General features: G+C 39.3%; 1 protein-coding gene across 1 annotated transcript; it reads right to left on the bottom strand.

Annotated features, from left to right (window-relative positions):
* Nucleotides 1–9,536: 9,536 nt before the first annotated feature.
* TMEM192 (transmembrane protein 192) lies at nt 9,537–37,306 on the bottom strand. Its single transcript, XM_036765645.1, has 6 exons — nt 37,192–37,306; nt 33,902–34,048; nt 31,333–31,597; nt 24,546–24,680; nt 14,978–15,080; nt 9,537–11,244 (listed from the first exon to the last, which is right to left on the bottom strand). The coding sequence occupies exons 1-6, from the start codon at nt 37,216–37,218 to the stop codon at nt 11,106–11,108; spliced, it is 816 nt and encodes a 271-aa protein (XP_036621540.1). The 5' UTR covers nt 37,219–37,306; the 3' UTR covers nt 9,537–11,105.
* Between the last annotated feature and the right edge of the window lie 26,368 nt (nt 37,307–63,674).

The raw sequence follows: 63,674 nt of genomic DNA, 5'->3' as shown, positions 1-63,674 counted from the left end.
TTTGAGTCTAGATTGACTTAGCTTTTACATCTCAACTATTAAGAGAATGAACTTAAATATTTTTACGATCCATGAATTTTCTAATGCCTTTCCTCTAAAGTTTGGACACAACTTCATTGCAGATCTCACTTGATTCTTGGAAACCTAGATTGTCAATCACGAAGATGCTCTACATTTCCAATCCAGTAAACTAACTACTATATGTATGTGAGGCATTGTGCTAAATGCTGGGAATAAATTTAAAGATAATCCCAGCCCTTAAGGAGCTTACAGTCTAAAGGTAGAAACCATACACAAAAAGAAGAGGAAATTTGTTTGAGGAGGAGACACCAGAAAGCAGCAGCTTGGGAGCATCTTTGAATTAAAAGCGGGGGGGAGGGGGGGTGCAACAAAACTGGTTTCTACCCTCTATAAAAAGAAGGCACTGGGAAGAATTTGTACTCTGCCCACCTGCTCCACCCCACCCCCAGTCGGAGGAGAAAGGAGGCTGTGGGAGGTGGTATCAATCTGCAGCATGGAGATGACCTTATCCTGTTAGCAGGTTATAACTAACTTCTCATCCTCAAATGAGAATGCTGTAGTTAGAGTAATATGACTGGGAATCCGAACCTGACTTTGATTGTAAAGACTATGTAATAGTAATCATAAGCAGTAGTGAATTTTAGGTTGCCTTTATTTTAAGTGCTGGATGTATACACAGAACTGTGCTTAAACTGCACATGTATTTAATATTTTAAATACAAGATCAGTTCAGGTGCTAGTAAAATAAGAATTTTTGTTTTGTTTTCATGTTCTAGACTTAATAAATTTTCTTCAGGGAGTCAGACTTCTCTACAAAACTTAGAACATATTTAAAGGGTATTTTCCTCCTCCTGTTAGGACTAGTAAAATAATGAGGATGTGAGAAGGAAAAAGTCATTTTTCATTTGATCTTCCACTGATTTCTATAGGCAATGAAAAGGTAAGCAAAACACATTCCAAATGTGTGGTTCTGTACCTCAGCTAAGGACTGGCTAGCTACACATTCCTTATATAGCATATTGATTTAACAGAAATTTCAGTCAATACAACATTAAGCACCTACTCTGTACCAGGCACTCTGCCGAGCACTGGGAATAAAAAAGGAAGCAAAACAGTCCCTGCTCTCAAGGAGCTCACAATTTCAGTAGCATTGATTTAGGGAAGCAGAGAGCAGGAATGTGCAGCTTTCTAATTTGTGTTAAGTTATGGTAGATGTGTTTATGTTTACTAGTGATAGTGGGTAGGAGTAGGAATCGGGTCATAAACTTGAAAAGGCATTAGAAGTAAATACAAGTTAAATACTGAGTAGATGGAAAGGAGTCTTAAAAGAGAAGGCAGTAGTAGCAGGAGTGGGGACCAGAAAAGGTCTCCTTTGGGAGGAAGTACTGGAGCTGAGTTTTAGAAGACAGAAATGATTTTGAACTTAAATATAAAATGGGTATTTCCATATAATGGAAATTCCATAAAAAATGGGATTGTCATTCAAAAAACATTAAGTGCCTACTATTTGCCAATCACTATGCTAAGTGCAGGCGATATAAAATAAAAGAAGCTGAAAAGTTGGGAAGGGAGGAGAGAGAAGATACAGGGACAGAGGTGTCAGGGAATGATGGAGAGTTCCAAAGAAGTCCAAAGGCAGTATATATAGCTGGTGGAAAATGTGGAAAAAAAACTGCTGAGGCCCTAGAACCCCTGGCTCTGCCCTCCAATTAGAGGTCCAGTCAGAGGGGCAAAAGATACCAAGGAGATGTGAGGACCAGACATTTCATCTTATAGGCTTCCATTTCGAAGAATAACAGGGATTTCCTAATAATGAGTTTCTAGAGGAAAGAAGGCATGATGGAGAGATCTAGAGAAATACAAAACCAGTGTAGCTGGTGGGACATGGGAGAGATTGTGTGTGAAACTGAAAACATTTCTTGCTTAAAAAAAAAAATTCTATTAAATTCAACTTGTAGTTTTCAAAGCTGTTCTGCTTATCTGCTACTTTCTGGCCATCCTTCTGTTGTCTTCATTTAAAGAAAAAAAAAAGCCAACCTCAATGACCCTCTTTTTCTGAAGCCAGAAATTCTAAGAGGCAGTTGAGTTAATGAGGGAATGTTTTGCAGGCGTAAGGTACGACAAAGAACGGTACAGAGGCAGGAGCCTGCTGTGAGGAACAGCAAATAGACTGGTTGGACTGCCAATAGGTTAGAAGGGAGATAGAAAGATGTCAGGTTTTTACAAGCTTTAAATGCCAAATGCATCTTTATTTTTGATCCTAGAGGCAACAGGGAGTCATTGGCTTTTTTAATAAGTATTGGAAAAGATGTAGTCTGACTTAGCAAATAAGTAATTTAATAAGTATTGGAAAAGATGTAGTCTGATCTTAGCAAAATTTGGCTGCTCAGTTAGGATTAATTAGAGGGAGCAATGACTTGAGGCAGAGTTCAATGAAAAGGCTATTTCAGAGATATGCAGAAGTGATGGGACCCTCAACTAGGATGGTGGTTTTATGAGTGGAAAGAAGGGGCATATTTCAGAGCTATTGGAGGTTAATTTCAAAGAAAATGAATAAGATTGGAATTTCAAGAATAAAAAAATGGTATTTGCAATGTTTGGAAGCAGAGAAAGGTCCAGTTGTTTTCAGTGCATAGAATACTGGACAGGAAAGGCCTGGGTTCCAGTTCCATCTCTAACTTCCTTAGCTATTAGACCATGGACAAGTCAAAGTCTCTCTAGGCCTCAAATTCCTTAACTATAAAATATGGATAATACTCCCCCCCGTATCTATCCCGTAAGGTTGTGATGAGGGTCAAATGAGACATATGTAAAGTACCATGTAACCTTAATGTGCCATATTAATGCTGTTCTGGTCTAAGATTTAGTTGATTCCATTTTTATCATAGTACTTGCTGTTCACCATGTCCAGTGCCTCCTGGCTCTCTTTCTACACAAAATATTCATAATACATAGGTGATTCTTCTGAGTAGTCTATAGGACAATGAAAGCCTCTTTCATTTATTGATCTCGAGTCTTATTTTCCAACATTTTTCACTGTCCTTCCCTTGGTTTTTTTTCCCCAAGTTTTGTGGTTCATGACCCTGTGCACCATAGCACACTAGGCTATTCTATCCTTCCCTATCTCTCAGAGTCTGTCCAAGTTCATGTTTATTGCTTCATGACAGTATCCATCTCATCCTCTGCCATCCTCTTTTCCTTTTGCCTTCAATCTTTCCCAACATGAGGGTCTTTTCCAATAAGTTCCATCTTCTCATTAGGTGGCCAAAGTATTTAAGCTTCAGTATTTGACCATCCAGTGGATAGCCTGACTGAATTTCTTTAAATATTGACCAATTTGATCTCCTTGTTTGTTGTCCAAGGGACTTTTAAAAGTCTTCTCCAGCACCACAGTTCGAAAGTATTGATTCTGCAATACTGTTTTTCTTATGGTCTGACTCTCAGTTATACACTAGTATTAAAGTATATGTTGATTTAATTTGGAGTGTCTTATGAAATCCTTTATTGATCTTTAATCATCCTCTGCAATAGAAATTGGCTCATGGGCATCAGTTTTGTTCCTGGTGATCTTTTTTGCTTATGCTTATCAAAAGCAAGAAGGGTATAATAAAATATTCCGCAAAATAGGTTCTTCCATATTTCCCTCTTAATAATAACAAAAGCTAATAGCATTTATACAGTCATTTAAGGTTTGCAAAGCACTAGGAGGTAGGTTCCATTATTATCCCCATTTTTATTGTTGTTCAGTTGTTTCGGTCATGTCTGACTCTTTGTGATCCCATCCGAGTGGGGTTTTCTCAGCAAAGATACAGGAGTGATTTGCCATTTCCTTTCCCAGCTCATTTTACAGATGAGGAATCTGAGGTAGACACAGCTAAGTGGCTAACCCAGGGTGACATAGTTAGTAAATGTCTGAAGATGAATTTGAAGTTTGGCTCTTCAGGACTCCAGACCCGGCTCTCTCACCACTAAAGTCCCTCAATAGAGAGGCATTACATTACATTATGGATATGAAAGGGTCTGAAAGCTGTCAGACAAGGGTGAAGTATTTGTTCAATAAAGGAAAGTCCTGTCGTAGGGGTAGGAAGACAGCATGTTATTGGGAAATGATAATGATATAACAAAATATGTCTTTAAGATTATAGAAGAAAAAATTTTTTTGGTTCCTGTTGGGCACAACATGATGCCAACTGCCAAATCCTTTATTTTCCTCTCTAAGGAGAGCCTCTGAACCAAGGGTTCTTACATTTCAGTGGGTCTGTGAATTTGGATGTGAAAAAATTTATATCTTTATTATCACTATATTCTAACTGAAATTTCACATTTCCTTCTATTGTGGTTAAAAAGAAATGATTCTAAAAAGCAGTCCACAGGCTTCACTAGACTTCCAAATTACCCATAACACAAAAAGATTAATAATCCCTGCTCTGAGCTATCTCTTTGTTTACCTGAAATTTCTGTCTTTCACTTCATTTATAATGAAAATGTATAATTTTATAATAATAATATTTATAATGAAATTTTCTTCAATAGGATTTTTTTTCAGTCACTGGACAGGTATCTCAGAGGGAGGACCTAGAGTACCAATGAAAAGTGATTCTCATTGCCCCATGACCTCCTTTGCACCAGTCTGCCAGGGCCGCTAGAGGAGGAAACCAAGAAGGCAACCATTTTGCATTTTTTCATCCTTAGTTGCCATGGTCAAAGACTTCATCATCAAGTGATCTGCCTGTGGTGGTGAGCTTGTCTTTACTTAGCTCAGTCTAGTCCTCAGACAGGGCTGTACTCAGAGACTTTCTAGCCTGGTAGAACCTGACATGGCATCTGATTCAATAGTACAGCCTTTAAGAACCCAAAGTGACCACTGTGCCATGATGAAGCATCAAAATAGGACTTTTGTGGAGGACATGCGGTGTATGGGGGGAGGTGAGAGGGGGTTATAATTGTATGATAGCTGTGCCTAATTTAAAGTGCTGAAAACTGAGGATGTTTTGACAAAGCATACCACGCTTTGTTGTTGTTCAGTCACATCTGATATTTTTTAACCCCATTTGGTATTTTCTTGGCAGAGATACTGGAGTGGTTTGCCATTTTCTTCTCCAGCTCATTTACAGATGAGGAAACCAAGGCAAACAGGGTTAAGTGACTTGCCCAAGGTCACACAGCTCAGTATCTGAGGCCATATTTGAACTCATCCATTGTGCTGCCTAGATGCCAAGATGTCATGCTTATTCATTAATATAATTTCACGGCAAAAGTATTTTGACCCATATGTGACAGGCAGAAGTCATTGTCACCCACTTGTAAAAAACGTTATCTGCATACCGTGGATCAAGAATGGGATGAAAGGAGGCATTTCTATTCTGTGCAGGGTTGTCAGAATTCTGTTGTTTCTTGACAAACCACAGTAAAACCTTTATGTGACTAAACATTCCAACCTAAAGGAATGCCATGATTTTTATTGTAGACTAATTTTCTATTTGTCAAAGCATATGGGAGGTTTGTTGGCTCAGACATGCCATAAGACTTGGGGCGATTAAGATAATGACTGGCATTTATATAATGCTTAAGGAAAAGTTCTTAATCCTATGGTCTATGGATTAAAAAAAAAACCAACCACATTTTGATTTGCCGTTTCATATATAGCTCTATTCCACTGTATAGCGCACAAGTGATAATGTTAAGTTCAGAATTTTTAAAGAAGGGAAACATATAAACCTCAAACTTGTTTGCTTTACTGTGTCATTTTGATTATCCATTAATCTTTTACTTTCATTAGGATCTCGTTGACCTTATTAAGCTTCAGCAGTCTGCTTTGCATGTATCAATTATGTGCATAGCCCTAAAGACGCATTAATCTACCCAAGTTCTATCATCTCATTCTGCCTTAAATATGTCTATAAAACATATGCTTATATATCAGCATTATACACACGTGTGTGTGTGGGGGGGACACTGTATATAAGCATTATACACACACACACACGTGTGTGTGTGTGTGTGTGTGTGTGTGTGTGTGTATGCTTTCCCTACAGGGAGAGGGCAGTTTATTTTCTTCCACCTGTCAGTTTTGGAATTCTCCTGGGTCTCTTCTCTGTACTTGTATGTGATCAGTAAAAGAATACTAATTATCATGATAATAATAGCTAACATTTATGTGATACTTACTATATGTCAGGCACTGTGCCAAGCACTTTACAATTATCTCACTCAATCCTCATGACAACCCTAGGAGGTAGGTGCTATTATTATCCCCCTTTTACAGATCAGGAAACTGAAGCAAATGGGTTAAGTGACTTGCCCAGGGTCACAGCTAGTTGTGTTTGAGGCCAGATCTGAACATGCGTTGGCTATGCTAATAACTAAGGTCTGGTGGTTATTTCATTTGACATTTGCTGTATTCTCATTTGCGTGTCTGTCCTACACGTAAAATTGCAAGCACTGAAAAGGCAGAAGCCATGAACTGTTGTTTTGTTTTGTTTTGTTTTTGAGGAAGGCAGGGCACTTGGGGTTAAGTGACTTTCCCAAGGTCACACAGCTAGTAAGCATGTCAAGTGTCTGAGGCTGCATTTGGAATCAGGTCCTCCTGACTCCAGTCCGGTGCTCTACTCACTGGGCCACCTAGCTGCCCTGAAGCCATAAACTTATTGATTGCATTTCTCTCAGATTAAAATTTTTTTATTATTGATTTGAATTTGTCAAACAAAAGAGGAACCATAGCTGGAAAAAAAAAATTAGAAGTTGAGGGCAGAGGCCCTTCCACGCCTTGATAGACTCTTGCTATCTTGTAGAGGCAAAACAAAGTAAAAGCAATTCAACCAACTTATCACCCGGTGGCCAGTCTTCTTCTAGTGATGAGCATCTCCAGATTCAGCTAGGACAACAGCTATTCAACAGCAGCAAGCCTGTACTAAAAAACTTTGCAGCTTATAAGAATGTCCCAGAGGTTGCACTCCTAGCAAAGCTCAGGGTACCATCACAAGAAAATGGGGGATCAGACTCAGTGGAGTCCCAGGACATTATTGGTAGTGTGTAATACAACTAACTGAAATCTGGAGAAAGTAGATATAGAAAGGTGTGGGAGAAAGTCTTCACTGGTGGAGCCTTTGAAAAGAACAAACTATTTCTAGACAGAAAATGAATTCAACAGAGAAGCACCTGAGTGGAGCAGCAGATAGATCACCGACCCTGGAGTCAGGAGGACCTGAGTTCAAATGTGACCTATTACTAGCTATGTGACCCTGGGCAAATCTCTTAACCCTGATCACCTTTAAAAAAAAAAAGAGCCCTACAAAAAGGCAGGTAAACATAGCATCAGGATGGCTGAAATTGGTCCTATCCAAGGGACAGCGTTATAGAAGTGTCTCTAAAAGTGGGAGCTATGCCCAAAGGGCTATAACACTGTGCATACCTTTTGATCCAGCAGTATTACTACTAGGTCTATATCTCAAAGACACTATAAAAAAGGGAAAAGGATTGACGTGTACAAAAATATTTATAGCAGCTCTTTTTTGTGGTGACAAAGAATTGGAAATTAAGGGAATGCCCATCAGTTGGCGAATGGCTGAACAAGATGTGGTATATGAATATAATGGGATATTATTATAAGAATGTTCTATAAAAAATGATGAGTAGGCAGATTTCAGAAAAAAACCTGGAAAGACATACATAAACTGATGCTGAGTGAAGAGAGCAGAACCAGGAGAACATTGTACACGGTTACAGCAACATTGTGCCACGATCAACTATCATAGACTTAGCTCTCCCCAGCAATGCAATGATCCAAGACAATTGCAAGAGACTCGTGATGGAAAATGCTATCCACATCCAGAGAAAGAACTATTTTCTTACTATTTTCACCTTTCTCTCACTTATTTTTCTTACTATTTTCACTTTTTTTTTTTTCCTTCTTGTGGCTTCTCTCTTCTGTTCTGATTCTTCTTTCACATGACTAATGTGGAAATACGTGTAACCTGATTGTACATGTATAACATATATCAGACTGCTTGCTGTCTTGGGGAGGGAGGAGGGAGAAAAATTTGGAACTCAGAATCTTACAAAAAATTAATGTTGAAAATCATCTTTACATGTAATTGGAAAAAAATAAAATACTATTAAGTGAAAAAGAGAAATTGATGGAAAAATGTGAATAATGCAGACCAAATACAAAAGCATCATGAACACAAATAAAAGGTGGAGCTAAAGAGATCTTAGAGGTTGTCTTTTTATTTTTATTTTTTAAATCAAACATTTATTTTCTTTCCCTCTCAAATGAAAGGGGAAAAAAATACTCCTTGTAACAAATGTGCATAGTCAAGCAAAACTACTTTCTCCACTGACCACGTCCCAAAATGTTATCTCACTCTACAGCTTGTACACATCACCTTTCTATCAAATGATGACATCGTCAAGCATAGGTTGGTCACTGTATTAGAGTTCTTATCTATCAAAGCTATCTTTATAATGTTATTATTATCTAAATCATTCTACTTCTCAGTTCATACAGGTCTTTCCAAGTTACTCTGAAACCATCCCTTTCATGTCTTTGAACGCCACAATATTCCTTCCATGTACCAAAATTTGTTCTGTCATTCGCTTTACATGCAGCTATCACTACAAAACATATAAACAAAGAGTCCTTTCCTCTTTCTTTGACCTTTTAGAGGCATATGCCTAGTAGTGGTATTGTTGGGTCCAAGAGTATGAATAGTTGAATGACTTTTTGGAGCATAGTCTTAGAAATCATCTAATACCATTTTTCAGATGAGGAAACGAAGGCCTAGAAAGGTTAAGTGACTTAACCACTTTCAGGCAGTAGGTAACATAGCCAGAGTCCTAGGAATCCAAATCAGTTTTTTTCCAGTGAACCACTCTGTCCCTCATCAGGACTTCTTAATTAAGGAACAGCCTTTGCTCAGCTTCATGGACTGGAATTATATGGTCCAACAACTAGCTCACAGTGTTTAATGATGGGCATGCCACTAATGAGCTGTGTATAGAAATGCCCTTTGTGCCTCAATTTCATGACCTGTAAAATTAGATATCCCCAGATACACTTTTGAGATAAAGTGAAACAGATATGAAAGCCCTCTCAAAGATTATTAATTTTATAGTATGGTATTGGTAAGAAGCTGTCAGAACCAGGTGGTGGAGGTCAGGAAAGTGGTTAATTTTAAGGATCATTAAAAAAAAATGAGGGACATCCTTGGCATAGAAGAGGTAGAAAATGATAGAGGATGTCATAGGCAGGAAGAATGGCACATTTGAGGGCTCAGGTGGGTTGCAGATGGCTAGAGTTAGCACAGAGGTCAGAAAGTTAAATTCAACAGTATTAGACATTTCGTGCTTTCTTTACCCAGATTCCAACTGAACAGTTACCATTCAATGCTTCTTTCTGAGTCCTTATGGGACATCTTGTTCCACTTGCCTATTATTCAGGCACCATCCTTTACAAAATCCTTAATTAGAATTACAAACATTAAACACAACTAGTTTGTAATAAAAACAAAGGCTGTCAACTTTCTCAGTAATATTTATTGTTTGAATATTTCAAAGTATTTATTATTCAGTTAGAAACGAAGTACAGACGAGCATACACACACATGTCAAAACCTGAGTATCCTAAAAAAAAAAAGTCTCCAGAACATACCTGTTATTTAAACCAAAGCATATTCCATAATTCTTACGAAATAATTAAAATGGAATTGCAGACACCAAACTGAGTTGAAAATAATCTGTCTCCTCCTACTAAAAGAATGGTGGGAAAGTTGAAGGTAGAGTATAATAGCTTTTCTTAGAATAAAGGAGAGACTTCCTGAAATGGCATGGCATTAAGGTATACATTGATCAGTACAAAGCAGGAAACCCAGATAAAACCTGGAGTTTAAAAAAGGGCTCAGACACACTTCAACCTGTCAGAAACTACATCTAGTATATATTTCCATCCTAAAAGACACAGAAAGACAGAAAGAAAGAAAGACAGACAGACACCGTCTCTCTCAATGTTTGGAGGTGAGACAATCACCTTTAAGAGGATATATCACTTCATTCACTAATTAAAAAGTAGTAATGAAAGTGATAAGCTTAATACTGCACACATCTTGCAAGTGATGTATAATTAAACTATTCTGAGTCTTCAAATACAAGATAAATATACATGTATACATAATATGTCATATTATATACACAAGTTTCTATAAATATATTCTGATACACTAGAGAAACCCATTCTTCCTACCCACAAGATTAACCACTGTCCAAAAAATAGAACACTAAAGCTAAAAAAAATATATCAGGTTTTCCTAAAGAAGCATTTAATGTACCCATGGCAAATGTGTCAACTAAAATTTTATCTGGCAGGGGGGAAATAATGTAATTGACTAATCACCATCTTTCATGGACTATATCAGTAACTGAACATGTCAGGTTCGAAATTTGGCCTTATCTCTAAATTCCAAGTAAGACAAGACTAGAGAAACAAATTCAGTTTACTTTTTGTCAACTGTACAAGGTCCCTTTCATACAAGGCAATTCAGCAATGTTGTAAATTTTCTAATGACTGCCTTAGTGGGAGTGAACTGAGTTTCTGCCCAACACCACAAGGTAGTCATGTAAAAAGGTTCTGAGGGTCCTTTTTTGCCTTACACAATCACCGTGGCTTCAGCAAACTTAACACATTTATACTGAACTCATTTAGAAATTTCTCTGGAATGATTAACTACCTCTATAAAGAGCAAGCTGTCAATCTGGATGCATTAACAAGAGAAAAGTTGGAATTACATCTGTAAGGAAACTGAGTAGTTAATTCAAACCTATTATGTTAAGGGCTAGGGGAAAATGGGTATCTGTAAGCCTATACATTTTTAAATACTAATCATAGAAATGGATTTTTCAAATATGGAAGAAACCTTAGTCGTAGCAACAGAAGTCCAGCATACCTGAAAACAAAATTCAAGTTTCCAACATCAAATATTTTTAAAAACCAGGCAGCAAAAGCTCCAATTGAATTCTAGCAGCTTGTCTGAAAGTCCAGTGTGAACTGTTTTATTTTGGATTATTCTAGAAATGTTGAAATTTGGGAGACTTCACTCTCCACTTGGCTGAGAAGCTGAATCTGGGGATGTGAAGGCCAGTAGTCGCTTACTTAACAGGGCATTGTGTCGTTTCAGGTATTCTATAATATCTCCTTGCTTTTCAACTACTTCTTCTAGACTGGAACTAGTCCTGTAAATAAATAAGGCATAACAGGTTATAAAACACACAAAAGGAAAAAAGGTGCTTATTGATAGTCTCTGAGCAACTTCCATTAGGCAGAATACTTTTATCACTCCTGGAATGAGTTTTTCTTAATCTGCTAAGCTCTATATGGTTAAGAACTGAATTTCTCTAGGTGATAATTTCTCAAAATATACAGACTTGTTAACAAGCCCCCATTTTGGAGGCTCTCAACCATACACTCTTCCATTTAATGGGCGTTCATTGTATTAACTTGGAAATAATGAGAAAAAATCCTTTGAAACAAGGCTTGTTATTGCTTTACTTCAGTGGCACTGTCAGAATCTGCTACAGATAATAGAACTATCCTAATTAATCAAAATAAAGGATACCTGAAGTTAATTATGAGCAAAAAAAAAAAAAGCTAACTTAAACCTGGAAGATAGTCTAAAAGTACAAAAGAAGATTCTGGTCTCATTTAGCAATTAAACCAGTATGATCTCTTAGGGGTACAGGAACTAGTTGAGTTATCCCTTGGGTCAAATGGTATGCATTATTCAGTAACTTTTGGACACATTTACAAAGTGCTTTCCAGAATGGCTGGATCAATTCACAACTCCACCAACGGTAATTTAACATGCCCTTTTTCTTATCACTGTTATATTCCCTTTTTGGGGATGTGTGAGGGAAAACCACAGAGTTGCTTTAATTTGCACTTTTTTAATTATTAGTGATTTGCAGCATTTTTTTATAGGTATTGATAGTTTGTATTTCTTCCTTAGGAACCTGCCTATTCATATCTTGACTATTTAGCAAATGGAGAGAGCCATTTGAGCCAATTTCTAAAGAAAACCTAGGCATACCCCAAAGACAGCAAATAAATTGGAAAAGGACTCGCATATAAAAAATATTTTTGTAGTAGTTCTTTCTGTAGTAGCAAAGAACTGGAAACCAAGGGGGTTCCCATCATCTGAGGAATGGCTGAACAAATTTTGGTACATGAATGTAATGGAATCTTATTGTGTCATAAGAAATGATGGAAGGGAGTCAATTTCAGGGAAACCTAGGAAGAGTGGTATGAACTCTTACAGAATGAAATGAGGAGAATCTGGAGAACAATTCACACAAAAAACCAACATTTTAATGAAAAACAAGCGTGTAAGACTTTTTGTTGTCGTTCGGTAATTTTTCAGTTTTGTCCACCTCTTCATGACCCCATTTAGAGTTTTCTTGGCAGATACTGGAGTGATTTGCCATTTCCTTCTCCAGCTCTTTTTACAGATGAGGAAATTGAGGCAAACAAGGTTAAGTGACTTGCCCAGAGTCACATAGCTAGTAAGCATTAGAGATCAAATTTGAACTCAGGTCTTCTGACTCCAGGCCTCTTTCTACTGCACCATCTAGCTGCACTATTTTTTTTTTAAATAAAGATTGTCTTTTTTTAATAGTTACTAAGCAAGAATATAAAGAATTTTGATTATATTTGTCCTTTTTGCAATAACCACGTTGGAAGTGAATAGAGAATTCTGAGAATTAATGTCTTTTGAAACATGTCTATTTGCTTCAGTGATTGGTTAGAATTTATAGGTTTAAAAAATCAGGGGCTCTTTTAAGGAGATGCCAGAAGGCTGTTAATACTAATTCAAGATAGAGAACAAACTTCCTAAGTGTCAGGTATCAAAAAGGTGCTTAAAAAAAAAATGAAGAGCTGATTTCTCTTTATAAGAATGACCACAGCCATGCCAAACTTGTGATACAACAACTGAGAATAAGTCATAGATCCTTAATAGTTTGTCTATGGCTTAGCTCTTTCCACATCTCAACAGTCTAAACCACAATGCATACCCCTAAAATCCCCCAAAACCATCACTAATGAAATCACTCTGAGAAACCACGCCAAAGGAATCACCCTTGAGAACAATGACAGAAAGGATTTGGTAAAGGCTACTTTATATGAACGGATTGGTTTTGTTTTTGAACTGGGTAGTACAGAAGAGAATTCGAAAGTAAAAACTTCAATAATTCTACCCATCTTATGGCTTGGCTTCATCTAAATTTTTTTTTTAAATATATGACTCCCTGAGATCAAGCGCAACAAAGTCTGTCAAATGCTTAATCCATCAAAGAGCTAACTCAATGGTGGCACTCCATGCTTAAATTCATCCCAAGGAGCACCACCAACAGAGCACTCTTTGCCTGCTAACGGGTCACCAGGGACGTGTACTCTTTCTGTACTCTTGTCCCCACAATTAGAGGTTTCTTCGCTCCTCCTCTAACACCTACTGCCTTCATGCTTTCTCCCTCTTTCACAGTATCAAAAAAAAAAAAACACTTGGAAAAAAGCTGGGAAAAACCTAATTTTCATTGTTTTGTTTTTGTTGTTTTGATTTCTTTGTTGTAGAGGAACCTGGGATGGTAACTTCTGATGGTGATGGAGGCAAAGAATAAGGACCCGGTAAGGAATTAAGAGTCCTAGGGGGCTGCCTGGGGTACCAAGAGGTGAAACGGCTGGCCCATGGTCACAAAGCTACTATGGGTCTGTATCAACAATCCAGCTAGCAGCTACTGTAGGGGTGTACGATCCACCAAAATCCAGCACACAGAAAGCTGCCAACACAGGTTCTTTGATCTGCTTTACTAAGGAAAGTAACTTTAAGGGGTTCACAAATCTCATACAAATATCATTCACAGTTCAGGGTAAAAAGCCAGCACCCTGAACTTCAAGGCAAATACAAAGAGAAATTACAAACATCAACAGACAGACCTTATCTGATTCAAATCACAATACATAGTTACCAGTGCCAACATCTGGGTTGCAAAGCTTGCCCAGAGTCTCGACAATCCTTCCATGAATGTGCCCCCAAAAGTCAAAGCTAGGCTGTCCTCAGTTTTAATCTCTTCAGAGCCCTGAGGGCTCTGACCACACCCAGGTTGGGTGTGGGATAGTTCCCCATCCCCAGTATCACCTCATATACAAATGGCTCCCAATTGTCTCTGTGCTGAGAAATAACCAAGACAAAAAGATCCCACTTTATCGGCCCCATTCAAACAAAGGCCAGAATCATTAAAGGCACTTAAGAGAAGAAAAGCAAAAAGTCCCACCTTAATTACTATTACAGGGTCAGAGGCAGAAACTGAACCCAACTTGTGACCTTGCCCCTGCCTTGTCTAGTGGGTCACTTAGCTTCATTTGCAAAATGAGGAGACTGGATTAGGTCAGAGGTATCAAACTCAAATAGAAACAAGGACCATTATGCATACAAAAAGATCCCTGCAGACCACATAATGACTTAGGAAACCATATGTTGACATTATCTATGTTCTACTGAACTTTTATTCTGTCAAATATTTCCCAATTCCACGTTAATCTGGCCATGCCAAGAGTATTTAACACCTCTGGATTAGAAAACCTCATCTCTCTTCCAGTTCTAAATTCATGATTGTTGGAGAAGTAACTTCTTCATCTGCAAAATGAGGGTGTCAAACCAGATCTCAGAAACACAGCTATGTAAACATTCACAATGCTAAGTATTCAAGTGTTTTTTCTTGGCTTTTAAGAAGTTCTAATTCTTTTTTTTGTTTGTTTTGTTTTGTGGAGGAGGGAAGGCAGTGCAATTGGGGTTAAGTGACTTGCCCAAGGTCACACAGCTAGTAAGTGAAGAATTCTAATTCTTAAAGAAAATACCTCTTCCTCCCCTGAACACTCACTCCATTGTCCTCAGGTTTCCCCCTTCATTATTACCTGAATCCGGTCTCTGAGGTACTATTATTAGCATACGCATACATGTTCTCTTCTTCAATTATATCAGGTCTTGGCTTGGCTTTATTAAATCTTCTTATTTTCACTAAAATGACAAAACAATAAGAGTTATTCTTGTCTGGGTAAGAGTGTGCATTTTTTAAAGATGAATTTTTATCACGATCTTTTGTTTTTGCATCGCTTCTATATTCCTCCTCCTTCCCACCCTTCTTATAACCGAGATTTGCATTTTAAAAATACAGAATACATGATCTTTTGATAAAAAAAAAAAACATTTGAGTGCCTCTTACAAGTAACAGTGTTAGGTACTATTGATGGGGTACAGGCCCCAAACGGAGACCTTTTTTTCTAACCCAAAAAGGCCCATTTGTTTATAGGCCCTGGAAAAAACCCCTACCTTGAACTCTCCTTAAATCTTCCCTGCTTGATCTGGCCTTGGCCTGAGGGTATAACCTTACATTATCATTAGGCCCAAATCTCTACCTAGCCTTGCCCTTTATTGTTACAAACAATATGCATGCCAGAAGTTACTTCCCAACCTTGATACTACCAATAGCCATGCCTTCACCTACTTCCCACCCTTGAATCCCATTCTCTAGGTTCCTAGGGTCTGACCTCATCCAGGTCCCATCAAGCTCCTCCTTAGACTCCTTAAGACCCTCCCTAAACCCCTCTTCTAGTCACCCCATACCACCCCTCAATCCCTCCCACAATCTTTGTGTGTATATAATCTCCATCTTGCCTCCATGGAGGTGCTCAGATTCAATCTAGCCCAGTAGATTGAATCTGGCCCACTTGTGAGAAAACAGGAATCACAAAGGGTGGGATTTCTTAAGACAACCCATTATGGTGAACCCCTAATAAACTTTGTCTTTTTCCTTGGCTGAGGTTTGAGTCGAATTCTTTCGGCAGGACCCAGTGTGTCCGTATTTTGGAGTCTCGAGCACCCCTAAAAACATATGGTTCCCTACCATATTCATTTTTATTTAACCTCTTCACTATGAGTGATACAAAGATAGGTAAGACAATATGGCCCCTGCCCTAAAGAAACTGACAGTCTAATAGGGGAGATGAGATACATGAACCAGTAGGTTAATTTATACAATGAGAAATGCTACAAAACATAGAAGGAAATTAATTACAAAGGATATATAAAGGAACACACTCTCTGCCTCCAGAGAAAGAACTGATAAAAAGAAGTATGTGTAGAATAGTTTTACATATATAAATATTTGTGTCTAATGTAACCATCTCTAGAGCAGGGATGGGAAAGGGAGGAGGAGAGGAAAAAGAAAAGGTTACATGATAACTTTAATTTCTTAAGTTCAGTATAAAATAAATGAAATTTTAAAAAATCAAATCAAATCAAAATACAGGAGGAAAGTCATTAGCCAAGACTAAAAGGGCTGGGGAAAGGGTTAAGGGCAGCTAGGTGACACTGGTTAATTTTGCACCTAGAATCAGAACTGAATTCAAATTCAGCCTCAGACTCTTACTGGCCATGTGGTCCTAGGTAAGTCACTTAACCTCTGTCTGCCTGAGTTTCCTCATCTGTAAAATGGGGATCATAACAGCACTTACCTGCCAGGGTTGTCTCAAGGATCAAATGAGGTATTTCTAAAGTGTGCTGCAAACCATAAAGCACTATATAAAATATTAACTATTATGATGAGGAGGAATACGGAAATGGTTTAGAATGTCCATGGTAAGAAAAACATGCCATATACAAAGTCAGGGAAGAGGTCACCATTACTTTCTGACCTGGCAAAACCAGTAACATCAGGGAAGGGAAAAGCCTCATGGAAAACTCTGAAGTAAAGGATTTGGATGGACAGAAACCAAGGAGGGCATTCCAGGTAGGCAGCCTGAGTGAAAGGAGAGGTGGCAAATCACAGGGACTGCAGAGCTCACTGAGGAAGCAGAGGTAGCTGAAAAAGAGGTTCATTCAGGGGGAGGAACAAGAGATTAGGTTGAAAAATTAAGCTGGGAACAGCAGGGTGGCACATCTCTTTAAGCTCTCGAGTTCTGATGTGTAGTGGGCTATGAGAACTGGGAGAAGGTCCAGGGTGTCTAAAAAGGGACAAATGGGTTGTAAACAGAGCACCGTGCCATTTAGCATTGGGTTTTGGCCTGTGATTAGTTCCCACCTCTCTAGCTTGAGCAAGATAAGGAGACTCCCGTTTGGTTTTTTGAGTGTTTTTTTTTCCTGAGGGGGGGAAGGCAGGGCAATTGGGGTTGACTTGCCCAAGGTCACACAGCTAGTAAGTGTGTCAAATGCCTGAGGCCGAATTTGAACTCAGGTCCTCCTGACTCCAGGGCTGGTACTCTACTCACTGTGGGGACCCAGTTCTTAAGAAAAAAAGAAAATTAAATGGTGGTCAGGTTCTTAGTTTGAAAGGACCTGGGTTCAAATCCTACTTGATACTTGTTACCTGTGTGACCGCACTGGGAAAGTCACATAACCTCCCTACGCCTCAGTATCCTTAACTGAAAAATGAAGACATTTGATCAGATGGCCCCTGGGATCTCTTCCAATCTAGGTAGGAAAGCTTTGAATGGACTTTTTAGACCAGGCGGTGATGGTATGCCAACTTGCTATTACTTTGTGAGTATTAACTATTCTTCGCTCTCCCTTCCACAGCTCTTAGTACTAAGATGCTGCCTTTTTGGCAAGCAGTTATAAAATACCCTTCTTACAATGGAAGCTGCTTGCCCTTGTCTGTTGTGGGACTCTGAATCGATGGAGAGCTCTCCCTTCTAGTAAGTAGTTCTCTATCTTGGTTCATTTCTTAAGGGAAAGCCAGGCTTTCTTCTTCTGAACATTTTAAAACCACCAAATAAAAACAGAAGTTTAAAAATAAGATTCTACGGGGCTGCCCTGCCCCTCCAAACACGACACATCGCACAGAGGAAGTGCTGAAACCACTATACATTTAACAAGCTGATGTCACGGTTTATGTCCTCAAAGTATGAAACATAAGTCATGGGGAAAAAAGTGTGGTTTTAAAAAGCAAAAGCCACATGAGATGGCAAAGGACTGGTCAGAAGTCTAAAAGCCTGGGTTCTGGTCTCAGCCCTAGCACCATGCGACTGAGCAAACTTTTGACTTTATTTTCCTCATCCACAAAATGGAGACAAAGCTATTTGTACTACATCCAATCAGGCAGAAACAGGAGTGTTCCATTAAAAGCATGTGGATAGTTTCTTCTGGTGCCATACTTCTAAGATATTTTTATGTTAGTCACTACATAGTGTTATTCCCTAAAAAAATATTATTCATTAGTGCCATAAAGCTTCAACCCTCTAAACAACAGACTGTATACTACTGTACTTTGGGGAAAACAAACCAAACTTTTAAATACACGTGACCATGAGAACTTAATATGTAGATCAACTGTACTTATCCTTCATCACAGGCTTTTCCAAACTAAATTACTGATTTACTGTGAATTCTTCAACTGAATATTAAGTGGATCGAGAGCCAGTCTCAGTCAGGATATCCTGGGTTCAGATCCTGTCCCTGAACAAGTCATATCCTCTCAAGGGCCACAGGCAGTTGCATATAAGTCACAGAAGTGATGACAAGGTTGTTAAACGCTTAAGTAATTTAAACCAAAAATACCTGAATGAAAAGTTGTACCTTTTGGATACCTTATTTACACCACTTCCACCTGCCCCCATCCTCTTTAACACTAAAATGGACCAAAAATGTTGAAAGCCAGGGCCTAACATTTTTGAGAGTTGTAGATCTCTCTAGCCGTCTGGTGAAACCTATGGATCCCTTCTCAGAATAATGTTCTTATACCACAACCTGTTAATAAATTAAAAACAAAATAAATGTGGGAAAATAAATAATGTTTTAAAAATAATTGAAGGAAAAGCTAACTTTCAGTTAGAAATTAGCTAATATAAAGATGTACAATTTTGTTTTCCATTCAAGTTCATAGACACCCCTCCCCGCCATCCCCAGAATCTACCCACAGATCCCACACACCACAAGGTAAAAACCTAGAAAGCCCAGAAAATCTGGTAACAGGAATTCATCCTCGAGGCATAAAGGGAAAAAAAAATATGCTGTATTTCTTGTTAACAGTGACTGGCAAAAAACAAAGAGCTACATAGCTACATCTTTCACACCTGACAACCAATAAGCATGTTTGAGAATTTGTATACTCCATGCCTGTCATGAGTTTTAGACAGCCAAAGACAAGACGGTCAATTAGGCCTCATCTTCCCCAGGAAGGGAATATCTGCCAGAAGTAGTTCTCAGTCCTCATTATGATAAACACCCCTGACTTTCTGTAGTATGTAACTGGAATAAATGGACATGTTCGAGCCAATGGAATCCCTGAAGAAATGAAAAGGTAGAACTGAGTATGTTTAGCTTTTGCAATAAAATTTGACCAATCGGGTCAGTTGGTCCAAACCTAAACCTGATGGATTTGTAAGGCCCTGTGCAAAGCCCTGCTGCTCTGAACAGGTGTAAAGTCTCACAATCAGAAAAAGAAATGATTGTATTTAGTAAATGGGCTGGAGAAGATGCATCTCAGCTTCAAAGGCAACATGGCTTTCCATTGGCTGTTGGCCCAGCTAAAGTTAAGAGGCCAGATAAAAAAGGAACACGTTGTACTCCCCTCCCCCCTTTCTTTTAAATACTCAGTGTGAAATATGGGGTGCAGAGTAACCAGCTAAGAACTAGAAGCAGATTCTCAATTTGCTGATTCTGGAAGGCTTATTAAAGTTTCAACAAAGTTCAAACTCATTCTTAGGAGACAAACAACAGGCACATACGTTTTCTAAGACTGATTTCTAAATTAGACTCCCAGGTTAAAAACTTAAGAAAAAAAGCAAAATAACCAGGTAGAAGGATGTTTATCTCAGGGGCCGCTCCTGTAAAAGTGCTACATTTTAGGGCAGCAACATTTTAATATATTATAAAATCCTTTTATAAGCAGTGACAATCTGAGTAATGTTACAGTTTAAAAAAAAAAACTCTTAGGTAGTCAAGGTTGCCCTGTGTAAATGACCTACCTTCAACTACAACAGTTGTTAATCTGGGGTTAAGATTTCAGAGGCTCCATGAATTTGGATAAGGAAAAAAAATTACATCTTTATATTTGCTCACCTCTAATTGAAATTTCCTTCAATCATTTAAAAACATTATTCTGAGAAGGTGTCCGTGAGCTTTCCCAGACTGCAATTACACACAAAAAGGTTAAGACACACCTGCACTAAAGTTTCCAACACCAAATCATACGGATTCGGAGTTTTGTAATTCAAAGACATCATGTAATTACAACGATACTGGTGTCAAATTAGACCACCCAGAATGTGTTTTCCACTCTTCTTTCAGATCATCAGCCAAAAGAGGAGTGTGTTCAAAAGCATTAACCCTCTGAAGAATTGGGTGGCCTTACGTGCCATGTAAATCTTCTTCCATTTCACGAGGGAGTTCTGATGACTACAAAGCAACTTTAATGGATGCTGAAACCGGGTGGATTTAATTTGAAGAAAACAGGAGGCACGGATCAAATTTAGCATGATGGAACTTCTTACAGTTGAAACAATCTCGTTCATGTGAGTGATCCTGACAATGATTTTCCTGGGTGCCATGGCGGAGGCATTGAAATTTGGACAGAACCTCCTCTGTCCCCCACCCACCACCAAGAGTTAAACTGGGCAGACCCAACTGCAGTTAAAATGTGACTAATGCAAAACCACTTTCCTAATTAAGAAAACCAGAAAGCAAAGTTATTGACTTCATCAGTGGAAAAGGCTGCTCTGAAAGCTGATATAAAATTAAAAATTAAAAACTAGCCTGGGTTTAAATATTTACCCCTGCTTCGTGGTATAACTGTGGACACTCACGGCTAGGGCCACAAAAAGTGGCAGAGAGCCTCTCAAATGCCCAACTGAATGACTCTGCATTCAAGCTCAGACATCATCTCCAGTCATTTCAGGTAATGGGTCAGATACAGAACAGAACTAACGCAGGCAACAAGTTAACTAAAGATTTACTCCAGAGATTGGGATCACTTTACCAAAGTAAACTTGAATTTGCATGATGAATTAATCACAGGTATGATAATAGCTAACATTTACATAGTGCTTACTATGTGCCAGGCGCTGTGCCAAGCAGAATTATTATCTCGTATGATCCCCAAAACAACTCTGGGAGAGAAGGGCTATTATTATCCCCATTTTGCAGAGGAGGAAACTGAGGCAGATAACGGTTAAGTGACTTGCCCAGGGTCCCAGCTAGACAGGATATAAATTCAGGTCTTCCCGACTGCAGTCCCAGCAGCTCTATCCACTGCTCCACCTTGATGCCCCCACCCCCAACACTAGTCAGGTTTTCCCTTCTTCCCTTTCCTTTTTTCCAAGAGCCAATAGGACATAAAGTTAGCATTACGCACATATTTTTGGTTTTTGCTGCATGGTTAACTAGTGCCTTTTTATGAGTATAAATTAAAGTTTATCATCTACTAGTTTCATTAGTGTTGGGCCATCCCAACTGGATGACATCCCACAAAAGGAATATAAACCACTGAGAGTGCTTCTTAGCAGATAGGGGCAATGTAGCATAATGGAAAAAATGCTGGAGTTGGGGTCAGGAAAACCTAGATCTAAATCCCGTCTCCTCCAACCCTTACCAGCTGTGCCACCATGGACAAATCACTGAAAGTCTCTGGAGCTCAGCTTTCTCATCTGTGAAACGGGAATGAAGATACCTGTGGAATCTAACAGGGTTGTGATATTCAGAGGAGAATGCGTGTAAGTAAAATATCTTGTAGAATTTAAAGTGCCCTATTGTCATCAAATCAAATAGTATACCGCAAGAGCAGTACACTGGATTATCAATCAACTCTAATAAGAGATACCATACTGACTGCCAATTACCACAAACCACAGCAAGAAACCAACAACAAAAACTTCCCTTTTCCCCTTTAATTGGAAGTAATCTCTCTTTGGATCTCACATAGAATTTTGTCCTTTTACTATGTTTTCCCCTGATTTATTTGGCATTCATCTGTATCCCCTCCCCTGACCACATTATAAACTCTATGAGGACAGAGACTATTCTTCCTCCTGCGTCTGTTCCCCAGCGTTCAACAGAGGGATCACCACAAGGCCCTAAGAAAATGTCTTCTGACCTGCCAAATGTCCCTCTCGCTCACATCTCACCTTTTGGAAATCAGATTAATTTACAGGTGTAATGTGATTTACACAATGATGCTGAAGGGTTATGTAAAGAGAATTTTTTTCCAAATAAAAATTCTAATTGTGTAGAGGAATCTGTGATTTAAAAGAAGACTGTAGTCAGTTATTTTTTAACTGCAAAGTTATACAAAGCAATGAATTACAAAAATAATTGCTATTCTTATCCATGTAAGTCAGTGCCCAATTAATTTTAAGTTCAAAACTGAAGTTCTTCATAGTGTATTTTAAAAACTTAATCTCCAGAGCATGTGATATTTTTACTTACATCACTATCACCTACATCATAAAGGACTTGTTAGGGGCAGCTAGGTGGCATAGTGGATACAGTGTCAGATTTGGAGTCAGGAAGACTTGACAGGTCAAACCTTGCCTCAGTCACTTAGGAACTGTGTGACCCTGGACAAGTCACTTAACCTACGTCTCAGTTTCCTCATTTATAAGATGGAGATAATAACACCTACCACACAAGGTGAAAATCAAATGAGTTAACGTATCTAAAATGCTTTAAAGTGTTGTATAAATGCTTGTTATTAATACCATCAAATACTCACGGAGAATACAATAAGTAAAGAACAAACTTAAATGAATTTAACAGTCACCCTCATCTATTCTAGTCACTAGAAAACATGTACTGTTATAAATACCTTTCGTATAAATATACAAAACTTCCTTTAATTACAGTTTTAGGACTGATTCAAGGAAGAGACAAAACCCAAAATTTAATTAATAGCGAGGTACTAAATAGCACCCAATGGTAAATTAGTATTAAATACACATTTGCATGTGAAACTATTTCACTTTATCATTTTCTACTTAAACATTTGGTGAACATATTATCCAATCTCATGAAAAGTTTCTTCAAGTCAACAAAAGCTTATGTTTAAAATTAGTTCAGAATAATCATGGCTACTGGTCATGGTAACACTTTCCTGCTGATTTCAAAATGAGAACACCAAAGAGGCTGGCGCTAAGAGCCAATTCGAGGTCACAGCTGTGAAGGGGTAAGATTTAACCCCTCTTACGTACATAAGATTATACAAACCAAGGCCTTGATGCAATTGCAAAGTTAGCCCCTCTTAACTTGACTCAATTGCAAATCTGGCACAAGTCTTATCTCCTAAAGTAGAAAGCCCTGCGAACACAAGAGGGAGGTTCCTCCCTGGGTCCTGGCCAAGACCCTGAGACAGACCAGTGTCCTGGAACTAGCCACTCCAAGGACGCGCTGCGCTTGGAGACTTTGAAGGGATCGGCCTCCTTTCAGGGCCTTGCATAAGATGCAGCATTTGCCAAAAACACCTGGCCTGATGCCTTCTTTGTTCCCAGTATTATTTATGCCATAAGATTCAGACCCCAAATTGGAATCTCACCCATGGAAGAGACGTCTGGCCTGTGACTTCGTGAGCAGGACCCTGACGGCTGTACCCCAGGATTCCCCAGCTTGTGTGCTCAGGTGTTAGAGCCTCCCCACATCGGTGATGATTGTAAATACTTTGATTTTAGTAGTAATTGCCTTGCTATCATTATTCTTAAGCCTCCTTCTCTGCTACTTTCAATCTCCGTCTTTCTCGCCTGTATTTTAACAATAAAAGAAAAAAACCCTTTCGGGCTTCTTGGAATGTGGAGTGTTTTGTCCGTGCGAATCCAAACCTTTACTGGTCAAGCTGTAGAGAAAATAATTACTGGCTGTACATTGTATTTTTGTTGTCGTCATGCATTGTATTTTTTTTCCAGAATATGAATTAAATTTATTACTTATAACAATTAGTATGAATTGTCTGAATTTTCCCCACTAAATAAAAGTTACAGGAGGGATCAATAAACAAAGCAAAAATTATTACAATGTTTATAAGTAATACATTTAATTCAATGAGTTATGGATAAATTATATATGACCATTTTTTCTATAGTATGAATTTTCAGATATTCAGTGAGATTTGTACTGTGCATGAAAATATTTCTCATACTTACGCATTTCTCTGAATTCCCTCCAATAAGAATTTTCAGATGTTTAACAAGGATTCGGTGTTGTCTGAACAGTACCACATGTGTTTCATCTATAGGGCCTCTTTCTAATACAAATCTCCTGATGCTGAAGAAGGTCTTCGTTATGAGGGAATGCTTTCTGACATTCTTTATATTTTCAAACCTTTTTTCTAGTATGAATTCTCTGGTATACAATAAGGTCTGAGATCTGACTGTATCGGAATTATGGAACTGTAATGGAAAAATAATGGGCTTTATAGACTGAACTAGGGAAATATAGTACTTTTTTAAAAGGCCACTGTAAGAAGGGCAGACTTGGTAGATGGACAAAATGAGTAATTCTCACCTGTGTAAATGACTAGGCATATCAGGGAACAAATCAGTTCCAAGGCCAGGACTGCCAGGATGAAGTCAAGATAGAGGGGACCGTGATCAGGGAAGGAGTGCTGTATACACAGGATGAGGAGCAGGGCTGCATTGCCTAACAAAAGGAACACAAACCCAGCATTAGCCAAAACACTGCACTTGCGGTCAAAAGAGGAAGCAACAGCCTAGTCAAAATGGTAGCATATAACAAAGCTGAAGATAAAAACCAAAGTGAGTGGTACCAACCATTTGGGGTAAAGAACAGAATGTTTCTTAACCCTGTATGAAAGCCCCACAGACATTCCAGCATTATAGTCATAAGTTATAGCCACAAGCAAAATTGTGTTAGGTGAAATTGCTTAGGCCATCTGATCAAAGCCACTGACATCCTGAAAAAAGCTAAAATAGGAGAGAGGCAGGGTGGTACGTGGGAAGCACGACAGACTTGGGGTCAGGAGTAACCTAGCTAAAATCCCACATTGGGATACCTGCTGCGTAACCATAGGCAAGTCATCTTGTTTTTGGACCTTTAAAACAAAGATAACAATTTACCTCACAGCACAGTAGTGAGGACCACATAAAATAATGGATAGAGAGTGCTTTCCATCCTTTAAATGATGCCTATATAAAGGTCGGCTATTATCACTAGAAGCTTAAAAATATTAAAGATAAAATTTAATTCTAAACATAAAAAATAGGTTAGAGTGATTCTTTGTTTTAAAAAAAAAAGGTTTCAAAACAGGATTCCCATAAATAGATCCCTTTATACATATAAAATAATCCAATTAAAATCACAATATACTTTTTTTTTTTTGCAGTGTCCACTTCATAAAGATAGATATGCTTGTACAAGACAGAAATACCTAGGATGGTGATGGCTTATGTAGTTCACTTAGATGAATGCCATTTCCCCCTTAATCATCCCTCCATGGTGATACTCTCCCAGTAAGCCTATGGCATACTTCTCAGAGTTGTTTTTAAGCTTACTTTTTTGTATCACTAATTTGAAAACGTACAAAGAGGAAATGATTTTCAATTTCCTTTTTTTCCTAGTGGTTTTCTTGATCTGGAAAATGTTTGCTTAGTCCAAAGAAGAGAAGGGATCTCTTACTTGTTGGTGCAAGCAGAATGACTATGAACCAGTAAGCCAAGTTTAAATTACATACAAAAGTCACTTTTCACTTTAGCTCTGTTCTAACATGTCCCATTCCCCCAAAAATCATATTAGCATGTAGTCATGCTGCTAGTAAATCACCTTTGGGGAGACCTAATTGGTAGTTGGTCTCAAAACAATTATACTTTTTAAAATTGGGGGAGGAGAGCTTTAAAAAATGAGAGAAACTGTTCTGCCTAGATAACATGACTGTACCATTACAAATGCTGGACTACATGTGATTTTCAAAGGAATTTTAATTTTTTTAAGATGTTCTATAACAGAAGCCCTTTTCATGGTAACAAAGATAGAGAATATCAACTGGGCAAATACTAAGCAATTATGGTATATGAATGTAATGGAATATTGGAAGATTGGAAGAAATAATGAATTAGGAGGATTTAGAGAAGCATGGAAAACTTCTGTGAACTAATGAAGAGGAAATAAGCATAATCTAGAAATCAATACACACAATGACCAGAACACCACAAAGTACAAGACAAGTGACTGAACATTGTATACTTATAATGACCTGGCTTAGCCTCAGAAAAGAGTGGGAAAATGCACTTCTCTTTACTATGAATAAATGGGCAATTATGGCTATGGAATATTACATATGCTGTCAGATATGGTGAATATGTTGATTGGGCTTTGCTGACCTACCTTTCTTCTCTTTTTAAAATCTGTTACAAAGGCTAACTCACTGGGTAGGTTAGTGGGGAGGCATTTATTTATAAATTAAGGTGATTAAAAAAAAGACATAAAAAAGAATAAAAATGTTCTAAAGTAAATTCAATTTTATTGCACAAGATTATATAGTATGACTCTAGAGCAGACCTGGATAGAAGATACAAATGAATTTCAAAATGACATAAGCTCACAGCTCTACCTAGTGGCCATATCCATAAGGTTTCCAGCTGATTCATAGAAGTATCTGCTTTTATTCCATTTGACTGAAATGTGTTTAAGACATGAAGACATACTTAAAAAAAAAAAAAGGACTTAAACAATAACAACAAATCTTACAGGATTGTTTCATGATAGGCACCCAGGAACCGAGCAAAAATTACTACCTGCTACATCTAGCAATTAGGAACCCCTGAAACTCATCAATGTAATCCACTGATATTTATTACAATAAAGGGCCCCAAACTCATTTCTCTTTATTGTGCTTAACAGTAACATGCACAATTAAGTGGCCACACTCCCAATCCATATGGCTGAGAGAAATTAATTTGGGATTCCCACCAGTGACATTCAAGGAAGCTCTGGCTTAGGGGGTTCCTACTTGACTAAGCAGCCTGTACCTAGGTCAAGAATATAGGCTATATGATGCTAGGACATCCTACAATTCCCGGTCTAGAAGGCACCCAGCAGATGCAGTATCTAGTTACAGTGCCAGGCCTGGAGTCAAGAAGACCCAAGCTCAAATATAACCTCAGATACTAGCTATTCGACCTTAGGTAACTCACTTAACTTCCATTTTCCTTCCTCCTTCCCCCATGGTGGTTAATCAAATGATTGGATCTGCTTCTAAATCAGTCGGTTCTTAATCTAAAACTCACAGATAGCTTGTTATAAAGTTTCAATGACTTTAAAATAGTTTTGTGGATGGCCTAGGAGAATACCATCACTAGACAATTTTGAAAGGCTTGAGGACTCTGATCAATGCAATGCCCAATTACAATTTTAGAGGACTAACGGAAACATGCTACCTGCCTTTTGACAGAGAAGTGATGGACTCGAGTTATGGAATAAGGCCTATATTTCCCATCATGGCCAGTGTGGGAATTTGTTGTTTCAGCTATGCATACTTGGTGAAGGGGTTTTGTTTAAAAAGGGAGGGGGAAAAGCTTGGCCTCAGAGAAGAGATATGAGAAAACATCTCCCTCTACTCCTTTGGAGAAGTTAGGAGGCTCATGGGTATGGGGCATTTCATATATTTTCAGATTTAAAAAATTTATTGATTTGTTTTGCCAACTGTTTTTTCTCATCCCTCTCTTTTTTTTTTCTTTTAAAAACTATTCTGCTATATAGGATGGCTCTCTGGGAAAGGGGAGGGAGAAAAATAGCTTTTTTTTTTTATAAGTGGAAGAGAATGCTTGTTAATTTTTTAAAAGTCAAGTAAGATAAAGGTTAAATCAAAAATATCATTACTGAACTAATACTTGAAAAATGGATATTCTGCTTTAGTTAGTAGAATCCTTCCTGTTCACTGCTCTTTCAGTACTAACACGGGGGTTGCTGCTCTTACCATGTAGGATACAGTGACCCCTTATGGCCAAAGTATGCTGTGCAAGAATCAACCTAGGCTTCCCTAGAATCTACCAAATTCACCTTCTTAAGAGGTGGAAGGCAGAGACTAAATCATTTTAGACAAGGAGGGGCTTTTTTTTTTTTAAACTGCCAACTCTCATCCTCATGGAGAGGCTGGACACACTGCCATCCACAGGTCAGGGCTGATTCTCAAGGTCTCTCAGAGAGGGAGCCTCTTCACATGACTTTTTTTTTTTAATTCACTCATCTTTACTCAGTTTTTCGGTTGCAGAGTTCTCAGATGTTCTAAGATAGCAATTTTAATCTAGATTAAAAATACTTCAGGATGGTCTCTGATAGAAAGGTAGAGAAACTAAAAAATAAAACAAAACATGGGATTCTCACAAAGGAAGACCTCAAACAACCTAAACCAGGTCCGATTAATTTCATTTTCCAGGCCACTGAGAAAAAAGCCAGCTCTCATGCACACGAAATCCTTTGTTGAGATCCCGAGATCCAAAATACAGGCCCAAAGAATTAGCAAAAAATAAGCATCACGTGCCACTGATTGGGTATGCAAAGCAAAAAACGAAAACAGTCCCTGGCCTCAAGAAGCTCATAGTCTATCAGGAGTGATCACAGGCTCATGTATAAGTATATACCAAAAAAAATCAAGATAAATTCAGAAAAGAGGAGGCAGGAAATCAGAAAGGCGGTAGATTTTGAGCCGAGTTTTAAGGAAACTAGAAATACTAAGAAGCAGATGTAATGAAGGAGTCCACAGGGACAGCTTCAACTATTCCCCTTTAGAAGGATCTAGAACAGATATTTCAGGGAGTCTGTGAACTTGTAGGGGAAAAAAAAACGTATCTTCCTTTTCACTAACCTCTAACTGAAATGTAGCTTATTTTCACTTAAATGTACCATTATTTTAAAGCAGGGCTCTGAGAAGAGATGAAAAGCTTTACCAGACTGCCACAGGCATCCAGGATACAAAAAAGGTGAAGAACCAACCCCTGGTCTTGATCATCATCCATTCTTCTCACTTCCAGAGAGCCTGTTCTAACCCTCATGGCACTTGAATGTCTGACCAGAATTGCCTTGAGGCAGCTACTTCCTGAGGAAGAATTTACCCAGTTTAAAAAAAAGTAAGTTTTTTCTACTTCTCACTCCCAAGGAAGAGTCAAAAAGCAATAATTTATTTCCTCCAACTCAAATCTCTTCTTCGGTGGAAGGCACAGCACTGACCCTAGAAAAAACAATTATAATGTTTTGCTGGTTGTTCAGGGACAGATTTTCCCAGCTCCACTTTTGTATACTGAGATCATCTAAACACCTAAAATTAGCACTGTGTCTGGTATATAGTATTCACCTTATAAATTCTTGCTGAATGAAAGAATGTTGAATTATAGGAGCACGCAAAAGTGCTCTTAAGGTTTAGTCATTGGGCAAAGCATTCCAACTATTCAGGGCTTTGTTGACAGGTCAAAAGTTAGAGTTTGGAAGTCCATTAATCTATTTCTTGTTTTTAAAAATTTATTTCTGTCGCTTCCATTTTCTCCCTGCCCTTACAAAAAAGAAAAAGAAAGAAGATAATACCTGTACTCACCCCAATGGACCACTTCAAGAAAAGCTTCTCCTAAATTGTGAAACATTATATAAAGGTGACCCACAAACCAGAATGACTTGGGAAGAAGTATAGCATTCTTTTTTTTTTTTGTTCAGCCAAGGAAAAAGACAAAGTTTAATAGGGATTCACCATAATGGGTTGTCTTAAGAAATCCCACCCTTTATGATGCCTGTTTTCACAAGCAGGACAGATGCAATATAAGCTGAGCTAGATTGAATCTGAGCATCTTCATGGAAGCAAGATGGAGATTATATATACAAATATTGTAGGAGGGATTGAGGGGTGGTCTGGGGTGACTAGAGGAGGAGTCTAAGGAGGACCAAGATGAGGTCAGACTCCAGGAACCAAGAGAATGGAATTAAGGGTGGGAAGTAGCTGAAGGCATGGATATTGACAGTATCAAGCAAGTAGCTGCACAATAAAGGGCAAGGGTAGGTAGAGATTTGGGCCTAATGATAATGTAAGGTTATAGCCTCAGGCCAAGGCCAGATCAAGTGGGAAGATTCAAGGAGAGTTTAAGGGGGTTCCCAGAGACTGTGCCCTTATCATTCCTCCCTCAAATAGGACCCAAATTCTTTTGGGGTCCAAGGGTATTCCCACAGTCTAAACCCCATCATTCCCCCCTCAAACAAATGGGACCCAAATTCTTTTGGGGTCAGGGACAAAGGTCTCAGCTTCTGAAATTGCTTCCTGCTGGCAAGGAGCATAGAGCGGTCCCTGCCTGGATGGGTCCAGTCCAAGGGGTACACAGTCTGAGCAGATATCTGGAAGTTGATGGCTTGGAGCCTGGAGGAGATAAATCTGGCAAGGAGGTTAAGCAACCAAGCAGCAAACGGGCAGTATAGGAGTATAGAGAAAGGACAATTCCCCTGGTGTAAAAGACAATTTCCCTGGAGGGAATTAAAGATGACTATTTCATACCTAGTTCCCCTAATCATTTGTCCTATGTACCACACTGCTTCGGGGTGAAGTATAACATTCTCACCTCATCCATGTGACAAGAAAGGAAAATCCAGTGATCTGAGGTCATTTTCCCAGGTTCTACCAGGAGTTTACAGAAACAGAAGAAAGTTTTTGTTGCCATATATAATTCTTTTACAATCATCTGACATTTCCAGCATTAGATGGGGCCAAGAAGTGAGATTACTATAGGGTTTCGAATAAGAAAACCATAGCAAACCCAATTTAAAACTTGAGATCCTCACCCCAGTCCTACCCAAGTCAGGAGGTGGACTTTTGAAAAGATAGCCAAAAAAAAAAAAAAAAAAAAAAGGTTGGAGAGAATGAAAAAACTGTTCTATGATGTAACATTACTGAACCCATAGGAACGATGGACATGACAATGCAGAAGCATAGGAAGGACACAGAAGCATAGGATGAATTCATGCTGAGCCGAAAAAAACCCAAAACCAAGACAACAGACAGAATGATTATAATAAAAGTAAAAACAATATGAAAAAGGAGCTGAACTCAGATTAAAAAAAAATAACCTTGGCTTTGATGGACAGATGCTGAAACAGTTGCCTCTTCTCAGCAGAGTTAAGACATTTCAGATGAAAAATGTTGCAAATCTTGTCCTTTAGTACTGCCTAGCTGTTTTCCTTTATCACAAAGAAAAGGACAAAGGAGAATACACTGGGGAAGGATTGTGGTCTAAAAAAGCCAAGGCACCAAAACCACATTTTTTTTTTTTAAATGCAAAAAGCTCTGAGAGGGAGGTAGGCTTACCAGTAGAGTGTATCATTAACGACAGTCTTTTAAGATGCCTTGTGGATCTATAGATGATGATGTAGCCTTGGTTTCTCACTTGGCTATGCTGATACTGGATATAACGTTCAAGAAGTACATGCAGAACCCATAAAATCACTTTTCCAAGGATGACCACAGTCTGAACTTTAAGTGGGTTGATGTAGTTTCCTGGGCATTTGTCCTCATTTGGATTAGGATAAGAACAAAGCAAACCTGTTAAAAATGCTAAAATGACAAATACAACCTAGAGGGGAAAAAAAGTACCAAGGTTAGGCTTTGAGGCTAAACACACACATCACTTTTTCTATCCTAAATTCAATCATTTTTCTCAATTTTTAAAAGCAAGAATAGGAGATGAAGGATTGAATTGAATTTTATATTCCTATAGTCCTGTGATTTTGGTCACAAGACTATCAAATAAATGGAACATAATTCTAGAAATGCAGTATTTTGTATAGCTTTTCAAGTCAGTGGTCTCCAAAGAACTGACACTGAAGACGACCAGGGTCCAAATCCTGTCTCTGACACTGGGCCTGTAACATTCCATGACCATCAGTTTTTATATTTGTTAAAAAAATTCAAATTTGTACAATTTGGACACTAAACCTCTAAGGTCCCTTCTAGCTCTAAATCTATGACCACCCAAAGGGCAATGGAGGGTGCATGGTAGGCATGAACAAGCAACGAAACATTACAAACAAGGAATTATGTTGAAAAGGTGGTATAAAAGGATGCCATGAGAAAAATGTCTGGCAGAAAAAAAAAAAAAAGGGAACAGAGTAGTACTGACAGACAGAGATGACCCACGTGCCCTGCACTGTTAAGAGAATTCATCAAGGAAAGCCCTCAGCAGGTTGGATGAGGCTGCATGGGTGAATCTGTGAGAGGACACGACTATGGTTACATAGGATGAGTTGGAGAAATGGGGAAATTCATCATTGGATGGAATGCCTACTCTGATGGGATCGAAGATGTATTAGAATATTATTTAAGTGAAAAGATTAGCTATTCAGATGTGTAAAAACAACATCTGAAAGACATCTAGTTCAAATAATCAACAACTCCCAAGAAATAATGTAATACGGGAGGGCTTAAAACTTTAACTTTTTAAAACTAAGAGGTGCATTATAATGGGCTTTTCTTCATGAGTTCATGGGATCACAAATTTATAGTTGGAAGGACCTTTAGAAGCCATCTAACCTAAACTCCTCATTTTACAGTTGAAGAAATAGGCTCATAGACATTAAATTCATTCTGGGCAATTAATAAAAGAAAAAAAAATCATCCTAATTAAGAAGCGGCATATTTAAGAGAATTCCTGCATAGCTCGGCAACTCCCCAAGTATGATTATGGTTGAGTAGCTTAACCCCACTGTGCTCGTTTCCAAATGGGTAAAAGAAGAAATTTGGACCACATGATGATCAAGGTCCTTCTCATTTCCATAACTGAATTACCCACATACATACTTCTCTATTAACAAGATTAATACTCTGATCACCTAGTCCCAGGGTATTTAACCCAGGAGTGTGGCCTTGACGCCACACATGGCCCTCTAGGTCCTCAAGTGCAGCCCTTTGAACTGAAACTTCACCGAACCAAGTTTGAATTCAATCAAAGGGCCAAACTTGAGGACCTAGAGGCCAGAGGTTCTCCACTCCTGAATTTTAAAATAGTGTGATGACGATGTATTTCAGTAAAATTGGCTCTCTTTTGTAATCCTTTGTATTTTATTTAAAAAACATGATTCTGAGAAGGGTTTCAGTCTTCACCAGACTGTCAATGGGGCTCCATGACACCTACAAAAAAGGTCAAGAATCCCTAACCTAGACTCTGTGAAGTAATAAGCCTTTGAAAAATCAAACAAAGTAACTAATCAACTCCTTTGAATACACTTAAAATAGCCAACAGGTCGGATAGGTAACAGTTACTCTTCTGACCACTATCATTGCAACAAGCACCAAGGAGGAAGTATAATAATAATAATAATAATAATAATAATAATTTTTGGCTCCACTGTGGCAAGTGTTTTCATGAAGTGCTTTCATCCAGATGTCATGGCCCAGGCAGACGCTGTCCCATCTAGGGAAAGGCATTAGAATAACTGACAGTAGTAATAGCTAACTTTTAGGGGGCTACGGATGTATGTACATATATGCACACATACATGTGTATATAAAAGAGTGTGTGTGTTTTTTTCCCCAGACTGTGAACTTCTGAACCTACCAGTTCAGACTGGGGCCTGTTCTGAACCTTTTATTCTTCAAAATTACCTGAAATCCTCTGACTTGCCTAAGATCACAGTCAGTATGCATCAAAGGTGGCCCTCAAAACCAAGATCTTGTCTCTAAAGTGGCTCTCTATCCACTAGGCCATGTTTCTTTTTATAGTAATCTACTTTGCAGCAGAAATAGCATCCTTATTCTAATCCAGATTCTCCAGCATTCACAAGCTGAAGCAAAAAAAGTTACTGCTTTGTCTCTGACGTACTCCTTGGTGAGCCTAGCACTTTTTCCCCAAAATAAAAAAAAAAAGTCCCCACAGACTTACATGTATTAGCAAGAGGAGATTTGCTATGATGACAGTAGGAAGGGGATGGAATCTAGGTCTGAAATGAACATGCAACGGATGTTGTGGCAAAAGCTGGGCTTCTAGAAGAGGGTCATCTTCCAAACTTTGCGTAAGATCCAGTGAACCCTAAAGGGGGAGAAAAATCAAAAATCAGTACATTCTTGGATGGTATTCACAAAACCAGTTCTATAACATGAAGTTTGAAAAGGTGTTTCATACATTGAGAGGCTTACTGCATTCTAGGAATATTTTTCCTGAAAAACCACTGAGTTTCAACTACTAGAAGCAGAAGGAAGTGTCTCCTACCCTCAAAGGGCTTACCATCTAACTGGCAGTCAAGGAATGAACAAATGAAAAGTTCAATAATGGTAAGAGTTCATTAGAGTGCTGTGGTTTAACTAAGGGCAGGCCATGGACTCAGAAAAATCTGTGTTCAAGTCTTATACATATTAGCTACGTGACCGTGGGCAAGTTCTTTAACTTCTCACAGTGCCAGGCAACTTTCTAAGACTAAGTTACAGTTGATGATTTGCATCTGTGTGAGAAGGTTCCACACCAGAGGCTCCCAGTAGAGATAAAATCACAAGTCTAGACATCCCTGCAAAATGAGAGGTAGGGAAAGAATTTGGAACTCAAAATTTAATTTAAAAAAATGTTTAAAAAATTTTTTACACGTAATTGGGGGGAATATTGTTTTTAAAAATGTTAAATGACAAAGACAATTTTTCAAGTAAAACAGGCAAGTAGTGACATCCCTCTGGGATTTAGCTTATGCATTTGCAAAAAAAAAAAAAAAAATTTTTTAAAAAGCCTTACCACTCTAAACAGGGTGGGCTGAACACACGACTAGACCTATAATCAGGAAGACCAAGGTTCAAATGCCACCTCTAATATTTATTAGTGTGGGCAAGTCATTTACAACTTCTGGTCCTCAATTTCCACATTTATAAAAGAGAACATGACTCTGAAAATATTTATCTCAAAGGGTTGTTGTGAGGTTCATATGAGATGATGGATGTGAAAGGCTTCAGCTTAGAGCTCTATTAGTGGCACACAGTAATCATTTAATAAATGTTTGTTGACTAACTGATCATACACAGGGTGTCCCCAAAAGTCTTACTACAGTTTTAAACTTTACTAGTTTTTACTGTACTAAAACTTTGGGGTCACCCCATATAATGCAACTCTGCCTCAGTTTTTTAGGCATCTGGTTGGAACTTGGCTAGGTAACTCTCATACCTTTCCATTCTATTCACTTCCCTCCTAACATTTTTTTTAAAAAATGTTTATTAATCAGCAGTTAAAAAAAACACCATTTCCAGATATTGATTACACAAAAATAGAAGTATATCATATATTCTTATAGCATTAGTTATTATACACTGAGATTACATTCATGTTTATTTTCATAGACCATAACATCATCTGGGACAAAAAAAGGGTATTCATCTCACTCACCTATCATGGAGTAAACAAAGAGTAAAATATCTCTCTCCTCATTTAGGAAGTTTGTGTGACCTATGGCCCTGGGCACAGTGAAAAAGGGTTAAGGGTGCAAAGATCCAGGTGACACCTTGTCAAGCAAAGAGTCAGAGTAACACATGTGCCTACTCCAAGGGCAGGCAGATTCACATAAAGCCCTCCCAGGCGGCGCCCGGAGGGAACTGGAAAACAGTATTTACATTCCTTTTTCAGGAGTAATCACTGTTCTGAAGAAAAGAAAGGCCAACCTAGGCACAGATGTGAAAAGGGTAATCCAATGTAGGTTCTTCCGCATGAAATGTTTGTGGTTTGTTGGTTTTTTTGGGGGGGGGGGAGCGTGAAGAGGGGAAGGGAAAGAGGATTTTGAGAATTTTTGAGAAGAGTCAGTTTCACTTTTGCTATGCCCCTCGTCCCCCAACCCTTTAGTTCACAAAACCAGAAGAAATAGAAGTTTAATCATCTATTGTAGACCCTGCAATTCATTGCAGATAACAGCCCAGCTCTTCCTCCTCAAGGTTTTATGTTCCCCCAAGAGCAACCTTAGGAGAATTTTGGTCCAGGTTCCTCATTTTACAGATGAGGAAACTGCAGCCTAGAGAGGCTAAGAAACCGGGACAAGGAATACTATTGCGTTATAAGAAATGACAAGGGGGATGGTTTCAGAAAAACCTGGGAGGTGAATATGAAATGGGGCAAAGTGAGCAGAGGCAGGAGAACTTCGTACACAGTAACAATAATGTTGTAACGATTATCAACTGCCAAAGACTTAGCTATTGATCAAAATAATGATCCACAACAATTTCAAAAAACTCGTGATAAAAAATGCTATCCAACCTCGAGAAAGAGAACTTTGGGTGGGGAACGAAGCATAGTTTTTTGCCTTTTTCCCCAAAAATGGCTAGCATGGAAATATTTTAAGTGACTTCACGTGTGTAGCGGGTATCACGCTGCTTGCCTCCTCAATGGGTGGGGGAAGCGTCGCTTATTCCTGCAAAACCAGGTGCAGCGCCTTTTCATTTTGAAAGCGGTGCTTCCGGGCGCCGACACTGACAAGGCTTCACGTGGTTGCCGCACTCATCACAGCCGCGGCCCGGGCCAAGTGCCGCAGAGCCGGGGCGGGGCATCCGCCACTAGAGAGGTGTTGCCCCTAGTTCCCTTTCTTGTGACCTAACCCTGGCTCCGGGCGATCCGACCGGCTTCCAGCCCAGCCAGATGCCGGTGGCACAACCGGCAGGTCAGACGCACAGTCACGTGAAAAAGCCGAGTTCCGGGACGCGACTAGAAGCAAAGCCGTTTCCCGAGCAAAAGCGTGGAACTGGGGGCCAGCTGCGCATCTGGGGCGGCGCAAAGGGACACCCTAAGCACCCGCGCCGGCACCTAGCCCTGCGGCCGCCCCATGACCAAAGCTCAGCCTCTCGGGCACAGCTGGCCTCCCATCCCCAAGGCGTACAGACCTCCTGGCGAACCCTTCCTAGCGCGCACAGCTGCTGCAAGGGGCCCCTTCCCAGAGCGCACAGCCTCTGCAGGTGTCCTCCCCAGGTGCCTCCCCTTCCCCCCTTCCCAGGGTGCAGTCCCCTCCCCAGGGCGCACAGTGCCAGCGAGTGTGCCTCTCCTAAGGAAGTTCCTCTCCGCCGTACGCGGCTTTTAGCTGCGCCCCGACCTCCCTTCCAGGTTACCGCGCGGGGTGGGGCGCTCGGAGGGGGTGGGGAGGATGGCAGCTTTTCTGCTCCAGGCCCCGCCCCGCAACGCCGGGAGCCCCTGGCCGCGCCCGCCCCGAGCGCACTCACGTCCTCCAGCCTGGTCCCCGCAGCCATCTCTAGGGCTCCCGCGGCCGAAGCCCCCGCCGCGGGGGCGCGCTGTCTCCACCTGCGCCTCTCCGCGGCTGCTCCGGGAAGGTGGGGGGAGGGCGGGGGAAAAAAAAAACCCTCCGTGCCCCGCCCTCCTTCCCGAGCAAGCTCACTCGGACTTTGGGCACGCCCACGCTGGCGCAGGCCCCGCCTCCGTGGGCGGCTTTCGGCTCCTCCTCCAAGGCCTTCATTGGTGGAGCTCGAGAGGCTTCCCCCCGACGCTGCCGGCCCCCGGAGGGAGGGGGGGGACGTTCGCAGCGGAGCTGCTGCGGGTCTCCCTTCTCTCCTATCTTGACCCATTGCTTTGGCACCCAGCTCTCTTTTTTCTAAGGTTCTGGACTCCGAAAGGCTAAAGCATGGTAGGCTGCACTCCCAGGCCTTCGGTGGCCTGATGTCCAAGCCGTCACACCTGTTATTTACGTGCCTTTCGGAGATGTTCTCTGGGCGTGATTTCCTGTGTCTCCAAGCCCTGGCTGTGTATGTACTAGCTAGGAGGGCTTGAGAACGCTCGATAGCGAGCTGAGCTTCAGAGGACATCTCGCTTAACCCTGTCATTTTACAAATGGGGAAACCGAGGCCCAGGGAGGTTCAGCGAATAGCCCAAGGTCGGCGGGGTGGAAGCATCAGACCTGGCATTGGAACGTAGCCCCTTTCATTCCAAATAAAAAGCCGTTTCCATTGCACCTGACAAGGTCCAGCTGTGTGTGTGTGTGTGTGTGTGTGTGTGTGTGTGTGTGTGTTGTGTGTGTGTGTGTGTGTTTACCTAATTACATAATATCTCAGCGCCTCAGTGTTCTTATTGGTAAAATGAGGGGTTTAGTCTAGAGATTAAGGATTGTTAACCTGGGGTCCCATTAATTTATTTTTTAATGTATTGGTAACTATTTCAATATAATTTTGTTTTTAAGTATTTAAAAGCATTACAGTATTCTGAAAAGGGGCATATAGGCTTCACCAGACAGCCAAGGGGTCCGTGACACAAAAAAGTTAAGAGCCCCAAAATATCCTGTCTAGATGGCGAAGGAGGAGTACACTTGGAGTCAGGAAATCTGAGTTCAAATACTCTTAGCTTTGCAAACTTGGAAGAGCTCTGAACTTTCTGAGCTTCAGTTTTATCACATGTTAAAAAAGGATAACAACACTTGCAATAAGCATCCCACTAATCTCTGAGCCTCAGTTTCATCACCTGTTAAATAAGAACAATGATAAATAACCATATAACCAAAATCATAGGACAATATATAGGGAATTGGAAAGGACCCCAGAGGCCATCTGGTTCAGTTACGGGGAAAATGTGAGGCACAGTAGGTAAAATGCTGACCTTAAGAGTCAGGAGAGGACTGAATTCTAATGTTGCTTAGATACTACTCATGTGACCCTGGGAAAGTCACCTAACATCTCTTAAGCTCCTCTTCCTCAGCTGGAAAATGGGGATGATAATTACACCTACCTCACAGTGTTGTGAGACTCCAATGAGACGATATATTTAAAGTCTTGTTTAAATGTTAGCTATTTTTTAAAATTAAACCATAAGGCACTTTATAAGCGTGAGTTACTCCATCTCTAATAATCTGTGATTCTGAAATGCAGGTTTAAGAAAACAAAACAAAACAAAAAAAAGGTAGCGTCTCCATCATTATGGTCATTAAAACAGTTGTTGAGGATTATTTAAAGCCCAAATCCCTGCCAATGGGGCAAGACAAAGGTTACCTAACGAAGCAATTAATAACCTGAATGCAGGGCCAGCCGCAAGCAATCCAACAATAAATTAATGGTTTACTAAGTGCTTTTTGAGCATCAGTCCTATTAAGTCTTATGCAGATATTATTCTTCTTTTCACTTTTCTAATGAGGACAAGTCAAAGAAAATGGCACCCAGAGTCACATGGATGTTAAATAACCCTAGAGACACTGCTCCTTACTAGAGATCACACTTTCTATCCTGGGTGGAGTATACACACACATTCATGGAATGAAGAAGGACTCACCAGTGTCACGTAAGAATTGAAGCAGTTCCTCACAAGACTCCTCAGTTAAATCCCTCCTTCTTCTATGGCATGAAGAATGGTGGGCTTGGAGTGAGGAAGACGTTGGATGGATGAGTCTAAGTCCTTGCCAGAAGAGGTAAAGTGACTGTTTGTCCTTGGGGAAGTCCAGCTTCTTCGTAAGAAAGTTGGGTGAGTTTTGTAGATTATATGTGGTTTTCAGATCAACATCCCTTTCCTTATTCTTTGGGGATGATCTGCTTTATTTGAATTTCCTAGTTATCCCCCTGCTTGCTTGAGTATATTGAAAGAGCCTTCATTCGACTCTGCTGCTCCTTTACAATTACCATCCCAGCTCCAACTTCCTTTCCAAACAGCACTAATGTCAAAAAAAATTTTTTTTAAATGAACAAAAATAAATTTTCTCTCTTCCCTGTTGGAAAAAAAAATTAAAATAACTACAACCATTTTGAAAAAAAATGGAATAATGTAAATAAAGTGACTAAAATATTCATACTTTTTGATCCAGAGATTATATACCAAGTAGGCCATTGATAAGTCCACATATATTCCAAAATATTTATAGCAGCACTTTTTGGAGAGCAAAGAAATGGAATCAAAGTAGATGCTTTGTAGATGCTTTGTAGATGCAAAGTAGATGATTGGGGAATAGCTAAACCGATTGTGGTACATGAATGTAATGGAATATGTTATAAGAAATAAGAAACGGGACATATACAGAGAATCCTGGACAGATCTACAGGGACTCCTGCAGAGGGAAGTAAGCAGAGCTGAGAAAGGACTAGAATGGAAATGGAAAGAGCAACCACAAAAAAGGTCAAAAAGTGAAAGTTGCAAAATTGGAATAAGCATGGCTTAAAAGAAAAGATAGAAGAAGATACCTCCCACCCCCTTGTAGAAGTAAGAGATCCACATGTACATTGTACACATTTCAGACTTTTGGGGATGTATTAAAAATTATGATGATTTTTTTCCTTCTTCCTTTTTTTTTGCTTTAAAAATATTATATAGGATGGTTTTCTGGGAGGGGCAGCAGGAGGGATAGTGGGGGAAATTATGATGGTGTTAGATAAAATAATAAAAACTCATTACAACTAAAATGCTTTTAATCAATACATATAGTCCAAGAAAACAAGTTCCTACATTTGCCCATCTGTAAAAAATGTGTATTTCATTTTGCAGTCAGAGTCCATCACCTTTTCTTCAGGAGGTGGGTGGCATCCTTATTTATCAGTCCTTCAGAATTGTGGTTGGTTTGCTTAATCAGAGTTCTCAAGTCTTTCAGAATTGTTTATCTTTACTGTCATTAAACAACCTGAGTCTCAGACAAATAGAATACCCCTGATGCATTCATAGTGTTGGGGTTTAAACTCTACCCACCCAGGGACGACAAAAACTGTTGTGGTTTCCTGACGTGTTGGGGTAGCACCGTCTCAAAGAATTCAGAGTCAGACCACCTCTAATCCAAGTTTAGGCATTTATTGAGATTGACACCTCTCATGGAGCAGGCTAAATTCCAAGAGGAACCAGCAACTTCAGAGAAAGGAAGAAGGATTTTTATAGGGTAAAGATGCAATTCCATAACAGAAATTATGAATATTAAAAAGGCAGGAGGGGTTTGTTAAGGGATTAGGTAATAGGGGAGGGGTCCAAGCCACAGTGGAACGGCACATGTGATTACCCACAATGTATACAGAAAAACCCATGGGGGCGGGGTACATATGTATAATAAAGATACTATAATAAGCCTATCTACGTCATACATTTACTCTACATCAGTTCTTTACTATTATTTCTTCCTATATTGAAACTTCCTTAATCCCTTACCTTCTGCTACCTTTCTGACTTCAAGTTCACTTATCTCTTCCTACTTCTCGTCTAATTCTTTATCTGGTTTTTCTTCTGTCCCCTACCCCACCAGTCACCTGTGAATTTCCCCCAAGGCTTATCCTCTTGACGTAAGGGAAGGGAAGGAGCATTTATATAGTGCCTACTATGTGCCAGGCACTGTGCTAAGCACTTTTTACAAATACTGTTTTATTTGATTCTCACTACAATTCTTCTAGGTAGGTGCTATCATTCTCATTTTACAGCGAGGAAACTGAGGCAAACACAGGTTAAGTGATTTGCCTAGGATTACACAGCTAGTAAGCACAACATACAATTTCTTGAAAAGTATCTTTTAAAATTTAATTGCTTTTTCAAGTTAACCAAAATCTGCTTTCTCTCTTCCATCTCTCCCCTCCCCCACATTGGAGAAAAAAGGAAAGAAAAACAAAACCCTCTAAACAAATATTTATATAGTTGAGCAAAACAAATTCCCTCATTATCCACAACCAAAAAGTGTGTCTTATTCTGTACTCTGAATCTATCACCTAAGTCCTGAGATAGGAGATCTTAAAACTCTCAGAGTGTCTTCCAAGGTCCAGAGCAGCAATAGAGCATCATAGAGTGGCTTAAAAAGTCCTATTGCTGGGGCAGCTAGGTGGTGCAGTGAGTAGAGCACTGGCCCTGGAGTCAGCAGAACCTGAGTTCAAATCTGGCCTCAGACACTTGACACACTTACTGGCTGTGTGACCTTGGGCAAGTCACTTAACCCCAATTGCCCTGCCTTCTCCCTCTCTTAAATAAATAAATAATTTTTAAAAGTCCTATTGCCTTGTAGCTGATAACATAACAAATCATGCAATGAAAAACAAACTTTAAAAAGTGCATTTTTTGTATTTTTAAAATATTTATTGACATATCTTTCTTCTAAATCACATTTGTTTCCCAATATGGCCTCTCCCTGCTTCCCTGCTTGGGGATCCATCCCTTTATAGTTAAGAATAACAAAAAAAAATGTAGTTCATCAAAATTTACTGACAGCAATCAAGTCGACAATGCAAACAATACACTACATCCATAGTACTCCATCTGTGCAAAGAAGGGAGGGAGGTGCGTTCTCATTTCTATTTCAGAACCTGCTTTGGCCACCAACTTGATCATTTCAGTCGCACTTAGGTGGGTAGTACATGTAATCCTGAGCCCTCCGGAATTAATGGTTGGTCACTGTTCCTGATTTATTGATTGATCTATTCTTTTACTTCATTTCATGCCACCAAATGTTTATTCTTTTTAAATTTTATTTATTTATTTATTTTTAGTTTTCAACATTCACTTCTATAAGATTTTGAATTCTAAATTTTCTCCCCCTCCCTCTGCTCCCCCCACTCCCCAAGACAGTGTGCAATCTGGTATGGGCTATATGTGCACAATCATATTAAACATATTTCCGTATTAGTCATGTTGTAAAGGGGAGTTAGAACTAAAGGGGAAAACCACAAGCAAGAATAAACAAAAAAAAAAAAAAGAGGAAATAGTATGCTTCGATCTGCATTCAGACTCCACTGTTCTTTCTCTGGATGTGAACAGCATTTTCCATCATGAGTCTTTTGGAGCTGTCTTAAATCCTTGCATTGCTGAGAAGAGTTAGGTCTATCAAAGTGGGTCATCAAACAATGTTACTGTTACTGTGTACAGTGTTCTCCTGGTTCTGCTCACTTCACTCTGCATCATTTCATGTAAGCCTGTCCAGGTTTTTCTGAAGTCCACCTGCTCATCATTTCTTATGGAACAATAGTATTCCATTTCATTCACATACCACAACTTGTTCAGCCATTCCCCAATTGATGGGCATCTCCTCAATTTCCAATTCTTGGCCACCACAAAAAGAGCTGCTGTAAATATTTTTGTACATGTGTTGCCAAATATTTATTAAGCACTTATGTACAAAGCTCTGGACTAGACACTAAGAATGCAAAGATAAAACTGAACCTTCTGTACCCTCCAGGATCTTATATTCTACTGGGGATAGTGACAGATAAAACATGTACACAAATAAATATAAATGCAGAGTATATATAAAGTAATTTAAAGAGGAAGATTGACTTTCAATTGTTCTGTAGTGGTTGTTTTTTCATTTATGTTATTGTAATTATGTATATTTTTCAGGGGCTCTGTTCACTTCAGTTTACACTGGAACATATAAGTCTTTCCATGCTTTACTGTGGTAATGAGGTATTTTTCTTAGAGCTGAAAAGAGAAGTTATAATTTTCATATTGATATAATTGATAATTATATCAATTAATGAATATAATATTCATGTATTCACCACAATATGTAATGAATATAATAATTTAGTTTTCTCAAGAGCTGCCTCTCTGGCCTGGGAGTCAGCGCTCACACTGATTAATCAAAACTGACAATGCTCACAATCACTGGACCTTAAGTGAATCGAATCAAAGATTGTAGAACCTGTTTCTGTCACAGAACTCTGGTTCTGTACTTTAGCGTAAGTGGTCACAACCCCCAAAGACTTGACTCCAGAATTGTTGCATTGTGGGATTTATGAGTTTCTCATGGGAAATCACTAAATGATTGTTTGTAATCCACCTTCCTCCCCCTCCCTCCCCAGTTGTGATTTAAGTATATAATCTGTGCTTTTACTTCAGCTAAGAGAACATTCCTCACTCTGAAATTGATTAATTAAATTACTTGATTACTGTTACTACCCTCTCTAGGCCTGCTTTGTGGGGCTCCAAGCATCCTCAGGTTAGAGATTGGCTCAGTAAAAATAAAAAACCCTGGTAACAAGAGTACAGTAATATTCTGTTACATTTAGTTACTACAATTCGCCTGGTCATTCCTCAGCTGAGGGCCATCCATTTTGTTCCTGGTTATTTGCTACCACCAAAAAAAAAAAAAGATGCTGCTACAAATACGCTGGTGTCAATGAAGCCTTTCTTTTTGTCAGTGATCACCTTGGGAGTATATGTCCAAGAATGATTCGAGTTCTCTGGACCATAAAGAGGAACGCTATATCTCCAACTTTTGGCTGAAGAAATTGATGGAAATACTTTGAAACATGCGAAGACAGAATGCTGGTATATATTATAGTCATTTTAAATAAGGAGCACTGAATCCTTTCTACACAATGGAGCATGAAAGCAGGAGGCAAGGCCCTATGATGAAAAGGGCCATCTGTTTTCAGATGCATGCTTCTTCCCGTCGGCTATATAAATCCCCCATGCTTCATAGAAATAAACGTAATGTAACACATAAATAAAACTTTCATGAATTATTTGGAGGGAAGGAAGGTTCCTTTAGTTTTTGAAAGCTTACCTCAGAAAATAACCAAGGAGCTCAGAGGGTGTAGTTTAATCACATTCATAGTAGGAAGATAAGAAGTTTCCTTCAGTTTCCACTGTAAAATGAAGAGTGAATGGAAAATTTCTTAACTCTGATCATCTTGAATGAAAAAAATTAGAAATACTTTATTTTTGACCTAGGCCTATGATTTTATTGGTGAACAGAAATCTGAGAAAACGCTCTCTATGGGTATCAGTAAGTATATTGCATTCTTGAGACTATACCTTAGAAGACAGATTAAATTTGCTCTGTTAAAAAAATGAACACAAATTTATAAAGCACTTTACCTATGTGTCAGGCATTGTGCTAAGTGCTGGGGATACAAATATTTTGATAAATAAGCAACTCTGCTGCTGAGGAGTTTACATTCTAATAGGGGAACACAACACACCCAGGGAGTTTTATTATTTAGGTGGGTCATAGGAAAACATGGGCATGGAGAGATGGCCATGGTGTTTGGCTTAATAGACAGATGGGATACGGGAGGTAGAGGGAAAGGAACTTATTTCCAGTCTTGAAAAACTTTCTGGGGGCAGATAATGTGTGGCTTCCCTGAGCTCACATAGTCAGTGTTTGTCAGAGGTGGGATTTGAATCCAGGTCTTCCTGATACTGAAGGTGGCTCTCTATCCACTACCCTAGGTTGCTTCTCAAGGCATATACTTAAATGGTCAACAATTCTGAATACTGACATAATTTTCAGATAAGGACCTCAGAGAAGCCCTACAAAATTACCATTTCTACCCAAGACTGGCTCTCTTTGGCTAAGGATGTAATTATGTCATTAGGATTTGAGGGATACTTTAAATGTAGTAGCTTGAGGTGTTAAACATCCAGTGTATTACCCTCAACAGTTACCTGGCCCACCATGATTCTGCCTTCCTGACCCAATGGGAAAAAGGATCAGGAAGGGAATCCCTGACTGATAAGGTATGGGATTTTGGATGCCCAGCCTGGTATAGAGCTATACCCCAAGCCAAGAGAGGGGAAAAGAGGAGTACCCCAGAGGAACCCGGCAACAATGGGATAGCGATGGCAAGAAAGGACCGGGCAACTCTAAGTTCAGTACAATCCAATTCAATAAGCGTCTTTTTTTCTAGCCATAGTGTTTATTTCCATTTTTTGTTATTGACAGTTACTAAGTTTATAATACAGAATACTTTTAAAAAAGAAAGCTTTCAAGGAAAGCGACAAATTCAAAGGTTTGAAGGAAGAAAATACATATTCACTTCTGTAGATATAATTAACCAGAGTACATGCTCCCATTCGCACACACGCGTGTGTACCACACAAAGCTGAAAAAAAAATAGAAGCATAAAAAGTCAAAATCAAAGACTAACTTAGTAAAGTGGGCTTAAGGCTAAAAGTGTTGAGGATAAAGAAATGATATTCATCAATCTCCTTCACCTCCCTTATCTCTCACTGGAAGGAAATTTGCTCTGGGTTCCAGACAAACTGTTCCTCGTATTTGGCATTCTGTTTTTTCTTTGCCTCTCAAAATCCATATATTCCTTTTGATCTTAGCACAGGTGCCATCTCCTCCACAAATCCTTCATGAAAACTTTCTCTGTCAGGTATTTGTTAAGCACAGGCAATATGCCAAGCAATGTGCCAAGCGCTGGGGATACAAAAAGAGGCAAAAGACAGTCTTTGCCCTCGAGGAGTTTACAATTGAATTGAGGAGACAACATACCAACAAATATATAGAAAGCAAATTTTATATAGGATAAATAAGAAATAAGTAACAGAGGCAAGGCTCTGGAATGAAGAAGGCTTGGGGAAGGCTTCCTGTAGAAGGTAAGAGTTTAGTTGGACTTGAAGGAAGTCAGGGAGGTGAGTAGTCCAAGTGGAGGAAGGAGAGCATTCCAAGCATGGGGGACAGCATGCTAGGGTAGAGAGATAAGCTTTCTTATTTGTGGAACAGCCAGGAATCAAGTGTCACTGGATGGAAGAGTATGTTTTGGAGAGTTAGGTTGTAAGAAGATTGGAAAGGTAGGAAGGAGCTAATTGCAGAGATGGTCCCGAACTTCAGTAGTACAGGGCATTCCCAAAGTCTGGACACAAAAGCAAAACCGCATATTTTCAAGAAATGAATGAAATTTTCAACAACTCTTTATTTAATTGGAATATTAACAAATAACATCTTCAATATGATTGCCATCATTTGTGATGCAAAGGTTGATGCGCTTCGCGAGATTCACATGAATTCCACACAATAACTCTATATTTCCCTCCATTTTAGCACATTCCCTCTTTATGCGTTCAATCAAGTGTGTTGTATCTGTGATTTTCATTGAGTACACCTTCTCCTTTAGCATACCCCAGAAAAAGAAGTCTCTGAACAACAAAATCTTCGGTGAAATGGTTAATGAGATGTTAAATGAGATTTCCTATGTGTCCAGACTTTAGGGACACCCTGTAGAAGGAATTTGCCTACGGGGAATTCCTATAATAGTGAAATCAGATCTAGTCCTAGGCCTTGTATTTTTAGTAATGATGATACCTTAGGTGTATGGAGTTTACAAAATAATATTCATTTCCTCATTTGGTCTTTACTGCAACCCTGTGTAAATTAGAAAGGACATCTATTATTCCCATTTTCAGATGAAGAAACTGTTAAAATGCCTTGTACAATGTTGTGTTGTCTGGTAAGTGTTAGAGGCCAGCTTACTTGTGATATGTATAAGTGTTATGTCCTCAGTCAGCTCATGCCCCTGCAGGACAAAAATTGCATCATACGTTTCTTTTGCATCCTTCGTAATGCCTAGATTTCTAGGAGAAACTCTGAGAAGGCCAACAAAACCACAGTGCAAATTTTGAGAATTCTCTTGGATCAAACACAAAACTTGGGTTATTTGGGCAGCAGAGTTACATACATATAAATAAAAAATAAAAATACTATAAAAATGAATAAAAAGATTTAATTTTCATTATTTTACAAATATGTACCATATAAAGGAGGCCATTAACCCCAATTTTTTTCTTTTTAACAAAACATTTATTATAAACGTAGAATGCAGAAACGAGACTCATATCTGAGCCCTAGTTATCAAAGGAATAGCCTCAGGTACAACACATCATGCTGAGGGGTGTCCCTATAGGGAAGATCTATTAGCATGAATAGGGTTGGAGACTTGAGTAAAATCAGTATAAATATTTCCTTTGTGCTGCTTTCCCCTAGAATTTTTCTCACTCTCCCTTTTTTTTTTTCAGACAGAGTAACAAGGTTTATTGTATCACCAGTAGGAGTGGATGAGATCCCAAGAATCTGAGCAATTTAGTGGGGGTAAGATTGGCACTTATACAGGGCGTTCCTAAAGTCTGGACACACAGGCAAAAATGCATATTTTTAAGAAATGAAACGAATGAAATTTACAACATTTTATTTAATTGGAATATTAACAAATAACATCTTCAATATGATTGCCATCATTTGTGATGCAAAGGTTGATTCACGTGAACTCGATGCAATAACCCCACATTGCCATCCATTTTAGCAAATTCACTCTTTAGGCATTCAATCAGGCGTGTTGCATCTTTGATTTTCATTGAGTACACCTTCTCCTTTAGCATACCCCAGAAAAAGAAGTCAAGGGGGCTAAGGTCTGTTAATATTCCAAATATTTCAAAATATACATTTTTTCCTATGTGTCGAGACTTTAGGGATACCCTGTATACAAGAAAAGACTATGAGAAGATCTGGATGGGATCAAGAAGTGGTAAATAGCCTGGGGTGGGCCAGGTACAGATAATGAAAGGAGTTAAGTGCTCTGGATTGAGTCAAAGGGCCACAGTGAAAGGACTATTGAAAGTATTATTGAGTATCTAGGTAGACAGGGATTGACCAGGATGCCTCAATGAGAGAGTTCAGGGCGAAAACATGGTCTTTTCCTTTAAGGGGTCATCATTCCTCCTTCAAACAAATGGGACCCAAAATCTTTTGGAGTGAGAGGCGAAGGTCTGGGGTATTGAAACTGCTTCCTGCTGGCAAGGGGCCTAGAGCTGTCACTGCCTTGTTTTGTTCACTGTCTTGCTGACATCTCTATGACTGCTCTGTATAAATTTCAGCTTTTAGTAGTGTAAAATTAGTATTCTGCATGGCACAGTTAAATCATTATATTAATTTTCACTGGAAAGAAAAAGGACAGGTTGTTTCCCGTGGTAGGGTGGGCTAAGGCAGGTGTCTCCTTCACCATTTTATCTAAATGCAGGCTTGTAGCCAAACTGCTCCTTGCTAAAAGTGGATGGAAAGTTGTTCCTGAGAAATGGTCTAATGGAGAAACTCTGAGTGGCCATAGCCAACCAATCTCTAGACAAAAGCAACTTTTCTCCAGCTTGCTACATTTCTTGCCATATTCACTTACAGAATTTCTCCAGACTTTGGAGGACCCTGCCGGTCAGGTCAGAAAAATAGAATCACCAGTGCAGATGGTGGTGTTGGTGTTGGTGTTGGGTGTCATTCTATCATCTCGAGTGATACCATTGCTAAAATGCTTCCTACCCTAGACTCAGAGCAGGAGCTCTTACAGTTGACTTGCAGAGGGAAGTATTTGACATTCAAGAATAGCCCCATTATGCAACTAACCATTGGGAGTGGCTACTGCGGTGGTGATGGTGATAACTACAGTCTGAGGAGGAAGAAAAAATAGTAGGAAGAGCACGGACAGGAAATCCTCCAAACATCATCAACCTGGCCCTTCCTTCTTAGTTTCCCCTTCCAGTCTTGGGCCTGTACTCATCTTCTCAACCTTTTTTGTATCAACAACTGGGTAAATGTGCCAAGGACTCAAGCAGCGAGCCCCGGAATTCTAGCTGACTGACCGTTTTATAGGATGGTAGGATAGCTGTGAGACAGGTGGCAAGGATTATTATCCCATCTTGCAGAGGAAAAAAAAAACTATAAGCAGTTGCCAACAGTTAGTGACATTTGAGTCCCTTCCAAGGAAAAGTATCCAACCAGGGATATTTAGCACAGTGGTTTCTGTAATAGTGGTGATTGATCTTAATCTAAATGCATCTATTCAGAACCTAACTGTATGTGCTACATACCAGGCATTGAGAATGATGCTTACCTGGTTAGAGGCAGCAGGGTGTGATGGAAAGAATTGGAGGCAAGAGGACCTTGGTTGGATTTTTACCTCTAACACTGTGTGGCTCTAGGCAGGTCATTTAATCTGTCTGAGCCTCAGTTTCCTTATCTGTAAAATGGGGGTGATACTAAGTACCCACAACTCTCAGGATTGTTGTAAGGACCAAATAAGATTATTTATGTAAAAAATATTTAGCAAACCTTGAAGTGGTTTGCAGATGTTAGCTATCATATTATTATGCATAGTCAAGCAAAACAAATTCCCATATGGGCCAGGTCCAAAAAAGTCTATGTCTCATTTTTCATCCTGAGTCTATCACCTGTCTGTCAGGAGATGGGTAGTATGCTTCATCATCCGTCCTCTGGCACTGTGGTTAGTCACTGGATTGATCAGAGTCTTTACATCTTTTCAGAGTTGTTTGTCTTTAAAACGTTATTGTCTTCATGTAAAATCTTCTTCTGGTTCTACTCACTTTACTTTGCATCATTTCATATAAATCTTCCCTGTTTTCTCTTTCATTATTTCTTATGGCAGTACATTCCAGTACATTCATATACCACTCATTCACTTTATGATCTAGCAAAACTGGACTAGTTCTGTGATCTTGCCTTGTCATCATCTCCTGCATCAATGCAATAAGACACTCTATTTATCTTGTTAAAAATCCTTCTCTCCTTTAAAGGCTCAGTTCAGGTGCCACTACCTCCTCCACGAACTCTTTCCTGATTCTCTCACTTTGAAAGTATTCTATCTTTCTATGAAATCTTCTAGAGCAGGGCTTGTTAAACTTTTCCACTCGGGACACCTTTTCACATTTTGGCAGTGTTAGTTGGCTATGAGGACATACTCTCTGTGCAAAGTGCATGTTTTGTTTTCAAAACCAAGGCTGCAGTGAAGTTGTTTGATGCAACCGCAGGCAAGCAAACAAGCACTGCCAGAAATGCCTTGTATTTATACATTTGATTTTGAATCAATTTTTGATCATTGCGCATTCAGAAACCTTTTGCCAAATTTTTCACAACCCCATATGGGGTCTCAACCCACAGTTTAAGGAGCGCTGTTCTAGAGCACTTTGCATGTTTTCTTTGACTCATCGCACTTTCTTATCTCTTATCTCATTTAGTTGTTTATGTGTCATATCCCTTCTCCCAGTTCCCTCCCCTAGAGTGTAAAGGATATGGGACTTGAAGTCAGTAGACCTTGGTTTGTTTCAAATCCCAATTCTGCAATTTAATGTCTGTGTGAACTTTGATTAGCCATTTTCTTTATCTAAGCCTCAATTGCTGATTTGCAAAATAAGGGAGTTGGACTCTATAACCTCCAAAGTCCCTTCTAATTCTAAATCTATGAACTTATTATTCTTGAAGGCAAAAAGTGTACCTTTTTGAAAAAATTTTCCTTCAGCTATGATCCAGGCCCTCCTCTTCCAATGACTCTAGGCTCACATGGAACAGGTCCAGTCTTTGGGCATAATCTCAAAGAGGTCAGTTTCACTTTTTTGGCTCCCACTCCTACTTCAGAACTTTATTCCAGGAAAATCTCCAAAATAAAGCTTAGTTATGGTTTAAGTCCCAGTTTCCTCCCAAATTGGGGCAAAGGTATTCAACTTCTACATGGGCATTCAATGTGAAATATGGGTATCAAGTTAAATTCAGTCAAGTGCGAGGAATACAAAGAAAGGCAAAAACAGTACCTGCCCTTAAAGAGTTCATTCTAATACACCAGACGTGGAACAACCTTTATTTTGTCTGTTGCAGAAAATGTATAAGAGGCAAAGGACTCACCTGTAAGCAAATACAGCAACAGAAAGTACTCAAATAGACATTTGAGGATACTGCTACTGAGAAAATGCTTCCCCTTCACCATGGACCTGCACCATGTGGCAATAATAGGGTTGGCAAGATTGACATAGTTCAGCCCCCTACCGCATCTCCATGGCGTGGCTTTATTCCTTCAGCTGCAGGATAAACCTCTGTTGGCAGTCCTCTTCCTCCTCCAAGGAGCATACTGCTGAGTAAATTTTTTCCACTAAGCAATCTAATGTCTGAACACTCAGGCCTAGGAACTCTCAAACTTATGTGGAAAGTCCATTTCAGAAACTTCAGTCTGTGCTCTATTCTCAGAAAAGGAAACAGAGGCAGAAGAAAGCAGCCAGAACCTAGTGGTCCAGAAGCTCCCCCCTGAGGTTTGCCATGTACTTTTCTGGCAAGTTACTATTGTTGTTCCCTGAAGTGGGACAGGGAAAAGGAGAGTCCCCTCCCCACCCCTTGTTGTCTAGGAGTTTAAGACAAAGAGAAAGAATAAAGGACAAGAGAAAGGGTAAGTGGTCCACAGCTTGCTTTTCTAGACTATAGGACAGCTCTTCTGACAAGAGTTCAGTATACACACACATACATACATACATACATACATACCCCTCACTCCCATGAATCATCTTTCAGGCAAGAAACAAATCAGAGTACCTTGGGTAAGGTATGTGTGTACCAACTGGGGAGCTGCCTTTCCAACAAAAGCCCATGACCTATAATTTCTTTGAATTGATTGGGGGACTCACCAAATTGATCTACAGCTCCTCTGATTGCCGCCTTACATTTTTATTTCTAGAACACTTTGGAAAATAGATATATAATTAAAATTTCTTAAATTTAATACGATAAAAGGGCTGAAACGGATTGCTTATGAGACATTCAAGTCATTTAATCTTTCTGGGCCTCAGTTCCTTTATCTGAAAAATGAAGGTACTGGCTGAGACAAATCTCTAAGGTTCTTTCCAGCCCTAAGTCTATGATGCTATGATTTTTTTTTTTACTTTGTTTTGGCAGAATTTAAATGTCTTTTCTCACCCAAGAACTCAAAGGACAGCTCAATTGCTTTGTCATTAACAATCTATCACTCACTGATTTCTGGTTTAGCTTGGCTTATTTTTAGAAAGTAATTTATGTTCAGATGTTAATTATTCTTCAGAATGCTGCTCTGAAATAGAAATTACACCCCCAACGCCTAAAGGAACCACCTCACCCAAGAGTCTATGTGAATTGGAGCCCCAGAACAGCTTTTCAATTGCACAGCTGCAGTTTTCTCTTTGTCCACTAGGCTGTGCTGCTTTTCCATTTCAAGGACTTAACTTGGTAAGTATCATTCTCCACCAATGGAATGCTTAGAAAATTATTTTTTTGTGACATATCCAAATACTTTGTTTGATGCTGAGTTCTGGGAGGGGGGTACCTATTGCCTAGCAAAATAAATAAAGCATTCGTGCTTTGGTACAGTATGTGGAGAATTTTTAATGATCTGCAGATGACCTGTGCCTTTTATAAATAAAAAAAATAGATTTCTAATATCTATGTTTTCGTTTTTTTTTAAATTAAAGTTCAGCAAATATTATGTTTTCCCAAATACTATTGTTTAGTAGGGCAATTGTTAAGCTCTTTCCCAGGTATTGAGGAGAAATGAATGGATCCATAGTAACTTCTTACTCTCCTTTTATATGCAGTGTTTTCCTCTTGGTCTAGACCTGCACCTCCAGGAGGCACCACTTAGCCTGTACGTAGTTGCTGTGACTGAGGCATAGGCTTAGTATCACCTTTCTACAGAGAATTTTTGCAGCACAGAGAAGCAGGATGCTATAATGGAAAGACCCCAGAGTTGGAGTCAGAAGACTTACAATAATAATACTGTGAAAACAAATAACTTTGACGTTAGTAAGAACTATGAACAATGCAATGATTATCCAAGATTCCAGAGGACCTGTGATGAAGCCTGCTATCCATGAAAGAGAGGCAGTAGACTTAGGATACAAAATGAGACACACACACACATATGCACGTGAGACTTATATGCAACTATATGCATATATATGTGTACAAATACACATATGTAGAAATATATTAACCTCTCTATACAAAATTCTCTAAGTCTATATATACGTACATATGTGTATTATGTACTCTCTGCCATGACTGCCTTTTAAGACTTATAAACATATTCCTCACAACAACCAAGTGAAGTAATGTAAACATTGTGTTCAGCAAAGAACTGAAAACAAAGTAGGTGCCCATTTTACTGATAAGCATACTGAGAATTGTAGACTTACTTGCTTATATAAGTGCCAGAGCTAGGGTTTTTTTTTTTTTGCATTGAAGTTACTGCTTTTATTTTTTTTAACTTTTATTAATATTTTGTTTTTGCATTACAAATATTTGCATTACTTCCACTTCTTGAGAGATCTCTTGTAGTAAAGTAAAACAGTTAAGTAAAATTAATACCACGACCTCATCTGAAAGTGTATACAAAATTCTCCATATATGTAGCGCTTCCATGTCTCTATTTTGTAATTTAATAGAAATCTGTTTTCTCTTCCTCTCACTCTCACCCCATATTTTTTAAAGAAAAGAAAATTTCTTTTAACAAATATGTATGTAGTCAGGCAGAAAAATTCCCTCAATGGCTACATACAAATATATATGCATATATTTTTTGTGTGCATATGTATATATGTATATATACAGAGAGAACATACACATACATACACACAAATATATACGTAAGTGATGAGGTCAGGGAACTGTATGTTTTTAGGGGTGCTCGGGACCCCAAAATAACTGACACATGAAGTCCTACCAAATGAATCTGACTCAAGCCTTCTGAGCCAAAGAAAAATAAAGTTTATTAAAGATTCAGCATAATAGGTAGGCTCTTAGGCAACCTGAGCATTTGTAACACTAATGCCAGGGGGCCAGACTGAATCTAAGCTGAGCTAGATTGAATGTAAGCACCTTCATGGAGGCAAGATAGATCTTATATACAGAAAGATAGTGGGAGGGATCAAGGAGTGATCAAGTAGTCTGGGGTGACTAGAGGAGGGGTTTAGGGAGGGTCGTGAAGAAGAGTCTAAAGAGGATCTTGATGGAACTGGGGTGATTAGAGGTCAGACTCCAGGAACCAAGAGAATGGGATTTTGATGGGATCAAGGGTGGGAAGAAGCCAGAGGATACCACCATCTTCCCAGTCACCCAGACTAGCCAAGGTTTGCAAAATACCTTCTTCCTCTTTTTGTCATTGAAAAAATGGCATGGTCTTTTGTATCTAAGACAACATCTCCATTTGGAGTTTTTGGTGACATGGTATATGTAAGTAATAGTTTAAACCTATTTTCTGCCGATATCTTTTCCAGTTTTGCTAGCAGTCTTGATGTCCAGTCTCTTATCTCCAACTGCCTGTTGGACTTTTTGAACAGTACATCTCATAGATATCTTAAACTCAACATTTCCAAAACCAAACTTATTATCTTTAACCCCAAACCCTCCCCTCTTCCTAACTACCTTATTACTGTCATCATTCTCCCATTTGTTCAGGTTCATAACCTAAGTCTAATCTGCAATTCCTCACTTAGAGTCAGGAAGATCTGAGTTCAAATCCAGCTTCACATGCTTCCTGACTGTGTGACCTTGGCCAAGTTACTTAACCTCTGTTTGCTTCAGTTTCCTCAACTGTAAAATGGGGATAATAATAGCACCTACCTTTCAGGTTTGTTGTGAGAATCAAATGAGATAATATTTGTAAAGTGTTTACTTAAGCACAGTACCTGGCACATAGTAAATACTATAGAAATAGTCATTCTCTTCTTCTTCCTCTCATAGCTAATCTTTTGCCAAATCCTGGTAATTCTACCTTTTTTTTTTTTTTTTTGCTTTTTGGCAGGGCAATTGGGGTTAAGTGACTTGCCCAAGGTCACACAGCTAGTACATGTGTCAAGTGTGTGAAGCCGGATTTGAACTCAGGTCCTCCTGACTCTAGGGCCAGTGCTCTACTCACTGTGCCACCTAGCTGCCCCCAGGTAGTTCTACCTTTATAACATTTCTCATATGTTCTCTTAATATGTTTTCTCTTCTGACACTGCCACCATCCTGATGTGGGTCTTCATTATCTGGACTATCACTGTAGCCTTCTGGTTGATCTCCCATTCTAGTCTATCCTCCACTGGGTTGTCAAAAGGATCTTCCATGGGTCTGACCATGTCACCCTATCAGTAAACAGCAGTGGCTCCCTATTACCTCTAGACTCAAATATAACATCCTCTTTGGGGCTTTTAAAGCCCTTTGTTACCTTTCCAGTTTTCTTACACTTGACCTCCTTGTGCTCTCTAATCCAATGATGCTGACCTCTTTGCTGTTCCCTGAGCAATATGTTCCATCTTCTAACTACATCTTCATTTGCTGTTTTCCATGTCTGAACTGTTCTCCCTTCTCATCTCTGTCTCCTGCTTTTGCTGGTTTCCCTTCAAGATTGAGTTCACTAGAGCCCCTCCCCCCACTAGAGCCTTCCCTCCAAGACCACCTACCTTTTACACTGAATTTATTTTGTATGGACATAGATGTTTTGTTTTGTTTTGTTTTGCATGTTGTCCCCCATTATAATGAGAATGTACTCCTTGGGAGCAGAGAAGGTACACTTAGTATAGTGCCTGACACATCGTAATCCCTTAATAAATGTTTATTGACTGACTGACAGCCTCTTCTCGTAGACTGTATAGTAACAGAATACATTTAAATAGCACTCTTAAGTTTTCAAAAAAAAATTTTATCACAACATTCTTGTGAGAGAAATAGTATTTGAATTAGGGAAGAATCTGTGATTTCCTTAGAATAAGTGTGGAAATTCCCTTCCTCAGCAGATGTAAACCAGTTTTTAATGTAATAGATAAATTATTTTTAAAAAATAGATGAATAAAAAACTCCTAGGGAGTTGCCTGAGGCACATAGAGATTTAAGTGACAGGCTTGTCATTTGCTGAGTCAGTGTCACAGGATGGTTTTGAATCCATATTTTAGTGACTCCCAGCCCAGTCTTCCATCCCCTGAGCTAGTCTACTTCTGAAATAAACAATACAAACATTGTTAACAGGGGTGACCTGGAACCAACTCTAATGGGTTAGTAAGAGCCAATTGTTAAATGTTCACTACAAACATTTTCACCTCGAAAATCAGCAAATGCTACAAATAAGGGATTGATTTATTCTGGCCATCACCTAGACTTAAGAAAGTAACGAAGAAAATGTTAATAATAAAGATTAAACATAAAAGTGTAGGTTGTTGCTTTTACTGTTATCATGACTATTTTTACCCATTACCTTCAGTTTTTAAGTTTACAGGTAAGGGTATCTACTTAGGATAAGGATAACAATTAATTATTAAGTAGCAGATCTTATTAGTCCAAGACCAGTAAATTTACTACTCCTTTAGCCTTCCTGCACCTGTACCTACAGGCAAAAAAAAGTGAAAAGTTGATATAATTTATTCAGAAAATTAACACTAAAACTCCTTGTTACCTCCTTCATGAGGCCTTTCTTGATTATTAACATTGTTAACAATCTTAATTGTTAACGTTTCCTTTTCTCCTATAACCCAGAATTTAGTTTGTATTTACTGGGGAAAATTTACACAATAAATATACAGTATTTGTTTACTATTTATTATTTGTTAGAAATAGATATTATTTATTATTATTTACACAGTAAATAAGCTCCAGTGGCTTCTTATTACTTATTACCCAAGGTGCTGGTGTCACCCCTCCCCAAACTACCTTGAATTCTTTTTGTACTTATATATTTTTATTTTTAAATATATTATTTATGTTACATTATATAATAATAAAATAGGTTATTTATATTATATAATATATATTTGTGTGGAGACATGTATCCGCTGATAGAATATAAGCTTCTTGAGGACAGGGATTATGTCACTTTTGTCTTTGTTCCAGCAGTGCCTAGCACACAGTTGTCATTCAGTCCTGTCTGACATTTTCATGACCCTATTTGGGGCTTTCTTGGCAATGGTACTAGAGTGGTTTTGTTATTTCCTTCTCCAGCTCATTTTACAGATGAGGAAACTGAGGCAAACAGGGTTAAGTGACTTGCCCAGGGTCACACAGCTTGTATGTGTCTGAGGCCAGATTTGAACTCAGGAAGACTCGTCTTCCTGACTCTGGGCCAACTCTCTATCCACTGTGCCACCTGGTTGCCCCAGCACATAGTAGGGACTTAATAAATTCTCTTTGATTGATTACCTCTGGGGTTAAATCCAAACTCTAAATGTTTAACATTTAGAGCCCTTTTATTTTTCCAACTTTATTATGTCCCCTTCCAGCAATCTAGTGTTGAGACAAACTGGCCTTGCTCTTCCTCCTACACAGCCCTCCATTCACTGTCTCTGCATAGGCTGTTCTCCATGTCTGAAAAGCACTTCTGCTAAACCTTGGCTTTTTAGAATCTCTCATTTCCTCCAGCACTTAGCATTTTTTACATGAGGCCTTTCCTGACATGACTACTCCCTCTCCCAACCCCCACATCCCAAGTTATTTGGGCCTCTTCCTCCACGCAAATGCCCACAAAATGATCTTGTATTTCATTTTGTCTTCTCAATAGAATGTAAACTCCTTAAGACCCTTTGTACATCCAGAATCAACCACAATGTTTGCCATATATCAGGCTCTTAATAAGAACTTGTTGATTGTCTATTTTGTATTTACTCAGGGCCTCAAGGGTGGGAATCGTTTTGATTTTTTCCTCTATTGCTCTGGCACCGAGCATATTGCCTGGCACATAGTAGGCACTCATAAATAGTTATTGAATTGAATTGAGAAAACAGATTTACAATCCAAATTAACCAGATTTTTTAAAATGTTTAAAATTATTATTTATTTGATATTTTTAGTTTTCAGCATTGATTTCCACAAGATTTTGTATTACAAATTTTCTCCCCATTTCTACCCTCCCCCCACTCCAAGATGGCATATGTTCTGATTGCCCCATTCCCCAGTCAGCCCTCCCTTCTGCCATCCCACTCCCCCTCATCCCCTTTTCCCTCACTTTCTTGTAGGGCAAGATAGATATCTATGCCCCATTGCCTGTATATCTTATTTCCCAGTTGCATGCAAAAACAACTTTTTTTTGAACATCTGCTTTTAAAACTTTGAGTTCCAAATTCTCTCCCCTCTTCCCTCCCCACCCACCCTCCCTAAGAAGTCAAGCAATTCAACATAGACTACACATGTATCATTATGTAAAACCCTTCCACAATACTCATGTTGTGAAAGACTAACTATATTTTGCTCCTTCCTATCCTGTCGCCCTTTATTCAGTTTTCTCCCTTGACCCTGTCCCTTTTTGAAAGTATTTGCTTTTGATTACCTCCTCCCCCTATCTTGCCTCCCTTCTATCATCTCCCCTTTTTTATCCCCTTCCTCCGTCTTTCCTGTGGGGTAAGATACCCAACTGAGTGTGTATGTTATTCCTTCATCAAGTCAAATCTGATGAGAGCATGATTCACTCATTGCCCCTCACCTGCCCCTTCTTCCCTTCCAACAGAACTGATTTTTCTTGCCACTTTTATGTGAGATAATTTACCCCATTCTATCTCTCCCTTTCTCCCTCTCTCAATATATTCCTCTCTCAGCCCTTAATTTGATTTTATTTTTTTAGATATCGTCCCTTCATATTCAACTCACCCTGTGTGTATATATGTGTGTATATATATATATATACATATATATATATATATATATATATGTATATATACACATATATATATATGTATATTCCCTTCAGCTACCCTAATACTGAGGTCTCATGAATTGCACACATCGTCTTTCCATGTAGGAATGTAAACAAAACAGTTCAACTTTAGTAAGTCCCTTATGATTTCTCTTTCTTGATTACCTTTTCATGCTTCTCTTGATTCTTTTGTTTGAAAGTCAAATTTTCTATTCAGTTCTGGTCGTTTCACTGAGAAAGCTTGAAAATCCTTTATTTTATTGAAAGTCTGTATTTTGCCTTGGAGCATGATACTCAGTTTTGCTGGGTGGGTGATTCTTGGTTTTAATCCTAGCTCCTTTGACCTCTGGAGTATCATATTCCCAGCCCTTTTATCCCTTAATGTAGAAGCTGCTAGATCTTGTATTATCCTGATTGTGTTTCCGCAATACTAAAATTGTTTCTTTCTGGCTGCTTGCAGTATTTTCTCCTTGATCTGGGAGCTCTGGAATTTGGCAACAATATTCCTAGGAGTTTTCTTTTTAGGATCTTTTTCAGGAGACGATTGGTGGATTCTTTCAATTTCTATTTTGCCCTCTGGCTCTAGAATATCAAGGCAGTTCCCCTTGATAATTTCTTGAAAGATGATGTCTAGGCTTTTTTTTTTGATCATGGCTTTCAGGTAGTCCAATAATTTTTAAATTATCTCTCCTGAATCTATTTTCCAGGTCAGTGGTTTTTCCAATGAGGTAGTTCAAATTGTCTTCCATTTTTCATTCCTTTGGTTCTGTTTTGTAATATCTTGATTTCTCATAAAGTCGTTAGCTTCCACTTGCTCTAATCTAATTTTTAAGGTAGTATTTTCTTCAGTGGTCTTATGGACCTCCTTTTCCATTTGGCTAATTCTACCTTTCAAGGTATTCTTCTCCTCATTGGCTTTTTGGTGTTCTTTTGGCATTTGAGTTAGTCTATTTTTTAAGGTGTTATTTTCTTCACTATTTTTTGGGGTCTCCCTTAGCAAGTCATTGACTTGTTTTTCATGGTTGTCTTGTATCACTCTCATTTCTCTTCCCAGTTTTCCCTCTACTTCTCTTACTTGATTTTCCAAATCATTTTTGAGCTCTTCCATGGCCTGAGACCAATTCATATTTTTCTTGGTGGCTTTTGATGTAGGCTCTTTGACTTTGTTGACTTCTTCTGGCTTCATGTTTTGCTGTTCTTTGTCACCAAAAAAAGATTCCAAAGTCTGAGTCCAAATCTGAGACCATTTTTTCTGCCTGTTCATGTTCCCAACCAACTACTTGACCCTTGAGCTTTTTGTCGGGGTACAACTGCTTGTAGAGACTACTTTGTCTCAAGCTTGAGGGGCTGTACTGCTATTTTCAGAGCTACTTCTACACAGCAAGTTCTGCTACACCAGTGCTCCTCCTCCCCCAAGAACCACCAACCCAGACCACAACTCAGATCTAAGCAGGCTCAGCACTCCTGCTGGGATCCGCCACTTAATTCCTCCCACCACGTGGGCCTGGGGCCGGAGGCAACTGAAGCTGTAGCTCTGTAAGCAGCCTCAGAGCTATACTACCTCTGCACCCACGGGGCGGTAGATGACAGTGAACTCCTTTCACTCTGTCTCAGCAGCTTTTCCCCCTAACGTTCTCTGTTGTCTTTGGCTTTTGTGGGTTGTGAAATCTGGTAACTGCCACAGCTCACTGATTCAGGGTGCTACGCCTGTTCCGCCTGGCTCTGGGTCTGGTTGGTCCTGGAGCAGCCCATGCTGGCCTCTGCTCCACTCTGCTCCCAGCTATGTGCGATAGACCCTTCCCAGCAACCATCCAAGCTGTCCTGGGCTGCAGCCCTGCTTCCCTTTGCTATTTTGTGGGTTCTGCAGCTCTAGAATTTGCTCAGAGCCATTTTTGTAGGTTTTCAGAGGGACCTGGAGGGGGGGGAAGCTTAAGCAAGTCCCTGCTTTCCAGCCACCATCTTGGCTCTGCCCCCATTAACCAGATTTTTTAATCTGATTTGATGTCATTGTTCAGTTTTCCATTTTACTTTGCCAGAGAGAACAGACTCATTCCCATTTTGAATACTACTAGCTAGCATTTATATAGTGCTTCAAGGTTCACAAAACCTTCACAAATATTATCTCATTTTGTCCCCACGACAGCCCTGAGAGGTAGGTGTTATTACTTCTACATCACTCCTTTTACAGGTAAAGAAACTGAGGCATAGAGAGATTTAGTGATTTGACTGTGATCACACAGCTATTAAGTCTGTGAGGTTAGAATTGAAGTCAAGTCTTCCTAAATCCGGGCCTATGGCTATATTATTAACATTTTGAAAACTACGTTCAGAAATAACCAGTAACATCCTGAAGTAGCACCTTTTGCGGGGGAGGGTTAGGAAAAATAGGGGTGGACTCCATGAAAACTTTAGTGTTCAGTCATGTACATAATAAAGAAAAATCTACCGGGCCACCATTTCAGAAGCAAAGTCCTCCTATTGTGTAACATGGTAAAAATTCAAAGGTTCTCTTAATATCCCTCAGAGAACACAGTGAAATGTAAGCCTGGTGATCGGCAGTTAACAAGCTAAAAAGAATTAATAGTTGTCAGAGAGATGAAAAGGCCCATTTTGTTTAGGGACCATAAATAATTTAGCAATGTACTAAGATTTGTCATTGATTTTCATGGGTGGAAAGTACCAGATCCTAGGATGGAGGGTTATGGACAGTAAGGGCATTTGGACAATTGCAAATGAAGTGAATTTTCTCTTTGATGCCCTTTCATTATCCTTTTCAGCAGCTCCTTCCTCATTTTGGTGCTTATCTCTACTCAGTTGATCACCTCCAAACCTATTAGTATTCACTGGCTGCTCAGGTCTCAGCAAAGGCCACTCCATATAGGGCTTCTTGCCCATTCAGGAATTCACATTTGAAGCTGTTCATCATTTCAGGTCTTTAAACCACCCACCTGCTCATCCTGTCCCCAGTTAAATCAACCTTTCCTAGGCTCTATTCCCTTACAGCCCTATCAAGGGGCTAAAGCTAATCTGTATGGTACAATAGAAAGAATGCTGAATTTGTAGTGTGGTTTTGAGTCAGAGGACTCAGTATCAAATCCAAGTTGTGCTATAGTCTGCCTGAGAGACCCTAGGAAAATCTCATCACTTTTCTGAGTATAAATATTCTCATCAGTAAAATGAAGGGGTACCAAACTAGATGTGAGGAACTTGATGGACTATTCCTAAGAAGATGTAGAATTCTTTTGTTTAATAATGGGCTAACTTTTATCAAAGGGCAGCTAAGTGGATAGAATGCCAGGCCTGGAGTCAGGAAAACTCATCTTCATGAGTTCAAATCTGGCCTCTGACACTTATGTGTGACCCCAGGCAAGTCACTTAACCTTGTTTGCCTCAGTTTCCTCATCTGTAAAATGAGCTGGAGAAGGAAATGGCAAACTGTCCAGTATGTTTGCCAAGAAAATCCCAAATGGGGTCATGAAGAGTCCATCGGGACTGAAAAACAACAACAAAGCCTCTCAATGAATAGCTTCTTCCCGCAGGCAAGCAGAAAACCTGCCACAAAATCACAGAATTTTAGCACTAGATATAGTTGTGAAACCCAGGGGTGTTGCGAAGTTCAAATGAGATGATGGCTGTAAAGTAGTTTACAAATCTTAAAGCTTTCTACAAATGCCAGTTATGATCATTATTAGAACTTTACTGCCACCAGGCCTCCAGTCTAGTGATGATCTCTTTCTCTGAACCTTCTACTGCCTCTGACTGAACTTAAGCAATGTTTATAGAGCATTACAAGGTTATGCTTGTGATTGTGTGGTTTGTCCTTCATTTTCAAGAGGACCGTGACATCAGGGAGATGATGACATGACTTGCAATTCACTTTGATTTGAGTGAAGGAGGGCTGTGCAAAGTCACCAGCCTCGCTTTCTTCTCCAGAGCCATCTGGGTCTAGTGGCCAGATATTGATCAGGAGGACTGGAGATGGCCCAGTATGCAGTGAGAGACTTTGGCCCTTTTAAGCTAAGGTCTTTTCAGGTTCTCACTTTGAGTGATGCAATGCCCATTCAGTGAATAGGGCTTTTTAAGAAGTGAGTCAGGAGATGACCCCTTTAATGAAAAAAAAAAAAATCAAACTGGGAGGGGAAGACCCTCAGGGCTGCAGGTCAAAAGAGAAACAGCTACTAATTACTTTCACTCTGAGCCAGGAGAACCCAAAAAACAGCCTCTGGGCAGGGACCTATTGTTGTCCAACCCATGAGATCCAGAGTGAATTGGGTTTAAGGTTTGGTCTTTGAGAAAAAAATGTAGCCAGTAAACTCCAAGTTTAGTAGTAAACTTTCTGCCAACAAAATTTACCTTCATTTGGGTAGAATACCCTCAGGTAAGGAGAGAGGAGAGGGGAGAAGAGGGGAGGGGATTCTAGTAAATGTTTAAAGGGGGCTGGAGAAGGGGGAACATTGGGATGAATTTTTAAGTTTAACCTGCATTAGTAGAGGCAGTTAGATGGCACAGTGGGTAGAGCACCAACCCTGGAGTCAGGAGGGTCTGAGTTCAAATTTGGCCTCAGACACTAGCTGTGTCACCTTGGG

Source organism: Trichosurus vulpecula, chromosome 6, assembly GCF_011100635.1.
Source record: "Trichosurus vulpecula isolate mTriVul1 chromosome 6, mTriVul1.pri, whole genome shotgun sequence".
Taxonomy (NCBI): domain Eukaryota; kingdom Metazoa; phylum Chordata; class Mammalia; order Diprotodontia; family Phalangeridae; genus Trichosurus; species Trichosurus vulpecula.
Note: the sequence above shows the minus strand (reverse complement) of the source record. Positions and strands in the feature narration are given on the sequence as shown.

What these genes read in the sequence shown, in the direction of transcription:
- TMEM192 (XM_036765645.1), bottom strand. Translation starts at nt 37,218, where the DNA reads ATGGCTGCGGGGACCAGGCTGGAGGAC. An exon ending in ATCTCCTCTTGCTAATACAT is followed by an intron (nt 31,598 to 33,901) that starts GTAAGTCTGTGG and finishes TTTCCCCTCTAG; the next exon opens with GTTGTATTTGTCATTTTAGC. An exon ending in ATGCCTAGTCATTTACACAG is followed by an intron (nt 15,081 to 24,545) that starts GTGAGAATTACT and finishes TTGTCATTTTAG; the next exon opens with TGAAAATAAGAAGATTTAAT.